The sequence below is a fragment of the Mytilus trossulus genome, chromosome 12 (assembly GCF_036588685.1).
Source record: "Mytilus trossulus isolate FHL-02 chromosome 12, PNRI_Mtr1.1.1.hap1, whole genome shotgun sequence".
Classification (NCBI taxonomy): domain Eukaryota; kingdom Metazoa; phylum Mollusca; class Bivalvia; order Mytilida; family Mytilidae; genus Mytilus; species Mytilus trossulus.
The window spans coordinates 9,389,906-9,461,994 of record NC_086384.1 but is presented as its reverse complement, the minus strand read 5'-3'; the positions used below and the strand labels follow the sequence as shown (position 1 = coordinate 9,461,994).

General features: G+C 31.1%; 1 protein-coding gene and 2 long non-coding RNA genes across 3 annotated transcripts; 2 read left to right on the top strand and 1 right to left on the bottom strand.

Moving 5' to 3' along the window:
• Window positions 1-29,149: 29,149 nt before the first annotated feature.
• On the bottom strand, window positions 29,150-32,869 carry LOC134692186 (uncharacterized). The gene is made up of 4 exons (XM_063552635.1): window positions 32,818-32,869; window positions 30,877-30,960; window positions 30,440-30,511; window positions 29,150-29,898 (listed from the first exon to the last, which is right to left on the bottom strand). Exons 1-4 carry the CDS (start codon window positions 32,867-32,869, stop codon window positions 29,150-29,152), a joined length of 957 nt encoding a protein of 318 aa, XP_063408705.1.
• A 4,896-nt stretch (window positions 32,870-37,765) lies between these two features.
• On the top strand, window positions 37,766-46,028 carry LOC134693237 (uncharacterized). The gene is made up of 3 exons (XR_010102372.1): window positions 37,766-37,905; window positions 44,687-44,801; window positions 45,943-46,028. It is a non-coding gene; the product is annotated as an uncharacterized LOC134693237 (long non-coding RNA).
• A 3,985-nt stretch (window positions 46,029-50,013) lies between these two features.
• On the top strand, window positions 50,014-53,394 carry LOC134693236 (uncharacterized). The gene is made up of 3 exons (XR_010102371.1): window positions 50,014-50,333; window positions 52,008-52,049; window positions 53,325-53,394. It is a non-coding gene; the product is annotated as an uncharacterized LOC134693236 (long non-coding RNA).
• The last annotated feature ends 18,695 nt before the right edge of the window (window positions 53,395-72,089 follow it).

The following is a 72,089-nucleotide window of genomic DNA, read 5'->3' as shown; positions in this document are numbered from 1 at the left end:
TTTATTTAAGATAATCTAAACTGGAGGATTGGAAAGAAAGCTTGGCAGTATGGTGAGGATTTACGCCTTTATTGTCAAGTGGAAAACTGCTGTACAAAATCGGCTGGATGGGGCAAATGGACATCCGATGATAAGTTCAATACTATATTTATTGATGTAAAAGATTCTATTAATGATAGAAGCTTAAAGTATGGCGGTGGAACAGAAAAGACAGGATGGTTCCTAATTTTACGTAACATAACACAAGGTGACTTGAATATATCATATTCATGCACATATGGATTTCAAGTCAGCAAGAAAAAAATGTTACTGGTGGAAGATGTTTTCTTCGGTAACTATAGTTTGTTTTTAACTTTTTTAAATAAAAAGAATAGCAAAAGTTGATTCTATAAAGCTTTTTAATTGAAGCAAAACATTCTATTTGGTGTTTAAAACATTTAAAACAAATATGCAAATACGTAGGACACATAATAAAATCAATATACTGATATGTGACACACTAATATTTATTGCACATCTGAAGTATTATTTGACGTAGATTTGAGATTTTAGAAATTAATTATACAATTTACCAAAATGGTGTCATTTTAGAATAATTTATTCTTAAAGTATCTCCCTAGTCAGTAATGATAATTTCTGGACAGTCTAAACAATTTCTTGATTAGTCTAGACCAATTATCGACTGTTTGAAAGGAGTAGGACCAGTAAGAGCCCTTTTTGGCCTCAAAATATAGCAGTTTTACAAAATTGATAAAATGTAAACTTTCAGTTATTTATTGAACAGTAGAGTGCTTCTGCTACATAAATATGGGCTATTTTTGACTATACAATGAACATATATCGGGTACTGGCACCTTAAAGTCATGCTAAAGTACTGAATTCTTCAAAATTCTAGCATTTTCGTTAAATTTTACACGGTTTTCGTGTAAAACGAAAGTGGCCGCATTCGTGTTCATCCTTAATATTGAAATGGAAGTTGAATTTTGTGATAATACATAATATATATAAAGGTTTAGGATGAACACGGATGCAGCCACTTTCATTTTTGACAAAAACCATCCGAAAAGTGACATTTTTCGGCATATTTGGTTGATTTTTCATATTTAAGCTTGAATCGGATCGTTTTAAATGACTGACTCAGTTCAAATCTTTCACATAAACTAATTGATTCAAATGAAATAGACACTTAAGTGTTTGAAAAGTGGTTAAAATCTTTTGTCAGATGAACCTGAAATTTGAGTCCAAAATCGGTCCTTACCGGACCTACTCCTTTGTCCCGATTAGTCTTCACATATTCTTGACATCATCAATGATGTCTGAATATGTCTCCATACATTCTTCACAGTCTAAGAAGTGTCTCAATATATCTTTCAACATTCGTGACGGTATAAAAGATATCGTATATATCTACACTACAACTACAGTATATATTTCGTCGGAATTATGTATCGACACATTCCTCAAAGTTTGAAAAAAAATTATGCTGAATTATACTTTGAAATTTAACCGCTAAAATAAACTAAGGAGAATTAGAATACAATAAACTCCTTAATTTGATTAATTGCAAACCCACATTAAAATTGGTTTATATTATGATACTCATATTTGTATTTTTGGACATTTTTACAAACCCGCAATTTTGATATATTGATATATAAAGGAATATTTAAAGGCCCACTTTTTCTTTTTCTTATGATTAATGTATCCCGTAATAACGGTACATTTTATGAGAAGAAATAAAGCAAAATCTAAATAATGTCTATTGATCATGATTTGTAAAGCTCAAAATTGAAAAGTTAATTCAAGACACAATTCAAAATGTTTAGAACCCATACAGAGAAAAACATATTTTTTTGTCGAAATCCTGTCGAGAAACTTTATGACAACGTTAATAAGTAGAAAATTTGTTGAGTTAATTTAAGAATTAAGAATTCTTTTAGTGCACAATCAGACTTCATAAAAAAAATATTATGTGAAAGACAACAGGAACGTGTATCACATATTGGACAAAAATATACGTCATTAAGCTAGACACCGTAAAGCAATTTGTAAAATGTGAAATAATGCCTCCGTATTAATGTCTGTGACACCACATTCGTCCCCTACCGGTAGAACTAGTCACATTCATAAACTTTGAAATAAACCAGAAAACAAGATACACTTTTTCCAAAACACAGGTTTATTATACTTCACCTTGGCAATTTTTACTTGGAATGGACTTTTTTGGAGTTCCGTAGAATTAAAAAGCATTGTGTAAGAAACCAAATTATGTATACTAGTACTCAGCGGAAATTTGCAGATTTTGCAACAGCTTTTCCTCGTACAGTATAAATGGTTGTTTACCTCACAACGAGACGTCTGATGCAAGTATCAATTGGTGTGTTTGGAAGATAGTTGCAATGGTATTTTGGATTATCGTTGATCATCTCAACGAGATTGATTTTCTCGCTTGAGCTGGAACAGCGAAAGTGAGAAAAGCAATCGAGTTGAGATGACCAATGATAATCTGTTTATCGCTATTTTACTATGACGACGTTGTCAATTTTAATGTCAATTTCGTTAGCAACGCCACGTGGTCTCCTTAGTTTCTAGCGATAATTTTTCCATCTCATGCGAGAAGCATGATATGAAAATTATCACAAAAAAGATCAAAGGAAAAATGCACAAAATAGCGATAATACCCGTTATATGTGATATCTTTAAAAAATATCATTATCTTTTTTTTATTACTACATCTATATATACTAGGGAGTATCTGTCTTTTTCTCGAAACCACAACATTTTTACTAAAAACCTGGCAAAGACACGTTAAGTCAGGAAATTCATAACGAAGTGGAATGAAGGTGAAAACACGAGTTTCTGCTTCACCATTACATTTTCACGATAGCATAGAAGGACAAGAAACTTTCAAAGTTGTACTGTCTCATGCATCTCATTTTCACCAGCAAGATTGCTTTAATGGATTTCCCCCATTCCTTGGTGACATCGATCTATTATAATTCACATTCAAATGGGCAGTGGAGGCAAAGCTTATCTCATCAACTGATACACACCTATAGTAATTCAAGCTGTTTTTAACTTACTCCTTAGGCAGCGATATGGGAAGGTACCCTTTATGAAACATTTACCGACTGTTCTGTGCAGACAGTAAATGTTTCTCGTTTCACCTTTTGTTTATAGATTAGACTGTTGCTTTTCTGGTTTGAATGGGGTTTCACTAGTAATTTTTAGGGGCACTTTATAGCTTGCTGTTTGGTGTGAGTCATGGTTCTGTGTTTAAGACAGTACGTTGACCTATAAGGGTTATTGTTGTTATAAATGGTGACTTGGATGGAGTGTTGTCTCATTTGCACTCATACCACATATTCATATATCTAGGTACTGCTCTTAGCTGTTCTAGCGACCAGGAAATACATAATTGGCACTTCTTTTAAAAAACAGTGATATTGTTTTCAACCTGGGAATCCCGTGAGCTCAATTGCAAATATATGTTTTCACTAGATATTCTGCAAGGTTAAAACAAAATTGAAATGCAGTTGTCTTGGCACCAACAATGAATAGACAATATATACCTTGAAGAATTGCAGGGCCGAAACAATCGAAAAAGGATAAAAAAAAAAAAATGACGAAGTGATCAGTTCACTAGATGACACCACACATGATGTAATGCTCATCGTCGAAGAAACAAACAATATCAATCCTGGTCTACCTTTGCACTGATGGCAGTATTTCTTCCTTACTGCAACTCCAAAATTCAATGATGGTCGACAAAAACAGCGATATGTGTTTGTTCTTATACCGACGCTGTGTATTACCCGTGATATCATCCACCATAGTGCGTACTTTCAGAACATATTATTGATACGATACTGTTATACAATTCAATATTTGACCTTCTTGATAAAAATCATTATAATCCTCACTGAACCATTCCGTCTCCTCTGGTTAATTACATGTTGACATATTTCTGCATTTTTTCTAGGTCTTATGCTCCTGAAAAAGCAATCATTCAACATGTATTAATGCAGTGTCGCACCGCTCGTTTTTTTCTCCCGATAAAATACAATTTGTGAACACCTCACACATCATGGGGATCTTAGTTTCCAACTATTTTAGGGTTTATTCAGTCTCATAAACCAACTCGACTGGTTGTATCTTATGATTAACGATCCGTAAGTTATAATACTCGTTTGCCTAATTTGCGTTGTGCGGATTTTTGTTTTTCAAAATATTCAAGTATTCTGCATCCTACAAGCTATTATAGCAATTTGATTTGACCGTACGGTGGAATGCCAAGTAGACGTTTAAGATAAAAAGTCTGTAAGCTCAACCTCTTATGTTTCGGTTATTTTGTTATATCGTTTAGTGCATTGCAATTGCCAGGAAAGGTAAGTTTTTTTTAAGGGTCGACAGTTTTTCTCAAAACAATAGTCAATTGAATCGTTTGGCACCTAGCTATATGTAAAAGTTTAATGACGATTATTGGTTTTGTCTTGCTCGCGCCGTAAATTCAAGGTATACCACAGTGTTAAACAGATTCCTGTCGACGTTCCAGACCTGGATTTCCAAAAATGACATTTACCTAATTTCGATGAAATACACCATAAGTTATCATAATCTAAACTGATTAGAGTTTTTTTCTAATCGGAGCGGTCTGAGGTATTATTGCAATGACATCGATGTCATATATTCTAGCAACTAAAGCAACCTGGTGTTCCTAGTTCAGATTGTGTCGGTGACATTTTGTCCTGCATCCATTTAAATTTTGGAGTTCAGTTGAAATTCCTAAAAAAAAACTCTTCAATTGCTATTGTGACGAGTTAGTGTCGTCTAAAATGATTGAGGTACCCATTCAACAACATAACTCTGTCAAAGTAGTGGGCTCTTAATTAGAGACTTTTTTCTTGCCATTGATTGTGACACTGATGCTAAACTTGGTGGTCAATTCAATCACTTCCTTTGCATAGTTTCTAAATCTGCTCGACTCTAAATGAGTTCGACGGCAATATCAGCAGCAATGACATAACTGTGTTATTAGATCGATTTCAGCAGATAGTCACATTTTTTTTATCGTTCTCGGTGATGAAACTGATTCAATCAACCATTGGATGCAGAAAGGTATGAAAGTGATAAACTTCATTAAGAAACTTGTCTTGGTGTACAGTAACGATGCATAGACTTGAAAAAGCTCTGGCTTCGGCTGGATCTTCTCCTTTCGTAAACCATTCCTTAATTCTGACATGTGAGATTATACCAAAACCTTTACTGAAAATTCGACTATAAGAAACCCAGTAATGGAAACTAAATCGAAAATTCCAATTGAAAAAACTAATGGCTTACTAGAAATTTATTACAAATCAAATTAAGAAACATAATTATGCCATTTACGATTCAGAACAGGACTTCAGAAGTCAGAAGTAATTTTTGATATGTCTCAAGATTTTGTTAACAGTATATACTATTTTTTGCTACTTGCAATAGTTATCAAATGTACTAGGGTTATAATTTAATACACCAGACGCGCGTTCCGTCTACATCAGACTCATGAGGGACTATCAGATGAAAAAAAATATAAAGCCAAACAAGTACAAGGTTGAAGAGCGTTGAGGACCCAAAATTCATGTCAATACCGAAGTGCTGACTACTGAGTTGGTGATACCCTCGGGGACGAAACGTTCACCAGCAGTGGCATCGACCCACTGGTGTTAATAGTTATAAAAGGTATCAGGATTCTAATTTAATACGCCAGACGCGCGATTCGTCTACAAATGCAAACTATATAAAGGACTTTATACTGCACTCGTTCAATTTGAGCAGTCAAAATGCGTTGATTTCTATGCCACATACAGTCACCGACCCGATATCACTTTTTCTCATGAATATTTAAATAGAAGTTGCCGAAATAATATTTAATTATTCAAACGATCTCTTCAACCTGTCCTTGTTTCCAATGCATTCAACGATGTGTGGAACGACTCAACCTTGTTTCTTTTGCAATTATTGGAAAACCATATTTCATTTGTTAATATATTTTGTTTGCAACCTATAAATTGTTGTTTTATGCTAATGGTTGATATTTTAGTCCATACTCAAACGATTTCGTTCACCATCGAGTGTGGGATTCAACAGGTAAATGTACATTTCATTGTGTTGAATATTTCTCCGCGAGCATATGATATGAGGCCTTTTTAAAGGAGATTTCCCAGAATATTTTATTCAAATAAATAACCTTAATGCATTAAACAACAGTTAAAAATGTTTTTTAGATTGCAGTATTAAGACATTTCAACGATATAACGATTAGGCTTAGAAAATTGGGAAATGCGAGGCTGTTTATTTATTACTTTTAACAGAATATTCTTAACATTGTCAAGTGACAAAAAAACAAAGATGTTAAACGTGCATTAATAAATGCAGTTATTTCAATTGACCGAAAACCATCTACAGTAACATCATAGCAATGTCCACATTAATATATTTACAGATCATGAAATATTTAAAGGTTTTTAAACTGTACAAAAAGTTAAATGCAAAGGTAACTCCAATTATAAATAATGATTTTCACAAATAGTTCCTAGATTTTAAAAGTCAAAATTTGTTAATCAAAATCAATTTACTATAACATGTATAATATAAGACAAAGAAACTAACATCCTGATTATGAATGAAACTAATCAACAAAGAAATATAATCGCTAAAAAAAAAACGTAACAGCGTTATTTCATATTACAGGTCCTTCAACAACGATTCTGATAGACCAGACATCTAAAGGTTTGTCAGTATGAAAACAAGAAAATTTTATATAAATGCAAAAAATACAAAGCATCTCCTATAGACCAAATGAAGCAGATGTGAACAGGACATAAATCACTGTACGTCCTTCGACAATAAGCAAAACCCTAAAACAATCATGTCACAGTCATGTTCCAACAACTGCAAGATCTGTTTGAACCGCTTTCCGAACAGAAACATATGCCTTCCAGGTAATATTGTGAAATAAGAAGTAAATGCTGTCATGTGACTACTAGATAACATTGTACAGAGTAATTCTATTAGGCTGTCATTAGCAGGATACCTAATTTTAGAATGATGTGTTTTATTTTTAAATTTACCAAATCCGATGAATAGTTAAAAGTAAAAAAATATTGTAAGTCGATGTTGTTGCTTATCATAGAAAGTCGTTGTATATGTGAACTTTCATTTTATCGATGAGCTTGTATTTGTATCACATGACTAGGAGTCAGAACCTTTATACCGACAACTCGGATTACTTGTTCAGATTTTAATTAATGTCATTTACCGGTTGTATAGGCTTTTAAAGTTTGTATAATGTTTATTTTCAAAGGTTTGCTTCTATCTAGTATCCCTGTAGAAACCTTAATTGTCGAAAACTGAACCTGATGCTTTAAACTAGATACTGATTAATGTTTCAACTTAATGTAAAAAATCATATCTGACATTGTTTCCTTGATTTCAGAGAGGTTAAATATAAAAATTTGTTTTTTTAATAGAAATAGAGATTATTCCTGATGTTTCTAGCATAGATGGTAAACAAGAAATTTTAATGAAAATTTCATATTTGATCTATATGTAAGTACAACAGCATTTGAATTTTTAATTATTTGAGTTCATTGATAAATAAGTCCCTAAATTTAATTGTCCATTTTTCTCAATTCTGAAATATAATCACTATAGAAATGATTGGCCTATCGGAGCTTTCTTTTGCATCCATTATAAATTTGATTACCTTTGTTGATTTGTGTGTATTATATTCTTCAAACTGTTGATCCCGGAAATACCTATGTAGAATATTAAGGTTATCGTGATTTGCAAACTGACTTCAGAATCATACATTATAGTCAATATACAAGTCATGTTGTTGCCACTGAATACATACATTGTTTGATCAAATGAAGTGCTTTCGTTTTGCTTACCCATTATTAGGATAACTATAATCGTATGACTTGATTTGCAGATAAAATGTTTTACTTATTATGTTTGTTCTGAAATTTATCGTATGGTGCATGTCAAGGATGCAATGGGCTTGACTTTATTAAACATAGGTTATAAACGTTTTCGTGTTAAATAAAATAGCAAATGAAAACACCGAAATGTGTCCAAAAGACCGCTACCCCACTTAAGAGCCGAAAAGCGACCGATGCCACCAACAGTTCTTCAACGCAACGCTGGATAGGGATTTCAACTGACTCCTCAACAATAGTGTATACTATAAAAAAGAAGATGTGGTATGATTGTTCATTAGAAAACTCTTCACAAGAGACCAAACGACACTTAACTATAATAACTATAGGTCACCATATAGCATTCAAAAGTGATCAAAGCCAAAAACGCATAATCACCTATAATAGGCTTAGAAAAGACAATTGTAATACAATTCTAACGAGAAAACTAACGGCATAATTTATGTACAAATCAAAAACGTAACATGTTAACAAATGACACCCACTGAATTACAGGCTACTGTCTTGGGACTGGTACATATATACAGAATGTGGCGGGATGAAACATATTATTGTGTCCTAACCCTCCCCTAACCTGGAACAGCAGTGTGACAGTACAATATAAGAACGAAATATAAAAATCAATTGATAACGGCTGATCTCATCAGATGGATTTACATAAAACATCTAACAAAAACTCATAGTGGCTGTGGCCGGGTACATGTAAATCCTAACAACAAAAAGACACTAAGAACTGATCTTAAAGTACTCGCAGTTACTGACAACTTGGTCGAAGCAAAAAAGAACTAATAAAACAAACCTAATAAGAAAATCAGTATTAAATGTAATACCAATAAAACAATATTTTTGATTTATAAACAATGTTGAATTGATAACATTTCAAAATATGTTGATCTTAATATGATTCCTATCAACTGAAATGGCAAAAAAAATGACTGCAATAACAATTAAAGCCCTTAAATTGAAACTGCACAATTGCAAACACACTATTATGCTTTTAACATAGGCAACATCGGAAGGTGCATACAGGGAAATTAAAACAGATTTGTTTGATAGTTCTATCCATTGTGGTGATGGTTACAGTCAGTCAACACCCATCAATTACTAAAGGGAAATCCTGTGTTTCAGTGCATACGAATTCAGTGCACTTGTATTGAACATTGAAAATGAAGTAATCAATTCAACTTTCACACTTCTTTTATTTTTTACAATGAAGAGATCATTGAAATTTAAGTGCATACATTTGAATGAAGAGATCATTGAAATTTATGTGCATACATTTGTAAAAAACAAACATACATACTTGAAAATGAGAATTTTAAAGAAGTGTTGCGTTTCTAAAATCGGGTTATATAACAATGAAAGTATTTAGTGAAGATTGTAAGTAATTTGAGGTAACAAAATCCCTAGCTTAATAATTTAGAAAGTTAATACCTGATTAAGTTTGTTTATCAGGTGCAAAAGGTAGTATGCAAGCTAATTCTGGTGTGTTCGGTGAACATCATGTGTAAATGTCAATTATGCAAGCTTTGTCAGAGACTGTGCTCGTTTTCAATGTTTTTTTCTCATCATTGACAGCGTATGGGAAACTATAATTGATAAGGTCCACTATAATTAAACTTTGGTGGATTATTTGTCTTATTGGTAATCATGTCGCATCTATTTATTTTCATATTGAGCAGGTGAGGCCTGGTCAGTATCCCCGGTACTATACTAGAGTGAGGTGTACATGTTACTACAGGGTTCTTATCCTGGCCTTATTTTCTTCCATTATTGACAATATAAGTCGATATAAAACACAGTTTCACAATTTAACAATTTTCTGTTTCGTTATTGTTATATCTTAAGACAGAAAATTTGACTATTTGAATATTTAATATAAAATATTAAGACGGGAATAAACTGTTAATGAAATATCTGTAAATATGAACAAAATCAAATAGTCAGCTAAAATAAACACCAAAATTGACAAGTCGAAAGCAATTTATTCAAGGAAAGTAGCGCCTGATTTATATACACAATAAACAACAAAAACGAATATCACTTACACCACAAAACGACAAAAAAAAAACGATATATAAATCGTCAATGGAGCGACCGGTTAACATTTTGGAAAAGCGCTTCAGTGTTACTCTTGTTGATATGATATGATTATGATAATCGACAGCAGTTTTAGTTTCCGCACTCTATATAACAAAAATTCATTAGTAATGGGAATGTGTCAGAGAGACAAGAGCCCAACCAAAGAGCTAAAAACAGCTGAAGGCAACTAGTTGGACTTCAATACATCTAGAAAAAACGCAACTGGAGGCGTGCTGCAGATATGTTTACTCAAAGGGGGACAATCAAACTCGTACATTGAAAATAAACTGATAATGCCGTTGCTAAAAAAAAAAACAACAAACAGACAAATAATTGTACAGAGAAGATGCAGCATAGAAAACTAAGGACCAAGTAACACGAACCCACCAATAAATAGGGCGATCTCACGTGCTCCGGTAGGGTAAGAATATCCTGTTTAACATGTGGCACCCGTCGTGTTGCTTATGTTATCATTAATTCGGTAAATATTCTAATTTTTTAGGTCATATTCAGTTTAGTTCTTATCGACATCACACATAACTCTAAAATATATAGATGAACTAAATTCTTATTAATATTGTTATAAAATATATACCAATGACGACTCAAATACAATAAACATCTCTATTAACAATAACAATTTCGTTTTCATAGATTTATAGCCATTGTAGCAGGTGTAGTTTTTACAGTTGTGGGAATAACAATTTCTCATTGCACAAAGAAATGTCGGAACAATGGTGATAAAGGTATTACTTAGAAACAAGATTGATGTTTGCTTGTATTTGCAGTCATATTAATGTTCAGTAATATGACAAAATTGTCAAAACAAACTCTCACCAAAGTTCAACTTTTTATCATGAATATTGACTGACCTAATGCTAAAAATATTCAATTTACTATTATTGTCGAATAGTATCAAATAAAATAACTCTGATATTCAAAAGACATTTTATATTAATCACCACAAAAATCTAATGGTAAAGTGCACGCTACAGAGCATCATGTTTCTGAAATAAAAGAGTATGTGTTTTTATTTATCTATTGTTATATTACCATTGATCCCTATGCTAATTCTTATTCAAATAGATTATATTTCTGCACATAAAACAACATCTTTGTTGGAAAATGCTTTCACAAATGCAATCAGCAAGAAAATTGAAAAATGTATATTATTGTATAAGAATTAACAATTGATCCTATATATCTTCAGGAAATGTACTTGAAAAACTACAAGTCAACTGTCATACTGAACAATAATTAATTTCCTCAAAAAATATCTGAACATTATTTGTAACTCGTTACAAGATTTTGACATGTTTTGTTTTAGACTATTCAAATAATGCTTATATTAAAATAAATAGATAATCAGGAATATACAGTTTGTAACTGCAAACATGCAATTGAAATTATAACTTCGTAAAAACTCAACGATTAATCATTAACAAGGAATGTAGAATTAACTGTCTTACTGTTTTTTATTCAAATCAGAAATAAACTTCAGGCAACTGTACATTAAAAAAAGTAACCGACCACAACCAGTGTTCGATTGAGTGATACAAGTGTAATGCAAGTAGCATGTATGACTTTGGTTATTGGCTTCGTTTGGGTGGACTGGAAAATTCTAAACGAAAAGTCCTTTATCAAATTGCAAAATCAAAATCCCAAACACATCAAACGAATGGATACCAACTGTCATAGTCTTGACCTGGTCCTTGACTTTTCTCATGTACACAATTCTCGTTGTATAGCTACCTCAACCTTTCACATGTACTACAGTTGTATAAATTTCTAGTATAATGACCAGGATATGTTAACAATACTAACAGACAAATTTGTTTAATATATCAAAATAGTGGTACAAGTCTGTAGCATAATTTTGATCACTATAAACATAATCAAATATGTTAGACGGTTTGTTGTTATGTTTATGTTGTCATACTAGGCAATGCATTTGATTATAAAACCATTTCTCTTTGCTGGTGAATATTAACGTTTCTTCGTTCTTTTAAGCTGTAGGTGATACAATTCGTCAATCAGCAGATGGATCAGACATTCCTATGATCATTTTTGATAATGGGAACACATGGATGGAATACTATTCAAAAGACAGTGGAATTATAGCTGGTAAATCTTTTGAACACTTTCACAAACATTATGATAAATTCATAATAAATCACATATGTTTCTCTTTTGTATTAATCAGTTCAATGTATTAATTTCACATTCAAACTGTAGTCCAACCTTGTAGATTTCATTTTATATATGTTTAATGTTTTCAATTGGGTGATATCTGTTTTACTTGTTCCAAAGATATATTATAATATTGTATGCAAAAGGGACACACTTGAACGAAATTGGCTTGCGTCACTCATAAAGGAATATGATCGACGTGTTAAACAACTTATATACATCATGTACATTGATTGATTGATTTCTTTTTAATTTTAAATTCAAACGATCAATAGCTGTTAAATAATCAAAAACTGAAGTTCAATACTCACCTTTATAATTATATGTTCACATCAAATTTAAAGGTGAGCATAATATAAATGGTGATTTGCATAATTTATCTGCTATACTCTAGTTATATTTAAACAGAAAAAAGTAGGGTTTTGTAGACTATCAAAAATTAATCAGCGAACTTTATTATTTTAATTTCATATAAGCATCATTTGAACAGTTTGAAACCAATAATGCCAAGTCCTGTTAAGGTTTGTGATATTTTTTGGATACTCTTTATTGTAAATCAATTAAAAAGACACTTGTAAGGCAACTCCAAATGTATTCGTTCAGATGTGGTAAATGCCTCGAGAATACAAACTAGATTGGGAAGTGTGAACCTGATGTTTATAATGATTTCTAAATCAATGAACGGTAAATCTGTATCTAAATCCGGATTATAGCTACACACACGCAATATAATTTATTAAATCATAAGATGTCAACAACTAAACACCATCAAGGAGTGTAATATTAAATGCTGTACTGTGTGTCATCATCAGTAATAAACCTACCGTAACGGCAAGTTCACTTTCAAAACGGGACAGCGATCGCAACTATATTTATTTAAGTAATAGTCATTTACACTGTATATATCCGGGTCTTCCAAGTGTTCTACGAAACCTCTTTCTTGATTCTTAACATCTTTGTTATCAGCATAAAAGCCGAGCTTCAAAGTTATAATGAAACTGTCTATTATAGAGGTGGCGTGACTCAGATGTGGAAACTGAAACATTCCAAAGATCTTAAGAGTACATACATCTAACACTCTTTCATGTTGCCAAAGTATTACAACATTTGACTTTTCTACACTTTACACAAGTATTCCACATTCCAAACTAAAAGATAAATTTAAAAAGTTGGTATTGATTTGTTTCATATAAAAGAATGGCCAACGTAGATACAAGTATCTTATCTTAGGGAAGGATAAATCCTACTTTGTAAAGGATCACTCTGATTCAAACAAAATATTCCATGAAACTAACATTATCAAGATGCTTGAATCTTGATTGACAACATATTTGTTACGTTCGGAAGACGTGTTTTTCAAATGACTGTCAACATTTGGTGCCTATGTTGAACGCATCTATCCATCGAACTAGAGATGAATAATACAACGGATACAGTTACGTCGGTCTCGTTTCTTGACTTACATCTAGAAATTGACAAAGAGGGTCGGTTGAGAACAAAACTTTACGACAGAAGAGATAATTTCAGCTTTCTAATTGTGATATTTCCATTTCTAAGTGGAAACATTCCAGCAGCACCTGCATACGGGGTATACATCTCTAAATTGATCCATATTCCCGTGCTAGTATTTCCTATCCTTTTCCCATCATTTTCTTGATAGAGGGTTGCTACTCACAAGGAAGCTATTAAACCAAGAGCTCCAAATGGTGAAGTTGAAATCATCCCTTCGTTAATTTAACAGACGCCATCACGAGTTGGTTGACCTTTATGGAATAGCCGTTTCACAGATAATATTAGATATGTTCCTAACTTCTAATACCAACTGTCATAATCTTAAATTGGTACTTGCATTTCCTCATGTAAAAATTGCTACTTTTTTAGCTTCCTAAACATCTCACATGCATGACAGTTGCATAAAATTCCAGTGTATTGACCGGGATGTGAACACAATACAACCAGACAAACTTGGTTAAAATATAAAAATAGAGATACAACAGTCAACATGGTGGTTTAATCTTAATCACTATAAAGAAAAAAATCAGATGTGTTCGACTTTTTATTTTTATATTGCCATAGGTAAATCATTTGTTTGTAAACAATTTCTCTCTGTTGATTTCTTTCAAGTATTAACATTTTCGTCGTTCAATTTCAGCTGCAGTTCATGCAATTCGTCCATTAGGAGATGGATCAGACATTCCTATGGTAAAGATTTCTGATAATGGGCTCCCAGGGATGGAACACTATTCAAATGACAGTGGAATCATAGCAGGTAAATGTTTTGAACATTTTTACAAACATCATGATAAATTCATAATCAGTCAAATATGTTACTCTATTGACGTATTGATCGGTTCAAAATATCAATTTTTCGACTTGGTATACATCCGCATGTAAACCTTATAAGAAACAATTAAGTATTTACTTTTTTAAATCAAACCTAAACTTCAAATGATTTACGATTTTTTTTTCTTACATTTAAACTGAAGTCATTCCTCGTAGATTTAATTGCTTATTTGTTATTAAAATATGTTTTCAATTGAAAGAAAACAGTTTCACTTGTTTAAAGAAATATTATTGTGTTTTAATGTTTGCTATATACACATGATATAAGGGACACTTGAACTAAATTGTTTTGCGTAATACATAAAGGAGTATGTGATTGACGTGTTAAACAATTCATTTAAATTCATGGCCTGGATTGTTTAATATAGATTCCTACACTGCAACAAGCGTATTTGATAGCTCTCCACTCGAGACAGTTCAATTTAATCATTGAAAGTGCGAGGCTTGTCGAGGTTTTAAAATGATAAAACTTAGCCTAGCCCTCAAGAGTGGAGAAATATCGTAATGCAAGAGTTAAAGTGTCGAAATCTGTTTCTCTGATGATTTTTATCCTTCTTTATTAAGGATTTTTCAGAATTTTGTGTTCTTTATATGAAACGTCATCAGACATGGTCGTCTTTTTTCATGACGTAACAAAAGAAAAATTCAGAAGAAAACAAAACATTTTGACGTCATAATCAAATTCCGCTTTATCATTTGCCGAGAACAGATATTTCCTTAGTTAGGAGACATATTTTTTTTCACATCGATCAAGAAATGTGAAAATTGCACAAAAATTAAAGAAACTTCAATTCAAATGATCAATATCCATAGCTGTAAAATTATCAAATACTGAAGTTCAATACTCTTCTATATCATTATACTTTCATTTCAAATGGGAGCATTAGGTTAATAGTGATTTTTTTACAATTGGTCCTACTATCCCACAGTTACATTTTAAAGCAAAAAGTAAGGTTTCGTAGACTATCAAACAATAATCAGCAAACTTTATTTAATAAATTTTATATTAGTATCATTTGAACAGTCTGAAAAAAAATCGTACATTCTTCGTTGTAAATTATTTACCTTTCAGTACTAGAATGACTGTTGATATGTAGCCATTTCAGTACTGTAAAAACAATTCCAAGGTAACTCCGAATGTTTTCGTTTTGAAGTGGTAAATGCCTCTAGAAAACAAAACAAATTCCCGTGCATTGGCAAGTCGGAACCGGAAGTATATAAGGATTTCTAAATTAATGAACGGATAATATGTATTTTAATCCTGAATATATAACGGCAAACATGCAATAGAAATTATTACTTCGTTATATGTCAATACTACAACTCCAACAAGGAACGTAAAATTAACTGCCGTATTGTGTGTATCAGTTATTAACTTCAGGAAAGTACACATTCAAAAACGGACAGCGATCACAAAAAATGTTTGATTTAGTAATAGCAAGTATTATGTACAACTTCTGTTTTTGACCTTAATAAGGTAGACTGCAATAAAGCTGACAGAGGATATGATGTATATATATATATATATAAAGTTAAAAAAAATAAAAAATCACAAAAAATCACATCATAAATCGAACATTGTTTATGTATGCGCTTTCACGCATCTTCTACAGGTAATCAGACAGAACTGTTATCCATCGGATACCCATCAATATTTACATTTTAAGTCGTGTCACTCGTCACATATTAAACGAAATATTCCTTTTATCTTGGCCCGACGTATATGCAAAATAGTAATAAATTTTGAATTACGTGATAAGAAACTACAGGAATCGAAAAATTATCTTGAACGACAAAACTATCCAGTCAGTTTAATTGACAATGGAATAAAAAATGCATTAAGCATTTCAATCACAGAACTAAGAAAAAACAGTATCAATGAATGACAAAAAAAATCCATTCCCTTTGTTATAACTCATAATACACGTAATCACCAGATCTTAAATTCTGCTTAGGTTTTTTTACCTATTCTACATCAATCAAAGAAAATTAAAGATTTAGTTCATGAATCATAGCTTATTGGAAACCATTGACAAGCACCAAATATGAAGAAACTTCTTACACGATCAAAATTCAGCACACAGAAGGTGGCAGAAATACAAAAATGCGGGGATCCCAGATGCGGAACTTGTGAAATGCAAGAAGTTAGACAAAGCAAAACTCTGAAATCAGGCACAGTAATTAAACCAAATAAAAGCATGAACTATAAATCAGAAAATATCATTTATTGTGCTACATGTCCTACTTGTAATCAAATCTACATAGGTCAAACCGAAAGACTATTGATAGAGAGAGTTTACAAACAACAGATAAAGGACCCATCAATAAGAAATTCTCCATGTTCCGAACACTGTGACAAATGTGGAAAGGGAAACTTTAAAATATATCCCTTATTTATGATGTAAAACGAAGATAAATTTTCGCGTGAAGCCAAGGAACACTATTTTATAGAAAATTATAAGCCGACTCTAAAAAGGAAGTGAAATTCTGTCCGTAAATTAGAGTCGGTAAAATATACAAACTACCGCATGACGTTACTATTAGGCAACGTCACAAGTCGTTACTTTTTACGATAACTAACAATTCTGTCTAATGAACCATAGGAGATACGGTGAAAGCGCTTACAGAAACAATGTTCGACGTGATGGAAGTTTCAGCCCCGCGAGTATCACCAGCCAAGTAGTCAACACTTCGGTGTTGACGTGAATATCAATAATGTGGTAATTTTGATAAATTTTCTGTTTACAAAACTTTGAATTTTTCGAAAAACTAAGGATTTTCTTATTTCAGGTATAGATTACCTTAGCCGTATTTGGTACAATTTTTTCGGAATTTTGGATCCTCAATGCTCCTCAAGTTTGTAATTGTTGGCCTGATAAATATTTTGATATGAACGTCACTGATTAGTCTTATGTAGACGAAACGCGCGTCTGGCGTACTAAAATTATAATCCTGGTACCTTTGATAACTATTCGATTTATGATGTGATTTTGTTTGTGTTTTTGATTTTTAAACTATATTTCCATTCTCAATTGTATTTCTGTACCAATGACTTTCTTTTTATCAAAATACATTGTGTGTGTATATAACGTTGTTATGAAATAACGTTCCATCTCCTTTCTGTATGCCTCATCCCGTCTTCATTTAAAAATAGGCATTACATGAAAATACTTTCTACCACAAGTGTCAGAATGGGCACTAATTGGCGAATTTCTGTATTGTTGGTGTTTTATTTGTTCTTTGTGAACTCGCACCCGTTCACAGAGGCTATTCCCGGTCTGTCCAATATAAATCTTATTAACTGTGTCACATGTCCTGGTTGTCACGAAAATTATATTGGACAGATAATTTTCGTGACAACCAGGACATGTGACACAGTTAATAAGATTTATATTGGACAGACCGGGAATAGCCTCTGTGAACGGGTGCGAGTTCACAAAGAACAAATAAAACACCAACAATACAGATATTCGCAAATTAGTGCCCATTCTGACACTTGTGGTAGAAATTATTTTCATATTATGCCTATTTTTAAATGAAGACGGGATGAGGCATACAGAAAGGAGATGGAACGTTATTTCATAACAACTTTCCGATCGAAATTAAATCCAGAGAACTTTTACTAACGAACAATGGTGCAACGTCATGAACCGACTTAACGACGTCGCCTATAGCGACACTACATCAGTTATCCCGAAGAGTCCCAAATGGAAGGATGAAATCTATAGAATGGAACTGTTAACTTTTTACTTATTTTATTAAATTATTAAATGAATATATATATCTGCACATGTGAAAATTATTTTTTACGCCTATATATATATATATAATTTTTTTTTACATGCACACGTATAGAAATTGCGGTTTTTATCCCACGTAACCTAGGGTTTGAACGTAGTTTTCAATTAAGACTCGTTTATGTATATACATCAGTTGTTCGACGTATTAGTCAAATGCGTTTTGTTTTACTTTTTCACTTTTTAGGTCTTTTGGAAAATGTTGTTTGTGTTGTATTTAGACCTTTCTACAACGAAATTTGTTTTACATGCACACGTATAAAACTTGCGGTTTTTATCCAACGCAATCATAGGTTTGAACGTAGTTTTCAATTTAGACTTGTTTATTTTGTTTTTCGTTTGGGCTTGTACCATATTTTCCATCCGGTTTATATGATCCGTTCATCCTATATTGACTGAAAATTCAAGAGTTTATCTTGTATTGAGGGTAAATTAAATTGCCCTCCAAATACTGTTTAGATCCCTAACATTACTGAAGAGACATATATTGTCGAAATCTAGATATGGTGTACAAAAATATATTGACACCTTATGTTTGTGGCATAACATTTGGACCACAAGTTTATTGTTTTCTGTTTACTCTTAAGAATGATTTGGTTAAATTTGACTTGAGTGATTAGAAGACATCATATGGGAGTTATTTCCCTTTAAAAATTTGCCATAGGCTATTTGTTGGATAAATTCATACGTTATAAGTTGTAGAGGCCTACAGTCTTTTGATATGAAGTCCTTGGTCCATTTGAAGGAAATTGAGGACAAGGTCAAAGGTCAAGGTCATGTAATAAATTTTGAATTTTGCTTGTTATCGTTATTCCAAAGAAACTGTGACAGTAAATGATACGATGTCTTTGCCAAATAACTGTTTACAAAAATGCGCAACTTCAACCTATTTAAGTCGAAGAGTTTTGGTTAACCCTTATAGGAGTTTTCTCCCCTTTTGTATTTGAAATCAGTATCTCTCCACTACCATACAAGTGATTGACCTGGGTCTTCTGATTTGAGTTCACTGACCTATGACTTTGAAATTGAGATTAAGGTTGAAAGTTAAGGTCATGTTATAAATTTTGAATTTTGCTTGTTATCCTTTTTCTATAGAACTGTTACAGTAAATGATATAATGTGTTTGCCAAATAACTGTTAAGGCGCAACATCAACTTTTTAAGACGAAGAGTTTTGGTTAACCATCATAGGAGATTTCCCACCTTATGTATCTGAAATCAGTATTTCTCCACAACCATACAAGTGATTGACCTGGGATCTTTTGATTTGAGATCACAAACAAATGACCTAAAAATTGAGGTCTAGGTCAAAGGTCAATTGGACGTTCTAGATTTTGACCTTTGCTAAAAATTATTTCTGGTTCATTATTAAACAAATAAAGTCTTCTGCATAAAACTATTAATCTTATTTTTTTACATCAGTTTGATTTACCACATTACATCAACACTGAGGTTTTAAGCTTGTTATGTGACAAGGTTAATTGTTTATGAAATTTAAACTTTACTGTCAAAATTAAGCATTTTTAACATACAAGTACCCATGAAAATGTGCACGTCCTAAAGTGTTTTAAGTTATCTTAGGAGAGTTACCAGCTCTTGTCGACATAATTTCAAAATTACCGTGAGTGAATTTGAAGAATTTGAACCGCTAATATAAGTCAATTCGGTGTCAATTTTAATGACACAAACAAATCCAGTGTATCGGACTACTTTTTTCGTCGTTTTTTTAGCATTTATAACCATTTGTTTTGCACGTCGTCTTACAATAATGCGTCACATTGCCTTATATACCACTACTAATACGAACACAATTGATGTATATTTACTGAACACTCGTAATCATTCAAGTTTGACTTCACTTATACTGATCATTTATTAAATATGTAATTTGCAAACTCAACTTATTGCACATGACAGCAATTATCTTTGTTTTACACGTACAATAAAACATTTTTTTTAAAAGGTGACATGAAGCAAATAGTAATTTTATTTTGCTACTGTATTACATTGTATGTTAGTTTGTCGAGTGCTAAATGATACATAACTTCGATTTTTTCAGATTGGCCACCTGGTAGTTATTCTCGGCGGAGGCTAAAAGCAAATAGTTGTAACGAACACAACAAGATCATTTTTAGAAATTCAACATAAAAATCAGAAAATATACCAGATACCATCAATGTCAATCAATATCTTGTGATATATTGTTATAGTTGTATTACAAATGAGGAAAGAAATACTTTATGACTGAAGAATTAAAACAAAAACAAACTGCATTATTTCCTTTATGACAAGTTTTATCATTATAAAAAGATTTCATGTCTAATTGGTGTATGTGTGTTCGAAAAATAAATTACTTTTCAATACATGATTTTGCAGATTTATAGACCAATGCAACACCTCACACTGCAATACCCCATAGGAATTTAATTATAAGCTTGTTTACAATGCAAACTGCTCAGAGTCTGGAAAGTCCATACTTTGTGCTCGACCAAAAAAGTCGAGCACAAATTTTCTTGACTTGTCTGAGTCAGCCTATCTAATTAAATTTAATACTGATGTTACAAAATTCCTGGTTATTTGGTAGTTTGGTTTATTGTTGTGAAAAAGTAGGTAAAAACAAATTTGTTCAGTTTTGATTAAATTAAGATAGTTATCTTTAATTGTTTCTGTAACTTTTTCAAATCAGAATGCAAGGTTACTTGGTAGGTTGATGTATTGGTGTCAAATTTAAGGTGTAAATTATTATGTAAAAATATCTAGAATTTTCAGTCAGATTATATTGATATCTAAATTTGTTTTTTTTTACTTTTTCAACTTTATTTGAATTTAATCCTTAAATTTGATAGCAAATCATTAAAATACAAAACAACCTGGCATCTTGTAAGATGAATATACAGTCAAGACAATTGATAGGAAAAATAAAATGCTAACATTTAGTTTTGACTAATTTCAGATAGATACCTTTAATTTGAACATTTGATTTGACGTGACAATGTACTCATACATCACGTCAGTATGCCATTGTTTTATTACGTCTTTCCACTTTCTGTGGAAAGACCTATTGTTTTTCTTCTGATTAATTTTTTTCTTTTTTTTCTTTCGATTTATTTTGTTCTTGTAATACATATTTGTTTCGCAATATGTCGCTTAGATATTTGGTATGTAATATCAAACAGTTTATGCGCTTTTGAAATTTACCCTGCATAACCGAATACTTTTCTTTGTAGGAGTTATCTCCCAAAACACTGTTTCCCTTGTGTCCCCTTCTCCTTTGCAACCATAAAAGATGACGACAATATATTTTATAAAATTGCTTGTTATATCCCTCACATGATTTGTCCAATTTTGAACGAAAGCATATATGAACGCTCCATATGAGAGTTATTGTCCCTTATGCATTTGATATAAGTGATTTGCATTTCTATCTTGTAAACCATAAGTGATAGAGACCTAGGATCTTTTGATTTGAGGTCCTTGGTCCAAAAAATGAAAATTAGGTCACGGTCAAAGGTCAAGGTCATATTCGAATTTGTTTAATTTGACTTATTTTCACTTATTTCCAAAAACTGTTTAAGATATCAACATATTATTTTTACTAAATTGTAAGTTGTGACATGTCGTAACACGTAAATTTCTATCGCAAGGGTACTTTGAATGTAAAAGGAAGTTTTCTCCCTTTTTGTATTTAAAAATACGCGTATGGAGATAAATCTCTTTAACCAAATATAATTAAGACCTATAGTCTTTTAATTTGAGGTCCTTGGTTTCGTTTCTGACCTTGAAATTGATCTCAAGGTCATAGCTTAATTTGAAGTTCTAGATTTTGACCTTTTCTTTTACCTCATATGTATACATGATAAAGCCATCAGGCTTTTGGCAATAGATATCAAACCATTTTACCTTGAAATAAACAAACGGAAGTGACCTTGTGTAAACCGGAAGTAGCATTTTTTGGTCCTTTATTACTATAAAAGTATATAGAACCAGATATTTTTGGAATTTGTGTCAAATAAATATTCAAATATTATCAGAAGTAACATTTTTCAAACCGTAAGTACCAAATTATCTCCCTTATTTAAAAAAAATTGTATAGAAACCATATATTTTTGGAACCAGCGTACAATAACCTATCATTTGACATTTAAAATTACATTTTAAACTTAATTTTACAACTTTCATATTAAGATACATTGTGTTTGGTTGTAAGACCTTCAATTGTTCTCTGAACAATTAGTTTTAAATTTTGTTTATTTTTGGTTTTTTATTTTTTTCTCCGGACTGGTCCGCCGTACTTTTTATACTCAACGACGAGATAATTTCAGTTTAATTTTTTATTTATCTCATTTATATTCACAGTGATAGCGTATTGGTGGTTAATGATTATGAATGTACCTGACTTGAAAAAAATCCTCCACAAATGAATAAACCGTAAATAACACTTTTCAATCTCAGCTAAATACATTGTAATCACTGTTTGGGTGCGCTCGGGTCAATAACACTAAAAAATCTATATTCATTTCAATGGCTGTAAACAAAAACCAATACGTTTGCAATTTGCGTTTTCTACTACGTATGGCAGATTAATATTTTATCGCGACTTTCCTACGGACAAACATTCCAAACTTAGATGTTATTTTTTGTTAAAATGAATCAGGAAAAAGTCGGGTATTGGTGCAGCTTCATCTTTGTTCCACTGAACTGAAGATAATATCAATAGCATAGTGTGCTAGTGACGACCGCATACGGTATATATAGGGTCAGTAAATTCAATATTGGGTCAGAGCGAAGCTCCAATTCCCATATAGAATTTACTGACCCCACATATACCGTATTACGTCACTAGCTCACTATGTAAAGAATTTTGAATTTTATCTTACCGACTATCTTACCGTATAAAATTTACACTTGTGACCTATCAAAATAAGCATGTCTTCAATACTGTTAGCATTATGAAACTACTTCCATTGATCCTACAAAAACAGATGCCAACAATAACAACTTGTTAGGTTTACATGTGTATGAAATAAGCCCCGCCTCCCTTCTTAACTGATATGGAATATAAAGGGACTTAACACTACTGCTAACCATGTATGAAATAAGCCCCGCCTCCATACTAACCTAATATGAAATATACACGGTCTCGATGCGGACGCTTTTAACCAATCATATTCCTAGAAATGTATAGGAGGAAAGATAATGTCAGATTTTTTAACTATTCGTTAAATATTAAACCGAAGTTTGAAGATTATGATATTATCTATAATGCTTGTATTGGTAAATATGTCTACCAGCATGACTGAAATGGTATGTGTGAAAAAGAAGCAACAGGAGACCCTTTACTCCTCGCTAATTCAAGCTTCGATCCACATACTATTTTTCCCTTATGCTAGAGTAAAATAAAATAGTTCCGGAACGAACACGGTAACTGTAAGGAGTTACAGTTTACTCAAGGATAAATAAATGTAACCGAATACCATTTCGAAAATAGTTAAACGATTGTAAAAGGAAAAATAGAAGATGACGTTACTAGCTCCTGAAAGAACGCTGTCTGCATGAGGATTTTAGTTGTTGTTTATTCATCTCAAATGTGCTTATTTACTGATGGTTTTTTTATTTGTTTGGCTGCTTTCCCACTTAGTTTAATCCTACAACATTTTTTTATTCGTGTTCAATATTAAAATTAAGATTTAAAAATTGTCTACGCCTATGTAGTATGGTTACATCAAAGTGACAATCCACCATCTCATTATTATGTCCGGATACCCTATTTATAAGCTAACGTGAATAGTTGTACGTTCGTATACGTATTGTATTGTTACTAGTTCTATTGAAATTAGGTTGTTGCAGAGAAATTACTGAAGACACTGAATTAGCAACTGATTTATCAATAACAGGGAAGCGACGTGACACGATGAAAATTAAATTAGATAGGAATTATGGAAATTGTTAATTAATATAAAATACATTGGTGTACATTGAGCAAAGTAATAATTTATAAAACAAAAATGCATTAATTTTACAGGTTGAATTATTTCTTAACATCTTGTTACAGCTGTTTCTAAACCCCATGTAGAGCATACCTTTCTAAAAGTGTTGTATAACTGCTAGGAGATATTCAACAGTAGAAATGTTGAAGTATGTTTGAGGGGGAATCTGTCAGAACTAGATGCTATTGCCAAAAATAACTTTTAATGATGAAAAGTGTTAAGCACCAATGTTATCTTTTAATCATGTAAAGGTTTATTATCTTTCCCACATGAACTATATTTATTTGTATATACATGCAATAATGCTTGTGCAGTGTGGAAATACACTTTCCCTACCTGTATAACCGTAGCTATTTTTACAAATGATATAATTATATATATATAAAGACAATTAAACAGTATGAGCAGCATGTAACATGTTTTGATAATAGATTAACTATTTGGATTATACAGTGATTATACAAGTGTCACGATGAACGTTTGTATTCTTGACTTAATACAATTGTACGAAATAATACATACCTATTTGTGAACTATGTATTGTGAATTGAGTTTGGCGTGAGCTAATTACAACAGTTTATAACCGATAACTCAAAACAAACCATCTCATTTATATGTCCCGATACCCTATTTATAAGATAACCGTGTATTGTACTTTCGTTTACGTATTGAATTGTTTCTTGTTCTATTGAAATTAGGTTGTTGCAGAGAAAATATCGAAGAAACTGAATTAGCAACTGTTCTATCAATGACAGGGAAGCGACGATACAAGATGAAAATGATGTTAGGTAGGAATTATGATTTTTTTTTAATTGATAAATATGCATATGTGTAATTCATAAAACATGAATGCATTAACAGATGAACTCAATTATAACTTTTGTAAATTGAACAAAATAGTAAGTCTATAAAAATGTAAAAAGATCTAACGTGGAACAAATGAAATCCAATCTAGGGCAGAACCTTCTCAAAATGTTCTATAACATATCTTTCTATGGTAAGAATGACGAAATATGTTTTAAAGTAAAACAGAAATTAAGCATTTGTAAACTTGGCCTTTTTCAACTGCATGTAATGATACATACATGTAGCTGAAATTTGTATTAATAATTGAATTTAAGCATACTTTTATTACAACAGTTCATGAACTAAAACTAATAACCACATTCCTTCCCCACATAAATGTAGTCAAGTTTAAAAAATAGCATGCAAACTGCTGGTGATCCGATGGATACATTTGTTGAAGAGCTGTCACTGTTCAGACGTACTTATAAATATAACTATTTCTGTGACTGTACCTTGCATTAATTTGACGGATCCTTTACAATAGATATTTCAGCTTATTGGTAACAATTCTATCTTCATGGATGGTAACTCCCGGTCACCGAAAGCTTCATCATTGTGAAGCCACGGTGATCGAGTGGTCTAGCGCGTCGGATACAGTACTGGCGATTTTGGTGTCACGATATCTCAGTAGCATGAGTTCGAATCTCAGCAAGGAAAGTACAAAACATTTGCGAAAACAAATTTACAGATCTAACATTGTAAGGGAGATGTTTAGACGAGTCTTATATGTATCTGACATCTTTCCAAACTAAATTCTCATGAGGTAGCTGTCTGTTTTTTATATAGTTATTCCTGTCTTTAATATATAGTTGTCATCTATGTCTGCTGGAATTTTACTATTTTGTGCTGCAGTGTCAAAAAAACTTTTTTGTTTTTATAGAAGTCTTTGTTTTAGTTTTAATCAGACACTTTGTTGTTTTCTTTTAAGCGCCGACTGAAGAAGAATCAATAATTTAAAAATGTACTTAACAACCAGATAAGCGGACCAGTTTTCGTCAACATAATTTAATCCACAAGACAACGAAAATATCATAGTTTGAACTCACAATTGAAAGATTGAAAAACGAAGGAGTAATACGTGTTCCAATAATACTAGACAGAGAAGAGTCAACTACTATGTTCAAGAAAAACAATGAATAATCTAAAACAAACAAAATGACTTTTGACAAAGAATGAAAACAAATCATCGATAAACAGCAAACAGTGGAGTAAACCTGATGAAACCAACAATTACACAACTATTTAGTAATGTTATTTATTAATAAAACTTTACAAGACACAAATATATTTAAGATTAGACAAAAATATTCTTATAATCGGATACAGAATGATAAACTGCATATGTTATAGGAGATGGATACTTTTTGTATGCGGAATATGAGCAATAAGGAAACGGATAATGGTGGATTGCCTATGATATTGAACTTACTTTTTATATGTAGAAAGTTATAAGATTGAAACAAATATATTTGTACGGAGTCTTTTGCTGTTATGTTCTTTTTTGATAAATATTTTTTTGTGGTTCAAACCACTCTTCAGAACGAATAGAGCAGCTCTTAAATATTGTAGAGAAGAAGAATCTGGAACTAATCTATAGTATAGTTATTAACTAAACTTTGTCTTGAGAAAAATTGTCAAAATCTGTTGGTGAGTTGAACTTTTCCCTTACATTAGACCAAGAGGAGAATTTTAGTCATAGATATACGAATATGTCGTGTGAATGCAATGAGACAAGTCTACATCCATACTGAGCACTTTCAAATTGTTGACTGTCAAAGAGGAGATAAATAGTATCTACCCTTTTGGTATAAAAATGAGAAGATCTGCAATGATTTCCCGTAGGTCAAACTATTAACAGATTAAACGATGTAGACGAAAGTCTCTTTTCAAACATTACACAGTCTTTCGAACTGGATAACCCGTTCCGTATAGTACTATATAAAAAAGACACAGACACGACGACAAAATGTGAGACAATCACTTAAAATATTTTACAATAAAAATGATGACAGACTAACAAATGACACACACAAACACCTGTGTTTAGCAGGCTCTGGACATTGGTAACGCACATTTATCAAAGCTAGTAAAAGCTCGTGTACTCTTAAATTAGAGTACGCACTGAATATACAGTTACTTTGATACCATTTTTATTTACATGAACTTCTAAAACATGCCAACTAAACGACATTCGTTATCCACAACCCAAGATCATATAGGGCCAATACAGAACCTCGTACACCTCAAAAGAGTGGCAAAAGGCACCAGAGGGACATTTAAATTCATAGATCGAACACAAACTGAAAACTCAATGACTATCAATTGATGATGATAAATATGTTGTCAATAAATAATCTGATGCTGTCAGTTTGGAGGGAAGTTTTGTAAAACAAAGTGTTTTATAGATGAATTATTTACTTCATAAAAATTAGAAAATATCTAACTAACTTTACAATAATGTAAAGATAAGAAACGAATATATTTTCAATCTGCCGTTTAGTTCCAAGAGGCAAGATCTATGTAACTATGTTTATTAACTTAATAATTTCTCTAACAAAGTTATGCCTGTACTGAAAACAATATCTTTGGTGTTTTTGGTATCAATATTTAAATCATAACAACTTTTGACTCCAAAAGTATAAAAAGTCCCTGAATAGCTTTTTTTTCTAGTACGTAAACAGATCATTGTCATTCAGACAGGAAGGCCACATATCCGTAATCAATGAAGGTCATGATTTCCATTGTATAACCGGACGTTTTCATTGACTTTTAAAACCAATCTATTTTTCATTTCAAATATATTTTTACTAATTGCTCTCATTTTCATTTATGTATTCAATAACACTATAATTCTGAACATCAACTCCAATTCAATATAAAGGTCACAAATTGATGTCTATTAGAAAAATGCAATTTAATGTGAAATATACAGATCCAATACAATATGCAGATTATAATGGATTGGCGTTTTTTCTCTGACTATTAAAGACACCTTTACACTAAATTATTTGAATGTTGAATGTGAACTGATTGAAATTTTGTTGTAAGATACATGATTTTTATAAGTAATTATTTGCACAGAAAAGGGTGTCAAGTACTGCGACTACTCTCAGATCTGTACCTTGTGTACTGGTGTTGAGAGAGATGTATGAATTCCCTGTTCCGTCCGGTCTGTGTTTTTGTTATATGTTTCTCAAGATTTTTTACCTTACTGTTCAAGGTTAAGGAGAGCTCTTGTGCTTTCAATTATGTTAAATCCCAACACATTTTTCATCAATTTAAGAGACTGTCATTGGTGGCTGTCGTTTTGTCATGTCTGCAACTTTTGATTTGGTAAATTTTGTTTGTTAAAAAGGCTGTTAGTTTTCTCAATTGAATATTTTCATATTGTTCATGTCGGGGCTTTTAACACCACAAATATTCACCAAAGTTCAATTGAGTTGGATGAAAAAACTGTAAGCAACCTTACGGCTTTCAACAATGAGAAATCGCGTAGTAGATAGTAGCTAGTTACTATACGTTTTTTCTCATTGTTGAAAGCCGTAAGGTTGCTTACAGTTTCTTTCATTCAACTCAATATTAATTGAACTTTGGTGAATATGTGTCTAATGGGCAATCATACATCTCCTTATTGATATAGTTATGTAATATCCCTACTGAACAATAGACAAACAATCATGCAAATGAAAACACGATCAACACTGTGTGCTTAATGCTAAGCCTTCTTTGCCGTTTATGCTTCTTCTTAAGATTTGCATTTTGTCATAATAATTCTCAGCAATGTCATTCGATAAATCATTTAAAATACAAAATCATTTATTAGACAAAGAATATCGAAAATAAAAAATTACATAGTATTGTGCTAAAACTGGCTTACTCGAATAGCACATAAATAAGAGTCTTTAAAAAGGAATGATTAATGTTCAAGGATACGAATTTCTTTTCATCTTTTCATAAGATGGTTTTACCTTTTGAGTCAGGATTTCTGTTTCATGTTTACATGTGACAGCTGTATAAAAGATTTGATAGTTTTGCATTTCACTTGTTTTCAAAGTCGAATAAGGGTTTACAAATTCTCTTTTCTTTGTTGAATTATATTTTCTGGTTATATCTTTGTTAACACTGTTCATGTCTAAATGAATTGAACTATTTGATGATAAAAACATGTCAGTTTCATTAAACTGTTCTGATAATATAGAGTGATATGAGGCATCTTCAGCATCTATATTGTCTGCAAATATTTCCTTCGATTCAAACGTGCTATTTTTATTATTTGTCATAGAAGATGATTCAACTGTTTCTTCTTTTGAGGCAAAATAATCATCATCCCCTATAACTTCAAGGTATGATTGGTTCAATACCGGTGATGATGTTCTGTTAAATGTTTGACTTTGTATCTTGTGTTCACAGTTTTCAAAATTAGGCATTGTCATATTATTTTCATTTATAGTCTCATATTTAGACGAAACGTGACTTATTGCACCAGCTGAATCTGATTCCTGAATAGTTTCGTCAAAAGATTGCGGATTTTGAATCTTTAGTTGTTGTGCCATCGCCCTCTGCATTGCTCTTTGTCTGTAGTTACTAATGCATATATTACACCCAATAGATATTAGTAACACAACGATAAACGCGGCAGCAAATAAAACGTAGTTGTTATAATGACCTTTCACTGAAATCATAATAAATTTTAAAAAACGATGAGATGTGTTATGATTGCCTATGAGACAGCTTACCACGAGAGATAAAAAGAAGTGTGAGTAGTAAACCGATTAACGTGTAAAAAAAATTGCATTAAATGGTTAGAATCTGAATGTCATTTTTCCATTCATATTATCCATTTAATCTTTTTGGTTTTTACAATAGTGTCACTTTTATGGTGCATCAACCGTTTCAAAGTTGTGTTTGCATTAACAGAAACATTTAAAATGCGTTAGTAAAGGCAGTGAAACAACATTTCTTTGTTAACGAATTAAGATAAAAATTTTAATAGAGTCTTAATTTCCGAAATACAAAATTCCAGTGTATATGCAGCTTTGATAACATACGAGTAAGCCTAGACAGTTACGGACATTCTGATTATGTAGGGAAGTTAGTTTAATAATGTGACTTCTAATTTCGTGAGAGAATAAAACATTTTAGATGTAATTTTTGTTCTTTGGATTCGTTCCCATAAACAAAAAGAAGAAGAAGATTATTTATATTATCCTCACTTATTATTTCTGTGTCAGGAATAGTTGTCTGGATGTTTTGGGTAACTACCATTACAACCGTTGATGTTGTGTCTAAATAAAAAACATTTGAAATGATAAATTTATATGAATTAATATTGCTAAACGTCAAATATCATAAAAACATTTTTTCTGCAATGGTATTAATATTTGGGTATGGGTACGTTTTATATCAAATATTAAAATATATTTCAATGCAAGAACGCATTATTTCCCTATCACAAATAACTTTAAGGTTGGTTTAAGTTACCGTGAGCATACTATGTTCTGATATAATTCAAGATTGTCTCACTTGTACAAATTCTTATGTAATATAAGCTTGAAACAATCGTTTTACGTTAGTGAGAGAAAAAATAAACAGCAAAATAGTTATGTTGTAATTATAAACCGTCCGAGAAAAATAAACGAACAAAAAATACCTGTATCCTCACTCATTATGTCAGTGCCTGGAAAAGTTGTCTGGACGCTTGTAGTTATTGATAAATCAGACGGTGACGTTGTTTCTACATAAAATATAACAAATTTTTAATTCAAACAGTTATATTATTGAATATTGCAATAATTTGAATTTCAATATAAAAAAAAATCCACACAAACTTGCTTTAGATCCTCTTGTATGTGTTGCATATGGCACCCCTACATGGGACAACGTATATCAGAGCGCGCAAGAAATCATTTGTGTCTCACTAAACAAGAAGGGAACTTACAATGGGTTTTATTAGCTTCGATCATTATCACCGTAATCACCTTGTCACCGAAAATCTTCAAATGAATTCATCGCTAAATGAATATAAAAAAGATAATAATGAAACGGGAAATTCATCCTCAAAAATAAAATCTGTAAAGAGTAACGTTGTTTTTTATTCTTCGTACTATTGATACACCATTTCGTACTGTTTTTGTTTTTACAAATTATTATAAAACAATACAAATAAATAGTTAAGCAGAAGTATTGTATTTCTATACCAGTAACATATTTAGTAAAGACACAAAGGTAATTCATAAACAGGTTGATCAAACGCCGAACCTACTTAACTTTAAGATTCATATAAGTATACGGCAATACAAAACTAAAATAAACTAAAACGGTCATTAGCAACCAGTTTTCTAAAAATAACAAAACAACAAATATAATGAAATGCAGGTAACATTAGTATACAGAGTGTTACATATAATAAAGTTTATAAAATTAAGCATATATATTTCTAATCTATATCAGTAAAACGAATTTAGCTTTAAAACAAAAGTAAATTATGAACATGTAGATTTAGCAACGAATCTACTCAATATGAATTTACATGTACAACAAGCAAATCTAAAACGGTCAATAGCATAACTTTTGAAAGATAAGAAGAAAAAACAATAATACGAAATGCAGTAAACGTACATATACAGAGTGTTGTATTTTTATGCAGTGATTGACATTTCGGAGTACACAAAAAGCTATGGAACAGTGTATTTGAATTAACATGCATTATATATGCTTTTCGTGACTTTTTCGGGACTTTATTTTGCAAGTCTGAAAAGGGTTCATGGTAGTATATATAAACAACTTAGATTAACTTGATACGTTCCACTGAGTCGCATAGGGTTGTTGTACATATCCGTCTTCACTTTCATAATAACATTTCGGAGCTTCTCAAACATCTATCAAAATTTTGTCTATAAACATAAACAGTTTTCATCACTACCAAGCTTCTTTGGTAAAAATTGAGGATAGTTTATTGATCTACTAAATGTTTTAAAAACTTTAAATGCAGACTGTTTGTAATGTTAACTGGAAGATAAGCTAGGTCGACTTATAAGTTAATAATTGAAAAACAAGAACAAAATGTTAATAATATTTCCTTTTGGATACTATCTTATGATCATAAACAAGATTCTGTCAAAGTTTGATAGAAATCCATGGAATTTTAAGAAGTTTATTAAAATTTCAAAAATTTGAACCACAGAATGAATCTTTGTGGACGCTGCCGACGACGCCGACGACATAACGTAGGATAGCTTTGTCTCGCTTTTTCGACAAAAGTCGAAGGCTCGACAAAAACCATACATATCGTCATGAAAAAAAAAAGAAATCATTAGAATTGTTAAATACAGTTTTGTATTTTTTATGCACAATTTATCAAGAGATTTCTGAAAAGTGACATTTTTATCTTCGATATTCATGGTGTCAAAATATGTTTGATGAGATCAAAATATAGTTGTAGATTGGAAAATTGTAATCAAAAATATTTTCGTGGTTGGTAAGTTAGCGATTAAAGATAAAGTCAAGTTTGCTTAAGCCTTACTAATTTTTTAACATTAATTAACCATAAACGTATTAATAAAATCACAAACCTAAATCGATCATAAGTTACCTTTATATTCAAGTGTTACTTTGTGCCTTGACATTTCTTTACTTATTTGCATTTCGCATAGATAAAGTCCAAAATCAGCTGTCGTAACATTTGCAATAAGAAGGTTGTATTGGCTTTTGTCTGTTTCAATGTCTATCTTTGAATTTCTAAACCAAGGAATGTTTTTGTTTATCTTCTGTCCATCCGTCAATATAAAGTTATTTCGGCGCCATCTTAAATCTTCTGCCCCTTTTGTTACTTTACATTTTAATACAACAGTGTCATAAATATTTGCGTATTGGATTGTCCCACGATTTTCTGCAATGGCACAAAACGCTGTAATTGAGAATAAACAATTATTCATCTGCATGTACAACCGGGATCTCATGAATCAACGAGTGTTTCATTTTTTTTTTCTCATTTTTTACCTCTGTTGGATTCAGACCTCAAAGTTATTTTAAACTTAAATGATACAAAATCATTGATCTTGTATTCAGTACTAGAACATATTTATAAAAGCGATGTTCTGATTTTCTGTTGCTACATTTGCATATATTTTACTGTTCAACAGAATTCTAATGATTAAATCAGATCAAGAAGACTTGTTCATCATTTTGTCCTCTGCGTGCATCATTGTATCTGCAGTTGTTGTATAACTTTCTATCTTATTTCATACTTGTTCCGTAACATATGAGTATTTGAACCATTCGAGTATGATCATGACCATTTGTGTATACCCATATGATCCGACCATACGCGTGTGGTCGGATCATATGAGTATATAGTCTTTTGGTTATTTACGGGCCGTACAATATGAGTATTTTAACTACATAGGTAAATTGAAAATTAAGTCTTGAAAACGTTTCAATTAAACAATAAACTTTGTCTAAAATCATTTTAGTGTAACATGAAAATGAATAAATTGTATACATCAAAGGCAACATCCATATTCAATATTGATGCCACAGCTAGTTTTCGTCTCTTTTTGTATTCTTGCATGTATGCTTAGGGTAGCATTTACTTCCATATGGTGCCAGCGCTTTTTTTGCATTTGTACGCTTCGGTTGTGCACGATCCTTTGCAATTACTCTTTTTGCAAGTGATTAACTAGCCTTATCCGCTCGTTCTCCAAACCCTAAATGCAACAAGTGGCATATGTTTCTGTACCTTTTTAGTGTCCGTTATTAGACTCTTTATTCTGTTGACTTGTCGTCAGATTGCTTCTTGTGCAACCATATGATTTTGTATGATCAAAATACAAATATGGTCCCAAATACAAATATGGTCCGGAACACACCCACATTAAAATCAGTAAGAAATGAAGCATTACAATGCATATTCAATTTGGTAGGAATGAGTAAAGGAAAATCTTGGTCAGGCAATACGAAAGTTGCAGACAGGAAAACATGAACATGCTTTACATAAATTCCTTTTAATGTCCATACACAAACAGCACAGGCAGACGGGATTTGCTGATGCCCACCTAGGAGCAGATCAGTATGTAGTGACAAAGTTGATTCAATAAAAAATGATTACGCATGCTCATTTGCGAGACATGTCTAACGCCGCAACGTAAACTTCAAATGCAGTCGTCATATGCAACAATATAATAACATAATACAAAAACTAGAGAACAAGGTTTTCCGTGCATACCCCATTTAGTAACATTAAACACGACGTACTAAATGCAATATTTGAACAGCAAATTTGATTAGGACAATGATGTTGCATATACGTAAATGAGAATTAAAACGAATGATATAGTGTGGGTCGTGATAGTTTCGTGAGTATATATGTTGTTGTTCCTTATCAGCATTCAGGAAACCGAATTTATGCACTGTCGTTCACGGATGAATGGTTTTTACGAGTACGCAGTAAATTGTTCTTTCCGTCTATCTTAAGTTCATTTCTAAAAAGTGTATATATCATAAAATCATAAACAGATCAAGATATATATAAATATATATATATACATGTACTAGTATATCGATTTGAATATCTATTACCTTAACTGTATCTGGCAAAACATTTACATATAGGAATGTTTGGTCTTTAATGCCATTCAAATTCGTACTTAATTTGGCTTTTTGATTTTATTTGACTCGAGCGTCACTGATGAGTCTTTTGTAGACAAAACGCGCGTCTGGCGCAAACACTTTACTAATTTCAATCCTGGTATCTATGATGAGTTTATTCTACATACATATGAGTGAAACAACAGACACAAATTACTTCCAGTTTATAAAATTTCCCTTTGGATTTCATTTAAAGGCAACAGAAGTATACTGCTTTTCGATATGATTATTTACTATAGGATCTGCCTACCCTCTCCGGAGCACCTGAGATCACCCTTAGTTTTGGTGGGGTTCGTGTTGTTTATTCTTTAGTTTTCTATGTTGTGTCATGTGTACTATTGTTTTTCTGTTTGTCTTTTTCATTTTTAGCCATGGCGTTGTCGGTTTATTTTAGATTTGCGAGTTTGACTGTCCCTTTGGTATCTTTCGTCCCTCTTTTACTTCAGACATTATAACAATATATGTTTTTTCGAACTGACTTTTGACTTAATGAAACGATGTCATGACTTAGTTTTAAAACTGGTTAAAGTTTTGTAAATTATAAAATTCTAGAACGTCTACATTGGAATAAGATATTGGACCAAGTACATTGTATTTTCGCATTGTATGCTCAAAGTAAATTTTGAAAAGAAATTAACAATTTGAAAAGAAATCTATTCTTTTTTAAATTGAATGAAAGAATATCCAACAAGTAACAATAAAAAAGAACTTTGGTAAAATTGTCCTTCCCATGTCCTTACAATGCGTGCCGTTAAACTTGGTGTTTCTCATAACATCCAGTTATTTACAACATTCTAGATGTGTAACGTCCTTGCACCTATAATTTCCCACTGCAACCATTTGGAAAATTCAACACCAACTTTCCGTCCCGTATACATATGTGTATGTGGCTAGGTCCAAGGATAAAAGAATTGTAGTTAGGCCCTGTTTTTTGTAGATGTGCGACTATTTCCAAGTTTAGAAGATGTATGGCTAGGCCCTTGTGTTAGTAATGAAGCAGAAATGAACAGTTTCTTTTCATTTTATTTCCCAGTTTTTTAATACTCTGGTTGGTTTGTGTATTCATTCCTTGGCTGTCAGAATTCTGTTTTACCTTTTCTGCTAACTCAGTTTCAGTTATGGGCATACCATATCAAATCTTTCAAAATTTTTCTTGTTCTTGTATTTTTCGACAATTGACATTAACCGTGTCAAAGTACAATCAGAATTTTTCTTCAATTTAAGTTCTTACGACTCAGTGTTTTACTCCTGTCTGAAAATTTCCAAATTGGTCTTCCAATTTTGATCATCGGTTAACAACTTCGTATGGTTTTGTGTTAGGTTTTTTGGTGCGTGTTTTTTTACACCGATGTTTTAATTAATTTCTGTGGTGTATTCTTCTATTGTGCTTGCTTCTTTTCATGTGCAGTATTGTAGTCTTGATGTTATACACAATAAGGGTTTTTTAAAGTTGTGTTTATTTTATAATTATTGTAATTCATATTTTTATAACAAATGTCGCTTACCGTTAATGACGAAAACAACAAATACTTTAGAGTCCATAATATTAACTGAAAAAGATAAAAATGTTATTAAAAATTTTACACATGTTTTAGGTATCTAACGCTACATGTATTTGTACGGCTTTCGAAGCCTTCAATAATTTTCTAAAGCGATTTGTTTACATTTCCGGATTCACAGTTGAAATAATAAGCTCATTAAAACTGGATTAAAAAAAATAAGCGTTATCTTGTTTTTCGAATGTTATGAATAACCTAGCTGTCGTCTTGCTCCTTTACTTATTTATAAAAGACGCTTAACTAAGGTTCAAACTGTTGTTACGACACACATTTTACAAGCAAGGATTTCTAGAAGAAATGTAGTTAAATTATGCGAAAGCGGAGTTTAATTTCCTTGTTTATGACTGTTTGTTCAAAACGATTTTTATACGGTTCAATTATCTATCGACTTTGCATATTTTGTTACCTGTCATTTATAACATGATTAATGCTTTTCATGCTTTCCTGTATTTTTTTTATTCTTTGATTATTTTTATAAATGTTATTTTTTTCAAAAATTGTTAAACCGTTATTCATAAAACTAGACGATATCTAAATCATTCACAAAAGTATAATGTTTATGTCAAGACATTTAAACTATACAAATTATATTTGATTGTATTCAAGTTTGCACATTGTATGAAACATAAATGATTGACCTTGAATTATTAGAAACAAAAATAAGTTACGTATACACTGGAGTTTGTCTTGAAGTCTTATTAAGGTATATGAACGTCTGATTATTGTATATATAGATGAATATCTCAAAAATTAATGGGCCACTAAATTAAGCGTTAAAGTCATTGTAATACAAGTACATGATTAAACCATTAACTCTCCTCTTTGAATAAATATATCTTTATTTGTAGCCCTTATATTGTTCAAATTTAAAGGAAAATGGAATTTCTACTAGTAAAATGCACCAGACAACGATTCTCAAATTTTACACAATGACAAGTTTTTGTTGCTTTGTATAATGCTTTCTTATTTGATAGAATAATAGTTATAATAAAACCATATTAACAAACAAAAAACTTTTTTTACAATTTTAAGTGACTATGAGTTGCTTCAATACTTTTAATAAAAAGACAAATTACTTTACATTAAACTTCTTTTATATATGAATAATTCAGAGAGAAAGAGCTTGCATCTTAAATCGTTCACCTGCTAATCTGATTACGATTTTGTGCCAACTTATCACCACAACCCGTACATTAAATATCTATTTTTTATATTTTCAAATTTATTATAAGTTATATTTAGTTAGTCCTTGAGAATTCCCAGATTAATAGAGCGGTAATCAACAATAACAAACCTATAGTTATAGAAGTACAACGCCACCTAGTAGTCAATAATATATCAATGAAGGAATTAAGACTTATTATTTAATATACGCAAAATAATTGTGGTATAGACCCACATTTTTCCATGTGGAAACTGGGATTTTTCACATTTTTGCCATAGAGGTTAATCAGCGTTTGGAGAAAGTGATTAAGGTAATATTATTGCTTTTTGAAAGCTTCATTGTTATCACTTGTTTGATAGTGTAATTGTATTAGCATTTTTATTATTTTGTGGCTAATAAATGACCTTCTACTACATGTATACACAAGTAGTATTCAAGGGTACTTATAAATCCTCGACTTTCAAATATTGGGCTTTGAGCGTTTCTGATGAAAGTAAATACAGTGATGTTTCCATGTGTTTTTGTATAATAAGGACACGAAACAGTATAGAGGTATTTTAAAAACAAAATCAATGGACTTTCTTAGCATGCTAAGAGAAACAGGCACATTATATAAAGTTAGATCAGGTAGATCAACATTTAATTTTACCGATTTAAATTTAAATCACTTCTCTTTGGGATAACCTTTGAAAATTTCTAGTTCCAACAACCTCCATTATTTTCGTACACTAAAGGTATACATGCTATTTTAAGAATATTATTGTAATCTCTAAAGAGTAATAAACTCGTATCATCAATATAATAATGATTTGAGTAACTGGTTTCTACCTGTTTAATAATCCTGTTTTGTCAAGGTCTGAAAATGTACGTCAGACAGTTATAATTTTGGTCCTGAAGTCTACAAACAGAAACAAAACGAGAAGATAGGTAATCGTAAAAAACTAATTTCATTTTCTGAATAAAAACATTTATTTAACATACATGTAGATTACATGTGTGTAAGAATATATGTTTATGGGTTTAACTGTATGTATCAAGCCAAATATATCTGGGCTTTAAAAGTGTATAACCAAAAGATCAATAAAATTTGCAACGAAGGCATGACGATTTTAGGCGTAGCCAGACAGGAAACTAAAATATAATTATAAAATATAATAATACGTAAATCTCTGATATCAAGTTTTAAATGGTGTAGTATTATTTAACTGACACACTTTTTGTATACTATACATGTATTTAACTGGTTAGTGTATATTTATTAATTTTTTAGATATTCATGTAAGCGATGTAAATAGTATCACTAAATTACGCAATATTTGTGATACAATGATTTTTTTTTTAATTTTGAATATGACAAATGTGTCATAAAAAAGTTAAATCACAAAATTATTGAAGTACAGCAGTCATTCAGAGAATCGTCTTTGATTTATGATATTTTATATCTTTGTGTTATTTTATAATCAACAATACAAACAAGACATCACTTCTTATTTTTGCAAAATATAGTAGTTTTATAATTTGGTATATAACCAAACAATTGTGCAACATTTTTATATTTGATGCATAATGCATAATGGCGAGATTATTCCATGGATTTACTTGAAAAAAATGTGTTGTCCTGTATAATCCTGGTACTTTTGATAACTATTTTTCCAACATTGGTGATTTCATATTGAGAAAACTAAACAAAAGTGTAAGATTAGTCAATTTAAATACAGCTCTTTGTAAGAACCAGGTAGAGTGCCATATACATGTGATATATGAGGGTTCCTGATTTTATCTTTAATTGGCCAAGTAGAAGCAGTAAGTGAATACTTCTCAAAAATTATTCTGAGTGGGAAAATATGAGTGGTTGACATAATAACGAACACTCTATTTTGTGGTTGTTAAGCGTGGTAAAATCTTTCAAAATTCCGCTAAATCACCACAAATCAGAGCCTGATTATGAATAGATTCGTGCATTTTTCATTTATGTTCATATGTCACATCGATACAACTTGATTTAAGCTTCATTTAAGAGAAGATTGCATGTCAATCAAATTTGTAACTTTTTTTTAAATTTTGCCAAAAAATGAATATTTTCAACTGAACTTTGAATTTGAATTGAACTGCATTATAAGAAAACTATGAATCTTTACACGTGTTACGGTCTGTTATACGTAACATGTGAACATTGATTTGAAAATTACACCCCAGTTCTATTGTTATACTTCATATTTTCTATTCTTGAAACACGTGTAAATTGAATAGATCTATTGTTACGAATAACAATGGATTTGACCATTGGGTGTGACACGCGGGGTTTCTAGAAACCCCTGCTTCTACATCCCGCAAACAAATTCCATTGGTATTCGTAGCAATAAAAATTGATTATTATTCAAATAGCATGAACGTAAAAAAAATTGCTTACAGTGTACACACTGTTTCAAGATATTAAAAAAGAAACATTTTAGAAAATTCCAATAGCGAAAAAACAATTAAGCATCTATTTTGAATACAAAAATACTCCTTTAATTACTCCTTTGCTGAAGGTAATAACTTCTATCCCAGTCATGATATGCTGGATCAGCCCTGCACTCAAAAGAGAGAGAGAGAGTTACGAAATATTATATCTGTATCTTTATATGCTGAGCGTGTCTGGTAGTCGGGTTTCTATTGCAGACACACTTATCCCTTTGTAAGCCTGAATATGAAAGTTTATCTATTCTCGAGAAGAGGGTTTGTTTTTTTCTATAAAAACGTCAGATAAAAAATATAGTTATGATTACCTTATGTACTTTAGTATGCTATTTGGAACACAGGTCAAGGTTTCCTCTTCTTACAAACTAAGTCTGCCGACCGATTTGGCAAATCCTTTTTTTTAAGAGAAAGTGTATTTTATACTCGTAAGGAGTGTATATAATGTTTGTTTTCCTTTGTATAATTGTTTTTAATAGTATGGTGTTTTATGCTAAGATATATTGATAAATGTTATAGATGTAATATAAATGTATTTTAATTTGTGTTTTACAGTCTCTCATAACTCTTTTTAGAGTGGCTGTTTTATTAATGGTTAATATTATATTGTGTTTTATATCAAATGTTTTAAAGAGGTGAGACTCTAATAAATTATTTGTTTGTTTGTTTGTTTGCTTGTTTGTTTGCTTGCGTTGCATTGCATTGTGCAGATCTGTTTATGTTTTAGTCTTCAGTAAAGACGAGCAGTACTGATTTTGTGGCTATCCTTAAAATGTGATAAGTTAACTGTTATCTATAGACACAGGTGAAAGGGGCGTGTTCATTCAAAGGTCAGAACAGATTTTTTTCAGTGATTTATTCTTATTTTAAAGTACAATTCCTCCAAAAGTTACTGCAAATAACTGTAACGGACTAAAATTCATTTCTTCTAAAATGGAGAATAATGTGTAGAATTACTCTTATCAAATGTTGTAGATTTCAAAAGTTCAATGACACGCTAGTTTTGTATGTTATAATGAGACAACTGTGTTAATAGAACACATATAAAATCTTTTATTTACGTCCAAAATTCTAAAAAATGTTCATACCATTCCCTAAGTAAGGAAGAGAAACATTTTAAAGTTTAAGGCAAGTTATAATAAGTACATGTGTTTTTTAATAAATCCACATTAAAATGGCTATATCAAATTGCACTAATTTTAAATGTCCGTTTAAACATAATTGTTTAGAAATGGTTTAATTAAATGGATTCATTATTCTCATCATTCATATAACATGACAGGTATTATTATGTCTGAAATGTAAAGAATGTGAGAAAGAGATTTTTTTTTAAATCTATTGTCAATCAGTACTTCTATCTGTGAGATGAAAAGAACGGCAAGGACTAATTTTACCTTTTTAGAGGATTCATGGTTAAATAAGAGCAAATATGTTACCTATATCATGCATTCAACAACATAGTAATACTGGAATTTGAACAAATTATCAGCGTTGTGTCTCCATTCAACAAAAATAAAAATCATGGTCTATAGATATGTCCTTTAAAAAGAATATATTTAAGGATACAATGTACCAGTGTATGTCACACTTATTATCGGTTAAACGTTTGATACCGTACAGGACATAAATCGGTGAGTTTTTCATTTTCTTTTGTTTCGTATTAAATGCAACAATAACGTATCCCTGTGTCTGATTATTTTGGTATAGTTTAACCCCCTTTTCGAGAGTGGCTAACACAGGATAGTTTTTCCTATCAACTATTTATTGTGACTAGCTATTGCTTACTTTATTTCCAGTGGAAAATATTGCAAAGACAAATAAAACATTTTATTAATATAAATCTTAAATCTGGGTTTTCAGGCATGATAGGGGCGGGAGCAATATTGGGGTTGATAGGTAGGATTGCTGTTCTTCTTCCGAATACGGGAGTGAACTCCTAGGTAGGAGAAATAAACTACATCTTACACTTGACCCTCAACTGTCTATAAAATAATAGTCTTCCATGTATAGAATCTCCTAGGTCAATTTGCACAAGTCAACTTGAAATGTACTTAAATCATAATTTTTTATATCCTTTCTAATTTCGGCTGAGTTATCTGTAATTTATTGAAGTTAATAGTATAAACAGATTATGTAAATTAACGTGTACTTTCAACTGACACTAAGACTCCATGTAAACTAAGATAGTAAAAAATATCTTATTCAAACAATTCGAACACATAATGAGGTCAAACATCTGTTTTCTTCTACTGACTTCATATATGTGCTTATTCAATATTTAAGCTGCTATATTTAACTGTATTATGTATTTTATTTTGTATGTATTTTTGTCCGTTTTCTATTTGTATTAATAGTTTTTGAAGGCCTCATGGGAGATTAACATGTAATGGTAAATGTGATACCTTAGTTAAATAAAGAATTTTATTATTATTTATTATTGTATAAATGTTTATTCACACTGACACGTTGTTAAGAGTGTTCTATGGAGTTATTCGAAATATTAACTATTGTTTGGTACACGTTTTAATGCATATAGTCAGAAAGAAAAAAAAAGATAATTATTACTCAATAGGTTGAGCGGATCGAAGTTTCGACTGATTATAACGTTTGATCTATGTCCAGTGGCGAATATTAAATGCATATTCAGGAAGATCCAAGTTTCGAGGAAAGGGAGCGTTTGTATCCATAATTGTAAAAAATAACAGCGAGCTTAGCATGAAATATATTTTTCCGATTAAAAGGGATGTATATGTTTCCGCTCTATGAATAAAAGTTATTACGGTCCACAAGAGAAACAATCGTTTACTACTATATGTTGCTGCAAATGATGTAAAATAAAAGCGAAACAAGATTTTCAATACTTCCCGTTGCCGCGCAGTGCATCAAATATATTATTATACTTTATTGAAAAGCACTTTACGCCCATATGGGCCTATGGCTTAAAGGGGCACTAGCTACGAGATATATAAAAAATCCCGCAAACAAATTCCATTGGTATTCGTAAAAAAAGAAATTGATTATTCTTTAGATAGCATGAACGTAAAAAAATTGCTAACATTGTTCACTACAAACTGTTTCAAGATATTAAAAAAAAACATTTTAGAAAATTCCAATAGCGAAAAAACAATGAAGCATCTATTTTGAATACAAAATTAATCTTTTATTACACCTTTGCTGAAAGTAATAATTTCTATATATGTCTCTACTCTAAACCAGTGATTCTTTTTATTAAGGGGGCATTCTAACTCTCGCTACCCCCCCCCCCCTTCCGTTATTCAAGGTTCTGGAGCCCCTTCCCCTTTCTGTTGAGTTGGAAAATAACAGCTGGACCAGCCCTGCACTCAAAAGAAAGAGTTACGAAATATTTTATCTTTATCTTTGTATGCTGAGCATGTCTGGTAGTCGGGTTTCTATTGCAGACACACTTATCCCTTTGTAAGCCACACTATGAAATTTTATTTATTCTCGAGAAGAGGGTTTGTATTAATAGTGTATGTTAAAACATTTAACTAGCCTTTGATTCAGAACCTACTCGACTGAAAAAGATTATATACTCTAAATGAAATTTAGCAAACGTTTCATATAGTCATAGGAATTAGCACAGTACCAATACCATTTACTAATTTTAACATACCTGACTGAAAACGGATTATGTTGCGTTGAATACATATTATTAAAATGTCCGTGTACATACTTAACAATACAAAAAAATGTATTAAAGGACTATTTCCTGTAATAGTTCACTCTCAAGGAAATATAAATTTTATCAAAAAACATTTTTTTTTATTTTTGGATTTACATGATCAAGTTTGTTCTACTTGAAAATTAGGTTACAGTAAAAACTAATCAAGAATACCAGATTTACAATTTCGCACGCCAAACGAACATTTTGTCATAATTAGTATAATCATTGGTGGTCGAGTAAAATCCGTTGGAAGCCAAATAGAATATGATTTAAACGAGTTTTAAGACCCAAATATTTTTTTACATTGTATCAGTTATTCCTCATTTATTAAAGGGGATATGTGTTAGTCCTGCTTTAATGTTCAGTGTTGTACATTTCTATATGACCCGCTTATTTTTCCGTAGAATAATATGTCTTTTTGAATGAGATGCATGTGGACGCGTTACCTGCCACGAAGTGGACCTTGCTATTGTAAAAGGCAACTTGCCCATTTCTGTGCAGTTCATTGTATCTGTTGAGTTTATAATGGCATGTAAAATTCAAATAATGATTTTAAACTACATTCTTTGCGAAAAGAAATGAAATTAATAATACATTTTAGTTTTGAGATAAGACATGTACCTACTTATTGTATAGCATATGCATTCATTTACTTGTGAACATTTACTGACTTGAACTGAATTTATCATGTTATGTATTTTTTTTAATGATTGTAATTAATTGAGTCTTATTATTATAAACCATATCCAATCATTTATCTTCATCAACAATTTTCAATGTATTCATCTTCTATCTGTTGATAGTCATATGTGCAAAATTTTTGTTATTTTTGTAATTTCATCGTTCATGTCAATCTTGTATATACTTCATATACAGTTTAGGAGGATGGCTGTTAATGAAATATGTTGCTATTGTTTTGATTTTTACAGATGTGTTTGTTTTTTTTCAGGTTATACAGATTACATCACGGACGTATAGCTGGATTACTTAAATTGACATGCCAGCAAACTCAGATTTTTTTTGGTTCAGGACTGACCAAGTAGTTCTCAACCCTCAATTTGCATGTAAGGATTAACAGCAAATGGTTGTTTTACTGTACTATCTGCCCATGATAATTAACATAAGATATGTATTGAGCTGTAATACACCATTGGATAAAGCTTGTTCCTTAGCATTCATTTAAAAAAATCTTATTCAAACTCTTTTTTCTTTATAATACTGAATGGAAATGGACACTTCTTTATTTTTAAATGATCAAAGACAGGCAAACACCAAATACGAAGATTTTAATGTTAATTCCTATGAATGTTTTCAAGCACATTCGCTGAATTAAATTCATTGCAGATAATACATTTCGTTTTTGGTGCTAAGATTTATTAAGGTTTTTACTTTTTCAACTACTCAAAGACATGCATATTAGCTTCAGGTCAAGAACAGTAAAATTGGCTACGTATCAGAATTTTCCATAATTTTGCACACATCGTAAGCTTATTGGACTATATCTGTATCTATAAATGTTTAACAGTAACGATTTAATAAATTCCGACAATTAAGATACGTACTGTGTAAATTTCCCTATCTTTAGATAAGCTGTTTATAAAAGGTTACCAATTCATCATTGTTATCAGTTCCTTGAATATTGATTTCATTAGTATTAACAATGATTTAGTTATCAGTTATTAAATATCAATAATTCTATAAACATGTATGTATGCTATAATTGGAGATTTCGTTGTTCAAGGGTTTTTTTTGTAAATAGTTTTGTAAAAACTTAGGATGTAAGATTTTTACAATTGAATTGTTTCATATTACTCATGTCGGAACCTTTTGGTTTGTGAAGTCTTTAGTTTTCTATGTTATATCTATTGTTTGTCTGTTAGTCCTCTTTTTTATTTAGCCATGGCATTATCAGTCTATTTTCGTCGTTGGTTTTTTTCCTTGTTGAAGGTCACACAGGTGCCTGTAATAGCTTACATCCACTTCATTTGAACTTTGATGGATATATGATTTATTAACCAACATGTGACGTCTCCTTATTATCATATTACTTGTAATGTTTAGAATGTCGGTTTCTTTTGTTTTTCGTTACTTTTGTCCTGTAAATATTATATTAAACAGAGTGTAAAATTGCGTTTTTAACTTAAACATATCAAAAACTAATTTAAGTTTAACACATATCATACACTTAACTGCTATGTATTACAGATATCAACATTTAAACAGTACACTAATGAAGATATCGATTACAACCCTTATGGTGGCGATATGCTTATGCAAAGCTCATGAATGTAAGTTGTATCATTAGAAGATATCGTCCATTTACCTAAAACAACAACAACAAAAACGTGATACGATCTATGTAGGGGTTGTCTATACATCTATCTCTTAGGTACTCTTTCAAGTACATTTGTAGCTAAACAATATGTACGCTTGCAGTACACATTAGAATGCTGAAAAATATAATTTTATACAATAAATTACACGCAGAATCACACTTTGAGAAGAAAATATAGGGCTTATCTCAGCTGAAAAACAAAGACAACACAAAAGATGAAACAAAATATGTACAATTATTATAGCAATACACAAAGGGATGTTTTCTGCAAACTTAAAATATGAAAACCAGACTGCTTTTTAAGTACAAATTGCTGATGTTGGTGCTGGTCAATTTGGTCAAGTGCGTATGCAAAAACTATTGGTAATATCATCTTAATTAAATCATAACCATACAAAACGCATATATAATACAAGAAAATATATAACGACGATAAAAGCACGATGTTCGGAAATTAAAATTCCTTTTAACAAATGCTTAGTAAAAGAGTCATACATACAGAGCGTAGTTTTATTTATATGAACAACACGTTATTGGTCTGATAATGGGAATAAAAACAGCGCGACCTCAATGATACTTCATACTTATGTGTATGTATAGTTATAATATGATCAAACATGTTTGTAAATAAGAAAAAAATAAGAAATTAATTCTCTTTGTCTTTACATGAGTTGGTCCGGTAAGGGCCGGTTTTTGCCTCAAAGGAGTAGGTCCGATAAGACCTCTTTTTGGCCCCAAAATATAGCGGTTTTACAAAATTGTTAAAATGTAAACTTTTACTGAGTTATTGGATAGTAGAATGGTTCTGCTACATAAATATGGGCTGTTTTTTACAATAAAATGCATATATATTGGGTACTAGCACCATGAAGTCGTGCTAAATTACTGAAATCTTCACAATTCCAGCATTTTAGTTAAATTTTAGACGGTTTCCGGGTGAAACAAAAGTGGCCGCATTCGTGTTCATCCAAAAAATTGAAATGGAAGTTGTATTTGATGGAAATACATAACATATGTAAAGATTGAGGATGAACACGGATGCGGCCACTTTCGTTTTTGACAAAAACCATCTGAAAAGTGACATTTTTTCGGATATTTGGTAGATTTTTCATATTTGAGCCTGAATCGGATCGTTTTTAATGACTTAATAAGTTAAAATGTTGCACATAAATTAATTGAATCATATGAAATAGACACTTAAGGGTTTAAAAAGTGGTCAAAATCTTTCGTCATATGAAACTGAAATTTGAGGCCAAAATCGGTCCTTACCGGACCTACTCCTTTCAAGTTCATCCGACGAAAGGGTTTGAACACTTTTTAAACACTAAAATTACTATTTCAATTGATTCAATTATGTTTTGTGAAAGATTTTAACTGATTCACTCATTAAAAACGCACAAATTCAAGCTCAATATGAAAAATCTATCAAATATGCCAAAAACTGTCACTTTTCATATGGGTTTTGTCAAAATGAAAGTGGTCACATCCATGTTCATCATCGACCTTTATATATATTATGTATTATCATTAAACACAATTTACATTTAAATATCAAGAATGAACCCAAATACGGCCACTTTTATTTAAGACGGAAACCGTGAATATTTCAGTAATTTAGCATGACTTAATGATACAAGTACCCGATATATGTGTATTGTAATGCCAAAGTCCATATTTATGTAGCAGAGGCATTATATCTTCCCAAAATAACTAAAAATTGACATTTAAACAATTTTGTACAACTACTATATTTTGGGGCCAAAATGGGGTCAGAATGAATCTACTCCTTAATTTCAATTTTGAACAAACTGCTGTTTGAATAATTGAGGTTCCTGCTGTTAAATGGATCTATCGTACGATGATTTATAAATTGTAGTTGACATCAAGAAGTAAATGTCAATTTTTTTTTTAATTTACTGATAAAGTGTTATTGTAATATATTTTGAGATAAAGGCAAGAATTCGTGGTAAAAGTGGTGCTTTGTGCGTACAGGATTGGTGCATTTTATGATATAGTATACATGTGGTATTACATTTTTTCATTTTTGTGATATCTTTCATAATTGCATATATGTAGGGTGATTTTCTGACTCAAATCTCATTCTAACCTTTCTATCCTTGATCAAATATTGAAATTCGAACACTAGAATAAATCCGGAAAGTACTACAAAGTACCCTAAAACGAGATTCGACAATGCTATTTTATAACAAATTTTCAAAGTTGTACCTTACATATAGATCTGATTTTGACAATAGCGTCCGAGAACTATTTTGACAGTTCTTTCCTAGAATTAATCTTGACAGTTCTATATCCGAAACAGCTATGCATAGTTCTATCTTCTTCTATAGTAATTTATTCAATTTTTCTATTCTTTGAAAGTGGTTGTTTCATTACTCTTAATGTTTCAATTCATCAATTAATTTTATTATAGCTATTAATTATTCTTTTTCATTTTATTCCTTTAATTTTATCTATCATGAAATTAATAAATTTCTATTTAGTTTTTGCATTTATTCGTCTGTAATTCTTATATGATTTAATTTGCATTGATGAAATACGTTGATCTGATTGGTTGAGAGGACTTTTCGATGTTGTTCATTATTGTTCTTGACGTTTGTTTTTCGATAGACAAGGTTGGTAGAATTTCTTTCAGTAACGAATGTAAAGAAGATTGCGCGGTAATGACAATACGGATTGACGTTAACAAAATTTATTTTTAATTCGCGTTCAATGTTACATTAGATAATAAACACACAACATTCGTTTGAATGATAATAACAGTTTTTGTAGTTTAATTTTGATCAGATTACAAATTTCATTGAGTACATATTTTTGCATTTACCAACAAATATATTCATACATCAGGCCCTAATCAATGACACATATATACAATGTATGTGTGATAGAGGTATCGACTTTGTGAAATAGTTTACTTATCTCCAATTATAAGGAATTATAAGGATAAAACGCATGTTTAAAGGAATTAATGGGTGTAAAAGCTGTTTCAAGTCACAGTTGGACTTTTATTTGTTTGTGAGTGAATTGGTCGAGTTTATACTTAAATAAATCTAGATTTTTTTTTTAATACTATGGCTGTTCTGCATCAGGCTGTGTTTGGCAAAACCTTTAGGAGTTTTGGTCCTCAATGCTCTTTATCTTCGTACTTTATTTGGCCTTTTTAACTTTTTTCGGATTCGAGCGTCACTGATCAGTCTTTTATAGACCAAACGCGCGTCTGGCGTATATACAAAATTTAGTCCTGGTTTCTATGATAAGATTATTTCCTTTAAAAAGGCGTGTAATCTTACAATCGATTCTGTTAAAAATTAATCATATCAAAATATTTTTATATCGGTCTTTTACTGATGAACTTCTCAGTAGTATTCTTTTATATTTCTTCATGTTTATAATGTTTATAATTTTTTATGTAAATGTACACATCAAAAAAAATGTTTCTGATTATGTATATTGAAATATAAGGAATCCTTGTATTGGCATTTTTTCTCACTTTTAAGGTACCAGTTGTGTAATGTTTGATTTATTAATAGACATGTTCTCAGTAATAATATATCATATCGCTTATTTATATTAAATCATTTTTATATGACCTTATGCATTCTATTTATAGTAAAAGGATCCACTACAATTAGGATGTTTTTTATGTTTATATTATTGGAGGGAGAAAAAATTTAATTTATACTTAACCGAGTATTAAATATGTTTTGTCTGTATATTAACTCTATTAGAATGGCAGTTACATGTTAAAGTATGATATGTGTATTCCAATGTATAGACGTTTTCATAAGAGGTGATAACACCACAAACAATGACAAACTATTGTCTATTTCTTAAATTGAGGTAAACAAATATAAGTATCATAACGTGTTCTTAAAAAAAGGTAAATACACATTTTTACAACCAATAATATTTCATATTGTAGGTAGTCTTTCCTGGACTATCGAAAAGAAAGTATCGCGGTACGGGGATGAACTTTCCCTTTTTTGCCCAGTAAACAAATGTTGTTCTGAATCCGCTGGATGGGTGAAATGGACTTCCAAAGATGACTATACTACACTATTTATTGATGTAAAGGATCTAGAGATCCATGCGGGCTCGAAATATAATGGTAAAACAAATAAAACAGGGATTTTTTTAGTTATTCGCAATGTAACAAGAGATGACTTGAACACAACGTACTCGTGTACTTACGGATTTCATGTGGGGACAAAAAAGACACTACTGGATAGTAATGCGTTTATCGGTGAGTATGTATCCATGTTTGTTCCCTTCCTATGTGTTTTTAGCAAAATATATATATATCACCTTCACTGGTGATCGCATCGATGGATTTGTCGAAGAGTTGTCTTTTTTTGCAGACTAGCTCTTAAAAAATTGTGACTATATTGAACGATCCCTGACCATAGATATTTAGCGAATCAGCAAAAAATTGCATCATCATTCCCAATATAGCAGGTTCATTGTCACAACAATAGATTTTACTGATGAGATAATGTTCTACTGATGAGATAATGTAACATTAGGCAAACAAAAACTTAATGAGGTTCCGTCTAAGTAACCAGTTGGTATAGAGCAAAGGAGACAATGCGCGGTATAGAATCGATATGTTAATAGATATAGGAAGATGTGGTGTGAGTGCCAATGAGACAATTCTCCATCCGAATAACATAAGTTCGAATCTCATTGAGGAAAGAACATACGTTCGAGTATTGCAAATTTGTAGATTCAACATTATTGTGCAGATATTTAGAATAATTTTGAATATGAAATGTGTGTTTAGCCGTGGTTATCCGATGTATGGATTTGTCGTAGAGCTGTCACTTGTTACGTTGTTCTAATGGAGTAGGCACTAATTAAAATGATGGATCCACTATATTCCACCTAGATATTGGTGGAGTTCGTGTGCTCAGTCTCTCGTGTTCTAATGTGTGTTCTATATACGTTTATTTGTCTTTTTCTTTTGTTTGTCAGAGGCAATATAAGTTTATTTTCGACTCGAAGTTTGAATGTCCGTTTAATATCTTTCGCCTCTCTTTTTCGTGAAGTGTACCAAAACGGTCCATCTACGATCCAGTTCCCTTACAGATCTTCATAAATGACGTATTTGTTTTAATACAACAAAACCTAACTTATAAATATGATGGTATTGTACCATATAGAGATGATGATAAGGGTACAGTAATATTCCTGACAGACACCAGGTAATTGCCATTGGAAAACAAATATATGTGTATATGTATGACTTTAATTTATGGTGGGTTCCAAATCTATGGCAGATTCCTAATTTATAGCAAATGTGACGTCATAAAATTGTTGTCAGTTTGCAGGAGCGATGATGTAATATGGCGTTATTCAATTGTGACGCATTTCAAAGATCTGCCATAGATTTGAGGGGGAAAAAAATTACCATAGATTTGAGTTCTTTGGCGTTTGAAACATCACATTTTCCATAGATAAGGGAATCTGCTATAGATTTGGAACCCGCAATAGATTTAAGTCCTACATATATAAATTGACATTCAACTCAAATGGAGAAAATATAGATAATGTTAAACGTGCTGGTGTTACTATAGATATGGGCTCAAACTTTAACAATTATCTATTTAAAATATGTGAAAGTCATATGTTTTATATAGATATGGTAAAACGAATATCCTCATTTTAAAATAAGATATGCATTTTCACAGCATACAAATCATTCATGTTATCATCTTTCTTTTAAAATGGACAAATTCCTAAAAAATAGTCTATGAAGATTATAATACTACAGCTCAAACAATAAACTACTGAAATTATTGCCTATTTATGAATAAGGTGAATAAAAACTATGAAACAAGATTTAGATACAATCCATAATACAAAGATCAAGTTATGTACATGATGTAATTGATATAAAAAATCAGAATTATAATTTTAGATAAAGTGAAGAAGCAGTACTGTAGGGAGTCAGAACTACTAGGTATGTTTTAGAATTATTTGGCTATAATGCTGTACAAATCTGGAACGAGTTGCATAGAAAATATTGATTATTTAACTAGTTGGGAGAATCATGGGTCCAAAAAAGCAGTGCATGCCAGTTTAGTGCTTGCAAATGGAGCCTGGATGCTTGTGCTTTTTTACATTTCTATTTTTGTTTGACTACTTGATTTGTATACCATTTGTGTTGATTTAATCTGTAGTGTTTTATAATCTCACTTATACTATGCGTTAAACATATTTATTTTTAACTTGAAAATGGATATAGGAAATGTGTTAGAGAGACGAGAATCCGGAAAATGTACTTCTTCAGTGACAATGGACAACACATTTAACTTTAAACCATATAAATAATATAAAGTTAAAGAAAACGTACATGACCTACAGAGACATGATTGTCCTGACTTCAGACAGACGCAAAAATGCGACAAAATAAAAAAATAAAATTCTGAGACCTTTTTACATCTAGCCAATGTAGAATACAGAAAACAAATACAATATTCCTTCTTAAAACGTCTGTTTTAAGGTTTGTTTAATGTTTGAGGTTAATGTGCCATTTTTTTACTTTGTGTAAAATATTACAATAGATGATTGGAAGTGAAAAAACCTGCATCTGCATGTTGACTTATATTTACAGATGATGTCCTTGTACCGATGATAAAAGTTAGTAAATGTGTTGGCTAGTTTGTAAAATCGAAAATGGTGTTATAGCTTTTCAGTAACACATCCACGAACGAATCAAACAAGTAATACTATATATAAAAATAATGAAATGATGACAAAAACATAATTTCATTGGCTTGTGTCATTCCAATTCTTGTGTTGGTACTTTGTTTATTCTCACTTCCATTACTGTTGCATTTTGATTAGATTAATGCAATTATTGATTCAATACTTTTAAACACCCAGTGCATATTATACTTAACTTGGATATGTTCTAAATGATTGACCAACTGTATATTTGCTGATCCGATCATGGGCTGTATAAAACTACACAAACATATCCTTAGGCTTTTCTCTGCTCTGTAATATTTTTTACAGTGTTTAATACTTCGGTTAGGATAGAATAAAGATGTTCAAAGAAGAACCCCAATTTACTGTCTGTAGTTATTCCGCTTTTAACAAACCCAGTGAATAACTTACGTAACATTATTTGTCATCTTTGTAAAATATATCTTACAATTGAGTGTTAAAAAAAATAGCAATTTGTTTAGACTAGCATCAATATCTTCTACTGTGTAAGTGTATTCTTTTGAAGAAAAAACAGAAGATGATAGTAGCCAAGAAAGTAAACATGTTATTCCAACAGAATTCGCAATAGCTTTATCGTAAGTAATTCATCATGCATAACAGTCCATTTACAAATGATATCGGATATGTTCCTTACTTCGTAACTATATCCTCTTCCCTTTCATGAATATGACCTATTGAAATGAACTGTTTAACAGATTTGTTATCACATAGGAAACACGACGGGTGCCATATGTGGAGCAGGATCTGCTTACCCTTCCGGAGCAACTGAGATCACCCCTAGTTTTCTATGTTGTGTCATGTGTATTATTGTTTGTCTGATTGTCTTTTTCCTTTTGGCCATGGCGTTGTCAGTTTATTTTCGATTTATGAGTTTGACTGTCCCTTTGGTATCTTTCGTCACTCTTTTAAAGAAGAATGTTTTAAATGTTGAATAACTAAGTTCACTGCTTGAGCATCAACACTTACTCTTTCAATAAAACCGAAATCTAAGCTTAATTTAAAAAGCAAAGAGATTTCCATACTGACAACATGAAATGCTGGACTTAATCAACCAACGGAACGAATGGGAACAACTTTAAATCTAGTTTTATCATAGTGGATTTCAGGGCCATTATATTTTATTAATTGTCAACGCAATTCAAATATAAACAATGGTTCAACGTAATGATTATTTAGGTCCATCACGTTCAGTTATGTAATCCATTTTCTTAGATATGATTACACAACTGATGTAGAAAAAAATCAATACAAAATACAAATAAAAGTCTGATAATGACATAAGCATAACGTTATTTTTTAGTTTTAATAGTAAGGTAAAGTGTAAGATTGATACATACATTTAACAGGTAAAATACAAGTTACCTATTACTTATATACCATGGAATACAAAATTTAAACATCCTACCTCGGGAATAAACAGTCCTTCACGACGAAAACAGTTTTTTAAAGCTCAAAATTTGTCAGATAAAATACATTCCCGGACTGATAGAACTTTCTAAACAGTTTAAACATAGGAATTAGTTGGAAAAAAATGCTAGCATTACTTATATTAAGAGTCCAGGAACATTGTTTGAATAAGCTGTTAAAAAAGGCTAGGGTGTTTTTGTTGATTGGTATAAATTACCACGAATGTGTATCCTTTCCCTGCAACCATCTTTTTTGTCTGCTTGTCAGACAAAAAGAATACTATATAAATTGTGTGATTCGAAGAGATACACCTTTATCAGGAATTCTCAAACCAAGACATTTCAAGCCAAAAATACATATACACAATGTTTAGTGTATTCCTTAGAATAGGTGAATGTTATTGTTCTTATTAAAATAACAAATTTGGTAATATTTTCATATACTAGTGAATTTCACGAAAAACGTCACAGTTTCGGTACATTCCTTTTCGAATATAATACTAGTTCCATGTATAGTTGTTTTAAAGGCACACCACAATGAAAGTGACAACAGGTTAAGTTTTGTCACTCAATTAAATAGTCATTGTAATATATACACCACGCCCAAAGTTATGCAACACCTAAATGTTTTTCCTTCCATATTTTTAGCTTACCTGGCCCGAAGGGCCAAGTGAGTTTTTCCCATCACTTTGCGTCCGGCGTCCGTCGTCGTCCGTCGTCGTCGTTACCTTTTTACAAAAATCTTCTCCTCTGAAACTACGTACTGGGCCAAATCAAACCAAACTTGGCCACAATCATCATTAGGGTATCTAGTTAAAAAGTTATGTCCGTTGACCTGGTCAGCCATCTAAGATGGCCACCGTGGCTAAAAATAGAACATAGGGGTAAAATGCAGTTTTTGGCTAATAACTCAAAAACCAAAGCATTTAGAGCAAATCTGACTGAAGTAAAATTGTTTATCAGAGTAAGATCTAACTGCTGTTCAAATTTCAGATGAATCGAACAACCCGTTGTTAGGTTGCTGCCCCTGAATTTGTAATTTTAAGGAAATTTTGCTGTTTTTATTTATTTAATGAATGGCTATTATCTATTTTGAATTTATTGAACCATAAAACTAATTTTTGACTCTTCACATTGAATAATCCGCGAAGCGGATTATGTAAAATGTGAAGAGTCAAAAATTAGTTTTATGGTTCAATAAAATCAAAATAAATTATTGCCATTTATTATAAATAAATTTCTATCAAAAATAAGGCTCAAAGATCTTTTTATATTATTTATATTAACAATAACAACGTACACACATGTTGGCGTATGAATACACAACGTCAGAGTGGGCGTGTCGCCATCAAAATTGACAACATTGAAAATAAAACTAATAATTTTAACCAATCAGAAGACAGTAAATACACCAAATTTATTTATTATCTTGCATAGTATTATAGAAAGAGATAAACTGTAAAGGCAAAAATGTTCAGCAAAATAAGATTTACAAATAAGTCAACATGACCAAAATGGTCAGTTGAACCCTTTAGGAGTTATTGCTCTTTATAGTCAATTTTTAACCATTTTTCGTAAATCTTAGTTATCTTTTATAAAAATCTTCTCCTCTGAAACTACTGGGCCAAATTAAACCAATCTTGCCCACAATCATCATTGGGGTATCTAGTTAGAAAATTGTGTCCGTTGACCCGGTCAACCAACCAAGATGGCCGTCATGGCTAAAAATATAACATAGGGGTAAAATGCAGTTTTTGGCTTATAACTCAAAAACCAAAGCATAAAGAGCAAATCTGACATTAAGTTAAATTGTTTATCAGGTCAAGATCTATCTGCCCTGAAAGTTTTAGATGAATCTAACAACCGGTTGTTGGGTTGCTGCCCCTGAATTAGTAATTTTAAGGAAATTTTGCTGTTTTTGGTTATTATCTTGAATAATATTATAAATAGAGATAAGCTGTAAACAGCAATATTGTTTAGCAAAATAAGATTTACAAATAAGTCAACATGACCAAAATGGTCAGTTGATCCCTTCAGGAGTTATTGCCCTTTTTAGTAAATTTTTAACCATTTTTCATAAACCTTAGTAATCTTTTACAAAAATCTTCTTCTCTGAAACTACTTGGCCAAATTAAACCAAACCTGCCTACAATCATCACTTTGGTATCTTGTTTAAAAATTGTGTTCGGTGACCCGGACAATAAACCAAGATGGCCGCCATGGCTCAAAATAGAACATAGGGGTAAAATGCAGTTTTTGGCTTATAACTCAAAAACCACAGCATTAAGAGCAAATCTGGCATGGAGTTAAATTGTTTATCAGATCAAGATCTATCTGGCTTAAAAGTTTCAGATGAATCGAACAACTCGTTGTTGGGTTACTGCCTCTGAATTGGTAATTTTAAGGAAATTTTGCTGTTTTTGGTTATTATCTTGAATAATATTATAGATAGAGATAAACAGTAAACAGCAATAATGTTCAGCAAAGTAAGGTTTACAAATAAGTCAACACGACTGATATGTTCAGTTGACCCCTTTTGGAGTTATTGCCCTTTATAGTAATTTTTTTACATTTTTCATAAATTTTTGGTAGATTTTTAGAAAATATTTCCACTGTAATTACTGGGTCACTTCATTATAGAAAGAGATAATTGTAGCAACAAGAAGAGATAATTGTAGCAACAAAAAATGTTCAGTAAAGTAAGATCTACAAATACATCACCATCACCAAAACACAATTTTGTTTTTGAATTTATCTGTGTCCATTGTTTAATATGCACATAAACCAAGGTGAACGACACAGGCTTTTGAGAGCCTCTAGTTGTTTTTTTTAAATTAAATTTGATATTGCTTTGTTTCCAAAAATTTCGTTAATCTTTTGTTAATCGACAGGTAATAAATAAGGTATATATTTTATTACTCGCTAGGTACCTTGAACACAGGTTTTCTAAAGCTATATACACGTGTTTTCCTTGCAAGTGTCGTGCAATAAGATGTAACTGTTAACCGCATACTAAATTGTGCCATCCTTGGAACTACAGCGTTTGTTAAAGGGGGTGGACTGTTTGAGAATATTTTATTTTTCGACTGCAAAATGGTCCTTTATGTTCTGGATGGGACTATGACTGGTCAAAAATATCGATATAACATCATCCAGGATGTGTGCCTCATTTTGACAATCACAATCTTGCAAATAGACCAATATTCGTGGACGATTGCTAGGCCATACAGAGCAATCATTGTTTCAGATTATTTACGCCAGGATGGAATTGACCATATGCCTTGAATTTACATGTATTACGATCAGCCTTAATGGGAGAATGGCAAATTATTCCTGTTAACATAAATAAGCTTAGTTCAAAGCATGAGACGACGTGTGGATGAACTTTTCCAGAAGCGTGGGGAATACACTCGCTACTGATCAAAATCGTATAAAAAATTGTCACTCTCGAGTTTTGTAAAGAATTGTGTGTATAGTGCTACTGATGTAAATTGTATACAAAAATTGTGACTCTCGAGATTTGAAAAGAATTTTGCGTATAGTGTAGAGCACAGTTTTCAAAAACTTCAGTATAAGTTGAAACTTTATCTTGAATTTTATTTTGCCATTATACAACCTTTTTCCAAAAATTAAATAGACAAAAATTAAATCATCAAACAGTTCAAACTTTCACTTTTTAATCAACATTTTATATGTTATCTTATAAAAACATCAATTCAGTTGATTGTAATAGATAAAAACATATACATCAACAGTTATAAATGATAATTAAGAAACAACACGAACTCCACTAAAAAACGGGAGTGAAATCAGGTGCTTCGGAAGGGTAAGTATTTCCTGCATCGTATACGGCATCCGTCGTGCTATTTCTTTGTTCAGTTCAGTAATGATGCAAGGTTATTCAGACTGAGGAAAAATATCAGATATGATTTCTAACCCACTTGTGTCATAATGGCCAATCAGCTCATGATGGCGACTGTAAAATTACTTTAGTGATGACCTAGCTTAATTTGATGGATTCATAGCCCTGTCTTAGCAACTTTTGAGAAAGCAGTATTCCTCGTTCAACAAAATCAACATATTTTGAGCGAGCACTAGAGTAAAGTATCCATTGAGACACATATACTCAATATGCTGGTGCCGCTGGGATGTTGCTACACAGAAATGGAGTGTTGGCTATAGGAAAATTAAAATCATCGCGTACAAATTTTGTATTCAACCTACCATCAGTAGTCATTTTTAGAAAAGGGTCTATATGAAGCAGATTTATCTGTGTCGGTAGTATCTTTAATTTAAAGTTTACTTGGATATATTAAATGTAAGAGATCACTGAATCTGTTATTATTAAGAAACAGTACATCATCAATATACCGAAAGGTGAAAGACTGGGCTAATTTCTTTTCTCCTTTCTTTACAAGCCCTTGGATAAATTCTGCTTTATAGGAGTATAAGTTATGAATTCATTAAAAAACGATTATGAAATTATCAGGTTTTGTCGAGGTAACTACATTATACAGCCGTTAAGGTTTGAAACGATAGTTCAGGAAACTAATGTGTTAACAACGTTTCCGTCTTTCATTTCCAACATTTATAATATGTGCACTAAAACACAAAACTTTACCTTGGTTTATGTTTGTTTGACGACTTATGTGTACGAATATTTTAATTTAGATAAAAGTATGTCACTTTATTATGAGTTAACAAATATCAAAACAAAACAAGGGAGATGAATGTTCATGTTTTTAGATACAATTATTGTGCATATTTAAAAAGAGCAGTTTCTAGACTATTGGATTTTCACTCTAAAACATACAGAGTTTTGTGCACATTATGAATTTTATTGCCAGCTTAACGAATGTTTTATAGATAAAACAGCAACTACTGATACACATTTTCTTTTTCCTAGATTTTTGGCAGTATTGGTAGTTGTGGTTGTCATAATCTCAGTAGTCATATTTGTCTATTTCAAAAAAAAGAATAAGACAGGTAATATTAATGCTATAGCTTGTTATGATAATGTACATTAAGAGTGATATGAAGTTCTAAAGTTTCCCTTGTGTGGCATACCAAAAGTCAATTCGAAAATACAAACATCATCCGAATATGATTTTACCTATAAAATGTAAGAAGCCCATTATTCAACTATCCACCTAAGTTAAGATGTGGTTGATTTAAATAATTATAAGCAAACGTATACGTACAACTTTAAACCTCAAACCATACATGTATAGTTTTTAAAAAATCATTATATCAGACACATACAAAGAAAGTCTAGTGTATTTATACAGTCTTCTATATTCCCAAATCAATCGGTTCAAAATCATTTCTAAAAGCAACATTCTTTTCATATAATTAAATGATTTTATGTATTTCTTAAACCAACGATTGTCGATTAAAATAAAATACAGTTTGTATAATAGTTTAATTTATTTTCAAGCTTTTTGGAAATTAGACATTGGCAACAATTATACCAACATGAAATGTCAAAACAAAATATGTAATAAACTGTATAGCATTAGAAGCATCCGGACAAAAGGGGTATCCATCCAAGAACCAACTTGCATAAGTTTATGCACAGCAAAAACATACTAAAAGCAAAGGAAAAGTGTGTGTCAATACATGTCTGTCTTTCTTTGCAAGTTAAACAACTGGCATCCCTTAGTTCATGACTCATTGTTTGTTTTTCCAATGACATTATGAGTGTTAACCGTGTGAGATAAAAAAAAATCATATTAAAAAACTTGATTTGGAATATTTACATACAATACAAAATATTACATGTCAGAGCAGGATACAGGGAAAGTCTTCAATTTAATTACAAAAGGTCACTGCTCTATCGGTTGATGGTTAGGAAGTACTATTGTTGTCCGAACATCAATATTCGATTTGGAGAGACATCAGTTTAGGCCTTTTAAATGTCAATGTGTGTTAAACTATACACATACAGTGGTTCGGATAAGGTATAATTTCTTACGTATTTGAACAAGTGTGGAAAAAACTCATACATGTTATCTGTCAAATAAGTAAGGAATAACTTATGGCTAACAAACCGGAAACATAAATTCGACTTTTTTTTTGTTTTGTTAGGGAGCTTTGTGGCGATCTGATGAGTCATAAAAGCCATTTCCACCTGATTGGTACATTTTTTTAGTGTTATTACCCAACTATTCCAGATCATATAAGTATAATTCAATAGATCACATTCGAGGTAAAGAGAAGGCAGTTGTGTGTACGACAATTGGAACATTTTTGTTATCAACTGTGAAACAGATATTCCATAACGGTTAACACACTTATGTTGGCGAGTACACTTTTCTAAGAATAAAAGTACTGTTAATGATGTTGTTAACAACAGACAACGATTTAATTTGTTTCAACAATGAATACTATTATTGTATGATTGAATACTCACATAGCTCATTTACAGAATGTTTTAAGTCGCAGTGACACATTGTCAATTATATGTACTACTTTGGCAGAATTTTCATCAAGCCCTTCGACAGTTGATATCCACCAATAATTATATGATGTCAATATTTTCTTTTTAGAAATGGCCAACAGTGAAGACGCTAGCGAAGGCATCAACAGATTATTAAGTATGAATGTCGGTCATGTACAGACGGAAAGAAATCCTTTAGAGGTTGATTATAACATGTGTAAGTTATCAGTTGAAATATTTTTGCCCAGAGCACACATTGTAATCTTATATTCAACAAGTAATGAATAAAAATGGTGTTATTCCGAATAATGAATTAAGAACAGTGCAAACCTCTAGCTATATATTTATATTTTAGAAAAATTTCGAAAACCTGTTCTGCGCTGCAAACACATAAATATTTTACAAACTCAAAATTGAAGACACCACAAGAACGAACCAACAGAAAAATAGTCATGAATGAAAAGAAACATTTAGAAAAGAATAGCTCTTCAAAAGTTTTTTCATGAATAAAACAAAAATATATAATCAGACAAAAATATATCTCCAAGTAAAGATTTGTCATTAAAATTTGAATGAAAATTATCATCAAAAATAACAATCTTACGGCAGAAAATGACAGCAATTAACGATTGAGTGTTATAAAGAAGACAAATGTATCCCATACGTATGTGATATACAAAGCAATATATAGTCAGAAAAATATCCATCTTCGATAGATTTTATATGAAGGTGTTCCTATTTCACAGTTATCTCAAAATCAAACATTCTTTTCAATTTTGTTATCTCTAAATTTACCACGATTTATGGTTTACCTTATTTTAAAGGTCCGAATCAAGAAACGCAATTATCGGACACTGATGAAAAGGCTAGTCCTCCCAAGACGTTTTTGAACCTTCGAAGCAGTATAGGTAAATAATAAATCAAGTGTTTAAACATTTAACTAATTTAACTTGTAATGGTACAGTATGTATTATTTCATCAATTGTAAAAATTATAATTCATATTGAAAATCACATTCGTTTTAAGCAAAACAAGGATCTAGCATAGCACTATAGAACCAGCACAGTTGTAAACGACATTTAAAACAGATTTGTATATATATGCACAGGTCACAACATCAAAGATATAGAAACAAAATGGCTGATTGATGAAGAAAAAAGTAAAATCACAAAAAAACTGAACTCCGAGGAATGTTCAATACAGAAAGTCCCTAATAAAATGGCAATACTAGAGGCAAAAAAACATCAAACCGATGGATAACATATTCCTGACTTGTAGCAGACATTTTCTTATGTAGAAAATGGTGGATTCAATCTGATTTTATAGCTTGATAAACCTCTCAGTTGTATAAGCCCGAACATTATGCCATATTTGTTGTATATGCAGTTAATATGCTTTATTTTCAGTATGTAAATTAGTATCAAGATATGAAAAGTTATTGCTTCATTTTGTAAAAAATATTTGAAAATAATATAATAAAAATCATATACTAACGGAAATATATGTTATAAGATATAATTGCGAATGGATACGGGAACTGTTGCAGAGAAACAATAGAAAACAGCCGAAGACCACCAACGGGTCTTCAACAGATTGAGTTAATAAGCTATGTATACATAATTGGGACAACAGTAAATCATTATATAACGTATGTCTTTTAACATGTCACTACATATATCAAATTAAGGTTATATTGTTGTGAAGAAACAGCTACACATATATATATATTTGGTGAAAAGGATATCGTTCATTTGACGTCTACAATGTTAGTCCCCTTAAATAATATGATGTAATGCAAACATTAAGAAACATAAGAATGTTTAAGCAAAACATTATCGGATACGTTTTTATTTGCTTTCTACACAACCCTATATCCGTTTGAAGAGTAGTTCAAATGTAACTCCAAATATTTCGGCATGTAACTATTTAACGTTTAATTAGAACTTAGGGGCAAAAAAAAAATGTCCATGTGATTCCTTTAGATGTAAGTACCTGGCCAAAAAGCAAAATAGAAACATTTAAATGTCAGAATGGTTTTTTTTTAAATACACATGCTGTTAACAGTAGAAAAACTGAACCACGTCAAGTTTACATTTATAATTTGCAATACATTGAATATGAATACGACCTTGTTAACAACCATATTTATAACGTTTTGTTTTCTCGCTTTCAGGTAATAAGTCTAATTACAGTGAAGACAGTTTCAAAAGTTGTTAATTGTCATCAGTCTAACGTTACTAAATAACTTTTTTTAGCCGTTAACATATCTCGTGTAAACAGTTTCGTGACGTTTGAGAGTTTGTATGCAAAAAGTATATCCAAGAATGAAAACGAGACGATGCAGGCCTAGGTGTATATATTATAAATATAACGTTTGTATTAGTTTGTGTGAAGTGTGTTCAAACAATACAGATACTCAAGTAAAGTAACCTACCTCATCGTTTGATTGTTCAGTGAGGTTAAACGTATCAGATCAAGCCGTAACGGACTTTGCTTATATTGAGATCAAGTTCCCTCCTAATTAAAACTCTGCGTTATGCTGCTTGTGATATGAACCAGGTTTAAGTCGATTATTTTATTTCTGTTGTGCTTATGACGCTTACTAGGAAATGGTCATGTGTCACTCGATTCAATTAAACCTACACAAGACATGTGAAGTACGTTATTCAGCAAAAAAGAGAGTAGTATTAAACAGGTCATAACTTCCACACCAAATTTCAATCAGTATTTAAAATGAACAAACCATTTCAAAGGGAAATAAAAAAAAATTTGTTGAATAATATTCAAATTATTTGAATAACAAAATCGTACTGTTAGCTAAACGTAAAATAGCTAACGAAGTACGCGTATTTGTGAAAAAAACAAGTATTTTTTATGTGTAGTGGTTGACGTTCTAGAACTACTAGACACTTGATCAAGTCTGAGAGTCCACAAACAGATGTGAGTGGAGCCCAGATTTAAACGTCACAACTGACGACTGCTTCAAAATCTTTGGAAACAATAATATTTTGGTAAGAACGTCGACCACTCAATTGTACAATGATGTGGACAATATCAATGTTAACAATAGTTTAATATAAACCGTAGGAAATTCTAAAGGATTAATTTAATTCTCATCAGACTAATATCTCTGAACCAGGGAAATTGGAAACTTGCCGGAAAACGCTTGAAATTATATAGACAAACTGAACATCACAACTTCACTCCAATTACATATGTATATACACCTGTAATGTATATTAAATATTAAATTATCTTTTTAGCATATTGTAATCAAACAGTAAACAGCTGATGACCAATTTAAGCTTACATAATCTCTATCAATAAATGTCGGGCATTAAATCGCGTAGTCCTCTAGTTTAAGGATTTAAATGAAAGCTAACTATTAGAAATAGGTTGTGTGTTCATGTTAGTGTTTTCTTATAACATATGTGTTGATATATCTTAAATGTAATAGGGTATGAATCCATGTGAATATGTTTCAATGCACATGTACATTTGTACATATCTCTTGCATTTAGGTAAATTAGCTAGTACATCTCCAAACTATAAGTTATAGTATGGACAAGATGTTATAGTATAACTGGATAGAAATATGAACTATGTTGTGTTTTAATGAATCAAAAAGTGTATTTGATTTAAACAGTGAAATATCTGATGACCAATTTAAGTTTGAAACATAGAATAAAGAGTAATTTTTGTGTTTATGTTAGTGTTTTCTTAAAACATATGGTTTTGTGTATTTAAAATATTTAATAAGGTATACTTCCATGTAAATATTTTGGTAATGCATATGTTGTTTGTGCATATCTTGCATTTAGGAAAATTAGCTATATATAGTCCAAACTATATGTTATAGTATTGACCAGATGTTATAGCATAACTGTATAGTTATACATGTGTTGTTGATTTTTAATTCATCCAAAAGCAAACAAAAGTTAGCACCGATATAAAATACAATATCAAAAGATTACTACAGTTACTGTTACATTGATAACTGTTTTTAAAGAATCAGTATCTACAAATCACATTGAAGGTGTTTTGTAAAATCAAAAGCCATTGTTCATTTCATTGTTGCAATAAGAAAAACCTTCTACAAATATCAGTTCTAATACCAAGATGAACGTATTATTTCATAATCTATATATAATTAGTCTTCACATACTTCTAGGAACATCCTTTTTTTAAACAGTGTTATTATCAATATCAAATAAATTATAAAAGAAAGTTTGGTTTGAAAACGATTAGACATCCACAGTTTCACTTAGTATTGTTGTATACATAATTCTTTGTTTTGTTGTCGTTTATATAGATCAATAAAATATCTGAAATTGGATACTGTTTAATTTTGATATTATACATTACGCTCACAGTATATTTGTTTTAGGTAATGATGCTTCACTACCACTCAGTGTAACGATGTATCTTAAATCTATAAATTCCGAAATATTGTATTGTTGACTTACATTACTGCGAAACTTGCTACAGTGCGAAATTCTTTATCAATAAAATTGAGAAAGGAAATGGGAAATTTGTCAAAGCGACAACAACCCGACCAGAGAACAGACAACAACAGAAGGCCACTAAAGGGTCTTTAATGTAGCAAGAAACTCCCGCACCCACTTCAGCTGACCTTTCAAAATATGTAACATAGGTTTGATTCGTGTTTGTGTACAAATCAATAAAGAAGGAAACATTGATTTCCGAAGTGCTCACAGAAACATAATCAAATACTATTATAGCAAGCTATTCTGGTAAATATAAAAGATAAGATTTCATTTCAGAATATAATATTTTGTTAGGTACATTTGTAATTTTTATTGAATTCAAGACAAATTAAGTGATTATAAACTGATACTTATTTAAATGCAATTATAGATATTTTAAAAAAAATGTGGTATGACTGTCAATGAGATACATACAAATCTTCCTTAGAATAGGAAATGGTATAGAAACAAATCTTCTTTAGAATGCGAAATGGTATAGATACAAATCTTCCATAGAATACGAAATAATATACATGTATATACAAATCTTCCATAGAATACGAAATAATATAAATGTATCTACAAATCTTCCATGATATTCGAAATGGTATACTTACAAATCTTTCATGGAACACGAATTGGTATACATTCAAATCTTCCATGTAATACGAAACATGCGAAATGTTATACATACAAATCTTCCATAGAATACGAAATGGTATACATACAAATATTCCATGTAATACGAAACATGCGAAATATTATACATACAAATCTTCCATAGAATACGAAATGGTATACATACAAATATTCCATGTAATACGAAACATGCGAAATGTTATACATACAAACTTCCATGGAATACGAAATGGTAAACATACAAACTTCCATGGAATATGAAATAGTAAACATACAAACTTCCATGGAATACGAAATGGTAAACATACAAACTTCCATGGAATACAAAATGGTAAACATACAAACTTCCATGGAATACGAAATAGTAAACATACAAACTTCCATGGAATACGAAATGGTAAATATACAAACTTCCATGGAATACGAAATGGTAAACATACAAACTTCCATGGAATACGAAATAGTAAACATACAAACTTCCATGGAATACGAAATGGTAAATATACAAACTTCCATGGAATACGAAATGGTAAACATACACACAAACTTCCATGGAATACGAAATGATAAACATACAAATCTTCCATGAGATACGAATAGGGAGAAGTAAAGGCGTAATTAAACAGTTAGCTTGTGCAAATCCAAACTGTTAGTTAGAGTATGGAAAAGATGTAATAGCATAGCTGAATAGTTATACATGTGCTGATGTGTATTAATTTATCAAAAAGCAAAAACAGTTAGTACCGATATTAAGGATGTTCGCCACTCTGTTTTAAAATAACAAGCTCTTTAAAAAACTGTTATAAATTGAAAGTATATAAAAAAAGAAACTAAAAAGCAGAAAAAATGGAGGGTCCGTGTGCTTGTTTTCAAAATATAAATTTGGCGGGAAATAATTCTCTCTAGATTTTTCTTTCACTTAACATTGGCACCTTTTTTGTTTAAAAACTTTGAAAAAATAACAAGGATTTCGTAAGCTTTTGAAATATGGCTTATTTAATAATATTTAATAAAAATAATAAAAGAAAAGTAGGGGTTAGTGGGCTATTTTTTTTAATGTTAATACATGAATAAAACCAGAGGATTCTGAAAATCTGGTAAGAATTCAAAAGGTAGAGGAGCAAACATCCTTAAATACAAGATTGAAAGATTGTTACGGATATAACTGATAACCTTCTTAAACAAAATCATTAACCAAAAATCACATTAAAAGAGGGACGAACGATACCAGGGACAGTCATACTCATATATCGAAAATAAAATGCCATGGCTAAAAATGAAAAAGGCAAACAGAATACCAATAGTTCTCATGACACAACATAGAAAACTAAATAATAAGCAACACGAACCCGACCAAAAACTAGGGGTGATATCAGATTAAAGTTTGTATGAAAACAGATAACATTGTTCTTAACGTCGTTGCATGACAATGTCCACAAATACCAGTTATAATACCAGAAGCAGGTATAATTTCATATACATGAATAGTTGGTCTTAACATTCTTCTTTCAATAGACATACATTTCTTTGAAACACCACTGAACTAATTCAGTATCTATTTACAATATTGCTGTCTATGATATTGGCATAATACTGTTTTTTTAGGGATAAATTTAAATAAACAAGCTCCTCAATTTAGTTTTTATGTCTCAGGTAATGTTTTGAATATTCAAAGTTAATGTTCATCAACATCGTTCTTGTATTGTGCAAACATTATTGAATTTTTAGAGTCAAAATAATCTCACTTAGTGACACAATATTGTATGTGACTTTTATAATTATAAATTTATGCATGTGTTTTGCCTTCAAAAGTCTCATGAGTGACGCTCAAATACAAATTTTAAAAGACTCACTAAAGTACTAAATTCAAAAGCATTATTGACCAAAAGTTCCAAAATGTGTGCCTTATACAGCTAAAGTTATCTTTTCCTGGGGTATAACAAACTTATAAAATTGTTTTAAATCAGTTAATTTGTTTGTATTACCATATCAATGACTGTTTGTTAACCTTGATCGTTATGTTGTCGACCATTCATCATTTTGATTCAAAATCATACTTTAATAAAAACAGTATTTCGTTTTCATAAGTTTTTATTAGAAAGAAAGAGTCTTCACGTCTACTTTAAAAACAAACGTGCAATACACTGAATTCGAATCTTTCTCATATCCATTTATATGCATTAAGTCAGTGTCAAACATTAAATTATGTCCAGTTAAGCTTTCATCATATACTCATTTTCCCGTCCGTTTTCTCCTGAACTTCCATTGGAACTAACTACTCGAAGTATACATGTTGTTACCTGAAATGCAAAAACAGCTTTATTTGAACGAGTTTTGATAGATAAAATTGTACTTTACCCGATAAGGCGTTATAATGTGGATCTTGTCTCTAATTAACGATAGTGCCTTGAGCTATAGATGTTCGACCCCAGAACTTTGTTGTACAGTTTTGATGGACTTCTCCTTTTACTAATTTATCTCGGAGTTTGTTATTCTAGTATGTACTTGCGCATCTGTCCCTTTCGAACGTAAGTAAGCATTCAAAATTTTAGACAAAGATTGTATGAAATTGAGTCATGTTTTGATAGAATGTCTTGTATTATAAAATAAAGAAGCGTGTATGGTTCATTACCATTCCTTACATTTAGTTATAAGAAGGAAACAAAATCATTCCCAAGAGTATATTTGGCTGTTCTAGTTGCTCTCCTGTCTAGTGTTTAGTCCTCAAAACTTTTATCATCATGTTAACCTTACAAAATGTATAAATGATACGAACCGGAATGAAAGCAACATTGTTTCCGTCGCCAACACAACACGATGATTACTATAACTAACAAGAGTACCAGAAATACTAAACCTACATGTATATCTCTAAAACAAAAACAATAATTTAAATGAGTTCTGAAATATTGTAAAAGATGTATAATTGCAAATGTTGGTCGGAATAGTGACATATGATAGAAAAATATGGCTATAAAGATAAAACATTACACGATAAGTGAAATAAGATAATCAAATAAAAATGAAATAACACTTTATAAATACCAAGCACCTGAAGCCATTTCTGTAATTTATCTCCAGAGGTTACACTCAAAGACGAATATTTACAAAACAAAGATGCATAGCAAAATAAACAGTGGATCAGGTGATAAAAGATACAAATACCATATAGGAATTATTGTAACTCAAACATGATGAACATTTAAGTCCAAAAGTTGGAAGTAACGGTATTCGGAACACTCGTAAAGCTTTAATTGTATCGAATGCAAGAAAACGCACAAACTGATATAGAATTAATAAAAAAACATTTAGTTTTAGGATACTTCTTAAATATGCAAGCAAAGTTTCAAATAGTTGCAGGAAAGTATGTATTTAAAAAACATTGCCAATATAAACTCTTCCGTGAATTGAAATTGTGTTACCAAAATTCATGTACAGAAACTGTAACTCTCCCCCCTCCCAAAAAAGCGTTTAGAACTTTATAAACGTAATTATAAAATATGTGATGAATATAAGTTCCATCATCCATCTTCCATGAAATAGCTTACTAAGAAATGTATAGCTTTATTAGTCATACACTTGTTACCTAATAATTCCTTAGAATTTAAAATTTCCTGCTGCACCCTTTATGTAGTTCCGTGCATTTACAATGTGTTACACTTACATAGCCATTAAAGTGCGTTCATTACACATATGATTTGATCTTGAAGTTGTATCATTTTTAGCATCTTTCCTTGAATCTACAAATACATCAAAACATACTAGCACTACAAAAATGAAGTAAATAAGTCTTTGACGAAGAGATTTTAACATAATTACAATTTAACAAATACTAATGTCAATTTTTAAACGAACATACATTAGTTAAACTTTCGAAACTTTGAAATACAAGTACTACCGTAATATTTCAAAACATTTTTATTTGAACTTATTGATCTTGAACACATCTTACAAAATTCGTTTCAAACATTCACAGAATACTGAAAATTTGACAAAATGAATCATATCAAAATAGCGTTTGTTTGTGTTATATTTGCATCCATTCAGACTTTCGCATTAGCCTCGGTTTTCTACATCTTTTCGACTGTATGTTAAATCTTCAACAAGAAAACATACATTTTATACTTAAGGAATTTTTATCTGTGCTATTTTCATTTTTCATGTCTAGATCTTGTAAGGTTAAAGCTTGTAATATGATATAGATAATTTTTTCACGCTGAAGACGGACAACATTATTTAAATGTATGTGTATCCTGCAGTGTCTTTTTTTCTACATATAAATCTTTAAACGCGCATACACACTACCAAATCAACAGATTTCGAGTTTACCTTCTTTTTTATTTTACCTTCACATTACTATTAGGTCAATTTTTAATTACGAGCACTCCACAAATAGATAGATTTTTAGATATGTTATCTGGTTGCTTCAGGAAAGATTATTTTCATATTAGCCAATAATATTACTAAATTGTATCTAGCAAAGCTGTGTTTCATCTGATCAAATGAGATTTGATTCTCAAATGAGGATCATACTGGAATATATTTCATCCCTAATGCCTGAAGTGGTTACATTTGGTAAACATTTTCCGAAAAAGTGATAAAGCTATAAAGACACATTGACAACAAAAATCGGGAAATATATTGAATCTAAGTGTCTTTCAAATTGCATGCTGGTGTTGAAGAGGATAAAAATCATTTGTTTTATGTTGGTTTTGTTGTTGTCTTTGTTGTCTCACAACTTCAGGACGAAGGCTGCCATGCTGCTAAACTATCATGGCAAATAAATACATGGCATAAAAACGACGACATATCTTTATAAATATTGAAATATTTATTTTATTTTTACGTTTGTGCAATTAACATAACATTAATGATTAATTTTCATTAGTTACGAAAGGTGTATGAAACAGGCGAGGTTGGGGATCCAATCAATATATTGGGGTTAGATAAAAAGCAACATGGCAACAAGAAAACAGAAGATTCTACAAGAATGCAAAGAACACCACACAGAAACAAGAACTATCTTTAAAAAAGATATCCGATGTATTTAAATTTGAGTATATTCACCAAAACCCCGCGGAAATCTCACATGCGTAGGTGCGTTCTAAAAGTCATGTACGTTCGTACAACAAAGTTTACATTTAAAATTTATATAATTGTTCCGAATAAACAGCTGTCATGGATGCAAAGAGCTATTGGAGAATTAATTATCTTAATAAAAATATAAATCTTTGTAAGATCTAGTTCAGATATTTATAGTTTTTCACTTGCTTTCCATCACGATATAATTAACGAGACGTTTTTTCAAACACGACCAAATCATCCACCAGGACAGCAGTTTGTCCAATCACAGAAAGGATTTTCGGGCATGCGTATTCTGTTGCCATAGTCTTGATATTAGTAATGGCCTCGGACAGTTGTAATGGCCCTCGGCGTTGCCTCAGGGCCATTTGAACCATCCTTGGCCATTATTAACACCTCGGGCATGTTACAGGGCCAATATGAAAAGTCCATACATTAATAATATAATAATAGTATCTAAATACATAACATTCTTAATGATTGTTTGATTTTTTAGTACAGGTTCGTTAAAAAATTACTTGAAAAAAAAAGAAAAAAAAAATTTAAATATCATTATTCTAAACTATTTTTTGCAATGGTCAAAATTTTCTCATTTTATGATATTTCTAGCTTAAGTCGGTGTTTTGAAAGTGCCTGCTGGAGTTTTTATCTTTCATTTCATTTCTAATGATGTGGTGCGTGTAATTGATAGTAAAGTTGGTAATATCTATATAGTGGTAGAAAATGATATAAACACATATCATAGAGCTAAAAGGTTGAAAGAAGCGATCATAGAAATTTAGAGAGTAATCTTCATGCAACGGGATTTATTTTATTTAGAGATGAAACTGTAGAAACATAATCATATTATTATAAAATTCATTGATGTTGAAAATGAATTATAAAATGTAAAGTCTTATTTATTACCATATTAAATACCATCATATAAAATACATAATACTTAAATGCGAAAGAAACATCAAATCTGATATGTTCACCACCTGTTCGTTAAAGTGCCGATCAATTGGTTAAACAGTGTAGGGAAAACGGTAGTATTTAATTTTCCCAGCATTAGGTTGGCCTTTTGTGTACCCAAGACAGGTGAAGGAAGTCAAATTATGAGCGCTGTGATTGGATGTAAGGGTACAATATATTTTTTATTTATCTATGAATAACTGCAGTGTGTAAATTTATAATATAAATTTTAAAACCTATTGAAATATTTTCTAGAGAATTAT

What these genes read in the sequence shown, in the direction of transcription:
- LOC134692186 (XM_063552635.1), bottom strand. Translation starts at nt 32,869, where the DNA reads ATGCAAATAAGTAAAGAAATGTCAAGGCACAAAGTAACACTTGAATAT. An exon ending in AGTAACACTTGAATATAAAG is followed by an intron (nt 30,961 to 32,817) that starts GTAACTTATGAT and finishes TATTTTATGTAG; the next exon opens with AAACAACGTCACCGTCTGAT. An exon ending in CATAATGAGTGAGGATACAG is followed by an intron (nt 30,512 to 30,876) that starts GTATTTTTTGTT and finishes TTTTTTATTTAG; the next exon opens with ACACAACATCAACGGTTGTA.